The sequence below is a fragment of the Oncorhynchus kisutch genome, linkage group LG2, assembly GCF_002021735.2.
Source record: "Oncorhynchus kisutch isolate 150728-3 linkage group LG2, Okis_V2, whole genome shotgun sequence".
Taxonomy (NCBI): domain Eukaryota; kingdom Metazoa; phylum Chordata; class Actinopteri; order Salmoniformes; family Salmonidae; genus Oncorhynchus; species Oncorhynchus kisutch.
The window spans coordinates 67,922,763-67,994,851 of record NC_034175.2 but is presented as its reverse complement, the minus strand read 5'-3'; the positions used below and the strand labels follow the sequence as shown (position 1 = coordinate 67,994,851).

Here is a 72,089-nt window from a genome sequence, read left to right as displayed (position 1 = left end):
AATGGTTCAAAAATAAACATATCCAGGTGTTAGAATGCCCAAGTCAAAGTCCAGACCTGAATCCAAACGAGAATCTGTGGAAAGAACTGAAAACTGCTGTTCACAAATGCTCTCCATCCAACCTCACTGAGCTCGAGCTGTTTTGCAAGGAGGGATGGGAAAAAATGTCAGTCTCTCGATGTGCAAAACTGATAGAGACATACCCCAAGCGACTTACAGCTGTAATCGCAGCAAAAGGTGGCGCTACAAAGTGTTAACTTAAGGGGGCTGAATAGTTTTGCACGACCAATTTTTCAGTTTTTGATTTGTTAAAAAAGTTTGAAATATCCAATAAATGTCATTCCACTTCATGATTGTGTCCCACTTGTTGTTGATTCTTCACAAAAAAATACAGTTTTATATCTTTATGTTTGAAGCCTGAAATGTGGCAAAAGGTCGCAAAGTTCAAGGGGGCCGAATACTTTCGCAAGGCACTGTAGTTCCTAGTTCAGTTATAGAACTACAATTACAAATGTTCAGATTAATGGAAGTGACTATTTCTTTTTTTTCCCACCTTTATTTAACCAGGTAGGCTAGTTGAGAACACCTTTATTTAACCAGGTAGGCTAGTTGAGAACACCTTTATTTAACCAGGTAGGCTAGTTGAGAACAAGTTCTCATTTACAACTGCGACCTGGCCAAGATAAAGCAAAGCAGTGTGAACAGACAACACAGAGTTACACATGGAGTAAGTTTATTTAACCTTGTTAAAAGATAATACCAGTTGTGATTACTAACCTGAGGCACAATCCTACTGTGTGTGTCACATGACCCAATTTGGACCAGGTGATAGACAGCCTATAGAGCCTATTGAGAGCCTATAAAGAGGATATAGAGAGGCTATAGAGAGCCTATAGAGAGGCTATAGAGAGGCTATAGAGAGGCATAGAGAGGCTACAGAGAGCCTATAGAGAGGCTACAGAGAGCCTATAGAGAGGCTATAGAGAGGCATAGAGAGGCTACAGAGAGGCTACAGAGAGCCTATAGAGAGGCTATAGAGTCGTGGCCAAAAGTAATGAGAAAGACCCTAATATTAATTTCCACAATGTTTGCTGCTTCAGTGTCTTTAGATATTTTTGTCAGGTGTTACTATGGAATACTGAAGTATCATTACAAGCATTTCATACGTGTCAAAGGCTTTTATTGACAATTGCATGAAGTTGATGCAAAGAGTCAATATTTGCAGTGTTGACCCTTCTTTTTCAAGACCTATGCAATCCGCCCTAGCATGCTATCAATTAACTTCTGGGCCACATCCTGACTGATGACAGCCCATTCTTGCATAATCAATGCTTGGAGTTTGTAAGAATTTGTGGGTTTCCTGGCCATGGACCCAAAATATTGATGTTTTGTTCCCCGAGCCACTTAGTTATCGCTTTTGCCTTATAGCAAGGTGCTCCATCATGCTGGAAAATATATTGTTCATCGCCAAACTGTTCCTGGATGGTTGGGAGAAGTTGCTCTCGGAGGATGTGTTGGTGCCATTCTTTATTCATGGCTGTGTTCTTAGGCAAAATTGTGAGTGAGCCCACTCCCTTGTCTATGAAGCAACCCCACACATGAATGGTCTCAGGATGCTTTACTGTTGTCATGACACAGGACTGATGGTAGCGCTCACCTTGTCTTCTCCGGACAAGCTTTTTTCCAGATGCCCCAAACAATCAGAAAGGGGATTCATCAGAGAAAATGACTTTACCCCAGTCCTCAGCAGTCCAATCGCTGTACCTTTTGCAGAATATCAGTCTGTCCCTGATGTTTTTCCTGGAGAGATGTGGCTTCTCTGCTGCCCGTCTTGACACCAGGCCATCCTCCAAATGTCTTCGCCTCACTGTGCATGCAGATGGACTCACACCTGCCTGCTGCCATTCCTGAGCAAGCTCTGTACTGGCGGTCCTGGCGCTTGCTGGACTTTCTTGGGTACCCTGAAGCCTTCATCACAACAATTAAACCGCTCTCCTTGAAGTTCTTGATGACCCGATAAATGGTTGATTTAGGTGCAATCTTACTGGCAGCAATATCCTTGCCTGTGAAGCCCTTTTTGTGCAAAAGCAATGATGACGGCACGTGTTTCCTAGCAGGTAACTGTGGCTGACAGAGGAAGAACAATGATTCCAAGCACCAGCCTCCTTTTGAAGCTTCCAGTCTGTTATTCGAACTCAATCAGCATGACAGAGTGATCTCCAGCCTTGTCAACACTCACACATGATGTCAGCTGGTCCTTTGTGGCAGGGCTGAAATGCAGTGGAAATGTTTTTGGGGGATTCAGTTCATTTGCATGGCAAAGAGGGACTTTGCAATTAATTGCTATTTATCTGATCACATAACATTCTGGAGTATATGCAAATTGCCATCATACAAACTGAGGCAGCAGACTTTGTGAAAATTAATATGTGTCATTCTCAAAACTTTTGGCCACGACTATAGAGAGGATATAGAGAGGCTATGGAGAGGCTATAGAGAGGCTATAGAGAGGATATAGAGAGGCTATAGAGAGGATACAGAGAAGCTATGGAGAGGATGTAGAGAGCCTAATATTACCCTTAAAACTACTACTACTACTTTTAATGTTGTACCTATCAATTGCAATCATTAGCAATCACCTATATTAGCAAACATATTTATGTTCAAACTTCAAATTGTTCTATTAGGTCTCTATTGGTTATTTTTTGCAATGAACGATATCCGCAAAAAGTCCACGATAAGTGGTCGGTTGGGTCAGTGTCTATCAACCTCTGTTTATCGTCCCAGATCTAACAGACAGCCTATAGAGAGACTATACAGAACCCAGGGCCCATTTGATCTCTGTTTATCGTCCCAGATCTAACAGACAGCCTATAGAGAGACTATACAGAACCCAGGGCCCATTTGATCTCTGTTTATCGTCCCAGATCTAACAGACAGCCTATAGAGAGACTATACAGAACCCAGGGCCCATTTGATCTCTGTTTATCGTCCCAGATCTAACAGACAGCCTATAGAGAGACTATACAGAACCCAGGGCCCATTTGATCTCTGTTTATCGTCCCAGATCTAAGACAGCCTATAGAGAGACTATACAGAACCCAGGGCCCATTTGATCTCTGTTTATCGTCCCAGATCTAACAGACAGCCTATAGAGAGGCTATAGAGAGGCCATAGAGAGACTATAGAGAGACTAGGGCCCATTTGAACTTACATCTGCAAGGGCAAACATGATCAGAATCAGAAACATATTTGCATTTGCATTTGCATCCCATCCAACTACCTCATCCCAATACTGTTTTGTTTTTTTGCTCCTTGCACCCCTGTATCTCTACTTGTGTTTTAATTGCTAAATTGTAATTATTTCGCAACTATGGCCTATTTATTGCCTTACCTCCCTTATTTTACCTCATTTGCACACACTGTATATATATTCTTCTATTTTGTTATTGACTGTATGTTTGTTTACTCCATGTGTAACTCTGTGTTGTTGTTTGTGTCGCACTGCTTTGCTTTATCTTGGCCAGGTCGCAGTTGTAAATGAGAACTTGTTCCTAACTAGCCTACCTGGTTAAATAAAGGTGAAATAAAAAATGACAAAATCAGGCCTTTATGTTTAGAGTGGCTAGACAGAAGCCACTCCTCAGTAAAAGGCACATGATAGCCTGCTTGGAGTTTACCGAAAGAACTCTCAGACCATGAGAAACAAGATTTTCTGGTCTGATGAAACCAAGAATGAACCTTTTGGCCTGAATGCCATGCGTCACGTCTGGAGGCAACCTGCCTCCATCCTTACGGTGAAGCATGGTGGTGACAGCATCACGCTGTTGGGATGTTCTTTAGCGGCAGTGACTGGGAGACTAGCCAGGATTGAGGGAAAGATGAACTGAACAAAGTGCAGAGAGATCATTGATGAAAACCTGCTCCAGAGCGCTCAGGACCTCAGACTGGGGGCGAAGGTTCACCCTCCAACAGGACAACGACCCTAAGCACACAGCCAAGACAACACTGGAGTGGCTTCGGGACAAGTATCTGAATGTCCTTGAGTTGCCCAGCCAGAGCCTGGACTTGAACCAGATCTAACATCTCTGGAGAGACCTGAAAATAGCTGTGCAGCGACGCTCCCCATCCAACCTGACTGATCTTGAGAGGATCTGCAGAGAAGAATGGGAGAAACTCCCCAAATACAGATGTGCCAAGCTTGTAGCATCATACCCAAGAAGACTTGAGGCTGTAATCGCTGCCAAAGGTGCTTCAACAAAGTACTGAGTAAAGGGTCTGAATACTTACTTATGTAAATGGGATATTTTATATTTGCAAACATTTCTAATTTCTAATCTAATTACCTGTTTTTGCTTTGTCATTATGGGGTATTGTGTGTGTATATTGATGAATAAACAAACAATTTAATACATTTTAGAATAAGGCTGTAAAGTAACAACATTTTTAAAAAGTCAAGGGGTCTGAATACTATCCAAATGCACTGTATTTTTCCAACAATTCCTTACTGTATGTCATGGAATTTTGGGTGAAACAAACTATTTTTAAAACCTCTGATGAAATTGGTTTTGTAGCATAAAACTGGGAATTTGTTATTTTTTACTGATATTATTGTCTGTTTCATATCTGCAATTTTTTTTAAATCATATTACTCCAGTGCTAGCCTCTCTACACTGGCTTCCTGTCAAAGCAAGGGCTGATTTCAAGGTTTTACTGCTAACCTACAAAGCATTACATGGGCTTGCTCCTACCTATCTCTCTGATTTGGTCCTGCCGTACATACCTACACGTAGGCTGCGGTCACAAGACGCAGGCCTCCTAATTGTCCCTAGAATTTCTAAGCAAACAGCTGGAGGCAGGGCTTTCTCCTATAGAGCTCCATTTTTATGGAACGGTCTGCCTACCCATGTCAGAGACGCAAACTCGGTCTCAACCTTTAAGTCTTTACTGAAGACTCATCTCTTCAGTGGGTCATATGATTGAGTGTAGTCTGGCCCAGGAGTGGGAAGGTGAACGGAAAGGCTCTGGAGAAACGAACCGCCCTTGCTGTCTCTGCCTGGCCGGTTCCCCTCTTTCCACTGGGATTCTCTGCCTCTAACCCTATTACAGGGGCTGAGTCACTGGCTTACTGGGGCCCTCTAATGCCGTCCCTGGAAGGGGTGCGTCACCTGAGTGGGTTGATTGACTGATGTGGTCATCCTGTCTGGGTTGTGCCATGGCGGAGATCTTTGTGGGCTATACTCGGCCCTGTCTCAGGATGGTAAGTTGGTGGTTGAAGATATCCCTCTAGTGGTGTGGGGGCTGTGCTTTGGCAAAGTGGGTGGGGTTATATCCTTCCTGTTTGGCCCTGTCCGGGGGTGTCCTCGGATGGGTCCACAGTGTCTCCTGACCCCTCCTGTCTCAGCCTCCAGTATTTATGCTGCAGTAGTTTATGTGTCAGGGGGCTAGGGTCAGTTTGTTATATCTGGAGTACTTCTCCTGTCCTATTCGGTGTCCTATGTGAATCTAAGTGTGCGTTCTCTAATTCTCTCCTTCTCTCTCTCGGAGGACCTGAGCCCTAGGACCATGCCCCAGGATTACCTGACATGATGACTCCTTGCTGTCCCCAGTCCACCTGGCCGTGCTGCTGCTCCAGTTTCAACTGTTCTGCCTTCTTATTATTCGAACATGCTGATCATTTATGAACATTTGAACATCTTGGCCATGTTCTGTTTTAATCTCCACCCGGCACAGCCAGAAGAGGACTGGCCACCCCACATAGCCTGGTTCCTCTCTAGGTTTCTTCCTAGGTTTTGGCCTTTCTAGGGAGTTTTTCCTAGCCACCGTGCTTCCACACCTGCATTGCTTGCTGTTTGGGGTTTTAGGCTGGGTTTCTGTACAGCACTTCGAGATATCAGCTGATGTACGAAGGGCTATATAAATACATTTGATTTGATTTAATTAAAACGCTGTCAGTTCCACTTTAATTGGACTAGTAATCGAAAGGTTGCAAGTTCAAATCCCCGAGCTGACAAGGTACAAAATCTGTCGTTCTGCCCCTGAACAGGCAGTTAACCCACTGTTCCTAGGCCGTCATTGAAAATAAGAATTTGTTCTTAACTGACTTGCCTAGTAAAATAAAGGTTAAAAAAATAATTGTACACTCAGTGTGTATCTCTCTGTGATGTGTGGGAATACTTTGGAACAGATTTCCTAAATTGAAATCACTTGGAGCTGATCTGCTGGTGTTTTTACAGTCTTTTATGTCCAACAATTTTCTGAAAATAAATATGATTTTTTTTTTGCTCAGAAAACTTGGGGGGCCAAATAAAATCAATAAAATGGACCTTGATCCAGGGCTTTACCTTGTTCAGGTGTGGGTTTCTGGTAATGTCATAACCACGCTTCTTGGTGTTGACGCTGCCCTTGCAGCTCGAGACCGAGTGACACACTCTGACGGCCTCAAGGCAAGTCGCACGGGCCATCGTGACAGGGTGACCTGGTGCACCCACGAGGACCCTCATAGCGCCCACTGTGGTGATTCTGCACAGTGAGACACTCCTTCCCGGTAGGGAGTTCATATTTCCTGTGAGAGAGAGGGAGGAAGAGTGGCTGTGACACCGGTTACATACAGTGCTTGACTGTATAAGTGCCGGTACTCATTTTGGGTGCCGGTACTGGTTATATTTAGGTGCAGGAGCTCCACAATAATTTTGAGCTAATATGCTACAAGAGGAACAGGAGATGAAGCAGTAGAAATGTTGAGATGCCTGTACTCAGCAACGGTGAGTTCAAGTCCAAGTCAAGCGCTGCCATGGTTACATATTGGTTGATGGTTGGTGATGATGACTTGTCCTAAATCACAAGACAGACGACCTAGAATTCCATGCATGCAACATGCATAGCCTAATCAAGTTCAGCAAGGTTGCCCTCCACATATAGTTAACGACGTTAGGCCTTGAATGTATCACTTTATGGCTAGGTGAGGCAAAATATTTAATTAAACACAAACAGCAGGTGCCACGATGATGCTGGCATTGTAAATGCAGTGTTTACCAGTATCCTGTAATGGGCAGGTTTATGTTCCACCTAGGCCTACTATAGTTGAGCAATGTAACGTTATAGCTAAATCTCCAAATATAGACAACAGCACACAGAAATTGATTTATTTACAAAACAAACTGCGTCGCTCGCTACCTGAATACGGTTTGACGCTGCCCTCGAGTTCCAATCTGAAAAATCCTCAATCCTTTTAGGGTTGGGGTAGCAGACGACCGTCTCTCTTCGTCGCTGACGTTTTTTTCAGTGGATGTGAGTAGAATGGTCTAAACAGCTGATACAAGTTTATTTGACGTTGACGCTTTCGCCAAAGACCGTAGAACCGCCCATTTCGTCACCGCCGACCAATCGTGTTAAGCAAAATGTTGCTCATGGAAGATCGTAGCCGCACAAAAATATTTTGGACCCTCCCTTCCACCCCCCACTCCGCGCCCCTCCCTTCTGTGTACTTTATTTACCATCGCCAAAATTGTAGCCCTTCCTTTTTAAATAGAGTACTAGCGTAGGAGTAGTGATCATGATCATGTCAGATGCTATTTATTCAATTCAATTTAAGGGCTTTATTGGCATGGGAAACGTATGTTTACATTGCCAAAGCAAGTGAAATAGATAAAACAAAAGTGAAATAGATGTGAAAACACACTACAGTTTACCGTCATAATTATGGTCATACAGACCGATGCAGTGCGAGTGAAAAACAGATGTTGAGAATAAATGACAGAAGACAGTCAAATCCATCTCTGTTTTCTTTGTTTATCCCCCTTAGACAAAAATATATTTCCCATTTATATATGGTACTTTATTGTCCAGCTAGGGAGTTTCTGGTTCAGTCTGCAATGCTGAGTCACCAGCCAGATGTTATTGCTTACAACAAGAACCTCCGGATTTAGAATTATGTTACACCCAGAGACATTGAGACGTTCCAAGGAGTGCACCACCCTGCAGAGAAGTACTGAACAAAGAATGAATTTGCTGGGCAAATATAATAACTCTACTAGCATTTGATGTACATTATGTCTCAAGAAGGGTTGGGAAGGTTACTTTCTAAATGTGATCCTTTACAGTTACAGGTCCAAAATTGTAATTAGTAATGTAGCTTTTGGATTACCCAAACTCAGTAACGTAATCTGATTACATTCAGTTACTTTTAGATTACTTTCCCCTTAAGAGGCATTAGAAGACAAAAACGTTTGTTACCAATTGAACCACATCTATTGCAGGATAAATCAATGTTCAAGTTTACATAGCTGGCCATATATGGATGTTCAGTTTTACTTTATGGGATGATTATGTAGGCTTCTTGAAACCCATCGCTTTCTACTACATATAATAATACAATTAAATTATATCTTTACATTAAAAACCAAAGTCAATCAGAATGCCAGTCATTCCAATAAATGTTATACCCCTAGATCTTCAAGAATAGGACTTGGAAATATGAAGGTATAGATTAGTCAAATTGTTTTACCTGAGAATAACCCCAAAACTAAGGATTTAGCCAGCCCTACTCTGTTGTTTATGATTTTGTTGTCCTTGAGGACTGATTGGGCTCGTTGATTCGAGTTGATAAATAAATGCTGCGCTCATGGAATGGCATGCTTTGAGCACGACTGAAAAGTGCTATTTACATGTGAAAAAATGTATGCCATAAGCTGCATTTGCTATAGACCTGTTTACCTATTTGTTGGAACTTTGATATCTTGATAATATACAGCCATTTAAAGGGCAAATCAACAGATGAAACAAGAACAAAACAGTTGCCCCCGCCTCTGTTTTGGTAAAAAACTGAGGGATGGGCCTGGAGAAATGTAACCAGTCTCAGATTAATAGACAAGAGCTACAGTATGGATGCTGCAAGGACTGACCATCCATGATATCAAAATTGTTTTAACCATTTTATGAGGCTATACAATGTTTACAAACATAGGAGAAAAACAAGATCATATTCTGGGTTCTCATGGAGTATGACAGTTGAACTAAGCTCATGAGGCATTTATAAATGATATCTTTCAAGAATTAAATGGTGATATTTTATTCACACATTGTCGTGGTAATTTCCTGTATTACTAAACATTGAGAGAGCAAACCACACACAAGTCAGAGTATATTATAAAGTCCATCTTTAATTATATATGAGCTTCACCATAGCCCTGTGACTCTCAGATCAATTCAGTGTCTATAAATGAATTCTCTGAGAGTGCTTACAAAACAGTTCTTGTAGCCAGTTCTTGTAGTATAATTGTAGCCAAGACACACCCATCTCAACTCACATGACGAAACACAGATCTTAGGAACAGTTCACAAAGAACCTTTTACTTGAAAGAGGAGTATCCCATAGCTAGATAGCATTAGCTATAAATTATTGTTCAGTTTGGTCTCCTAAACAAAGTTCCTATCTCGTTCTTGGTACCACTCAGGACCAAAACATTACCTCATCCAATGGCATATATCAATTGTCAATTATAGATACTCCCATCTCAAATTGCACCCCCTCCTGGACAAGATCAGAAAAGACAGTGAGCCTCTTAGGTCTTATACTAAATCAAGATAAGGGCAACCTCAGAGGGGACATACAATAGTTACAGACACATTCCCATAAGAAGACAAGCGTCCATTCTGTCCTCCTCCCCTCCTGATATTCTTCATAGCATCACATGGTTTAACAGATAAATTGACATATGAAGACAAGCCTGACCTCTCCCCTCTCTGGGCCCCAAGTGACTAAGCCCTAGCAGAGAAGGGATAACTGCAAACTGCCAACAGTATTATCCAGAAGAAGACATCCTAATGACAAATATCTCACATAAGCATTAAGATGTTTTATTTACATCCTATTTATCAATGTTACCTAACCAATCCTGATTCTGCTACCACAACATCCAAAAGCCATTACAGATTGCCCCTTTAAGTCTATCAAACGTGTGTGAGTTTGAACATGTGTCCATTAGGCCTATGGATAAAATATGTTTTATCAGCATGTATTAGATTGAGCAATAAAAGCCCCACTTTTATTCCATAGGCTGGGATCCACCCTGTGCAGCTGTTATTCTATAGGCTGGGATCCACCCTGTGCAGCTGTTATTCTATAGGCTGGGATCCACCCTGTGCAGCTGTTATTCTATAGGCTGGGATCCACCCTGTGCAGCTGTTATTCTATAGGCTGGGATCCACCCTGTGCAGCTGTTATTCAATAGGCTGGGATCCACCCTGTGCAGCTGTTATTCTATAGGCTGGGATCCACCCTGTGCAGCTGTTATTCTATAGGCTGGGATCCACACTATACAGCTGTTATTCTATAGGCTGGGATCCACACTATACAGCTGTTATTCTATAGGCTGGGATCCACCCTGTGCAGCTGTTATTCTATAGGCTGGGATCCACACTATACAGCTGTTGCAAGAGCCCTGTCACTGGCTGTCCACTGGTTTCAAATTCATCATAGTGGTCTCTGACTTGTTGGCAGACTCGCTCAGGTGGAACAAATTTAAAATGTGCACCCTTTTTCAATGCTGATTTGCAAATTTGTTTACAAACAGAGAAGTGTCAAAGGGGCTGTGCATTATTAACTTAAAAATTACACTGTTGGTTAGAGCCTGTATTAAGCATTTCACTGTAACCAGTTGTATTCAGCGCACGTGCCAAATAAACTTTGTTTTGATCTGAAACATGAGGTGATGGTGATGGAGGAATGGCAAGACAATGGGCCTTAGGATCTCGTCACAGTATCTCGGTGCATTCAGATGGCCATCGATAAATTGCAATTGTGTTAGTTGTCCGTAGCTTATGCGTGCCCATACCATAATCCCACCCCCACCATGGGGCACTATGTTCCCAACGCTGACATAAGCAAACGGCTCACCCACACGACGCCATACACGGTCTGTGGTTGTGAGGGCGGTTGGATGTACTGCCAAATTCTCTAAACTGACATTGAGGCGGCTTAATATAGAGAAATTAACATTTAATTATCTGGCAACAGCTCTGGTGGACATTCCTGTAGTCAGCATGCCAATTGCACGCTCCCTCAAAACATCATACATCTGTGTAATTTTGTTGTGAGACAAAACTTCACATTTTGAGTGGCCTTTTATTGTCCCCAGCACAAGGTGTCTGTGTAATGATCATGCTGTTTAACCAGCTTTGTGATAATCCATCCACCTGACATGTATGGCATATCTTGGCAAAGGAGAAATGATCAACAACAAGGATGTTAACAAATTTGCAGTGGTGTAAAGTGAACTGAACAAAATGACTACCGCCCCATAGCACTCACTTCTGTCATCATGAAGTGCTTTGAAAGACTAGTCAAGGATCCTATCACCTCCACCTACCCGTCACCCTAGACCCACTCCAATTTGCTTACCGCCCTAATAGGTCCACAAACGATGCAATCGCCGTCACAATAAACAAGCCCATCTAGACCAGAGGAATACCTATGGAAGAATGCTGTTCTTTGACAACAGCTCAGCATTCAACACCACAGTACACTCAAAACTCATTAAACTTGAGACCCTGGGTCTCGACCCCGCACTGTGCAACTGGGTCCTGGACTTCCTGACGGGCTGCCCCCAGGTGGTGAAGGTAGGAAACATCACTCCGCTGATCCTCAACACTGGGGCCCCACAAGGGTGCGTTCTCAGCCCTCTCCTGTACTCCCTGTTCACCCATGACTGCGTGGCCATGCACGCCTCCAACTCAATCATCAAGTTTGCAGACGACACTACAGTGGTAGGCTTGATTACCAACAACGAGACAGCCTACAGGGAGGGCCCTCAGAGTGTGGTGTCAGGAAAATAACTCAATGTCAGCAAAACAAAAGAGAAGATCGTGGACTTCAAGAAACATCAAAGGGAGCACCCCCCATCCACATCTATGGGACAGCAGTGGAGAAGGTGGAAAGTTAAGTTCCTCAGTGAACATATCACTGACAAACTGTAACGGTCCACGCACACAGACAGTGTGGTGAAGAAGACGCAACAGCGCCTCTTCAAACTCAGGAGGATGAAATAAATGTGGCTTGTCCCCGAAAACCCTCACTAACTTTTAGATGCACAATCGAGAGCATCCTGTCGGGCTGTATCACCGCCTGGTACGGCAACTGCACCGCCCACATCCGCAGGGCTCTCCAGAGGGTGGTGCGGTCTACACAACTCATCACCAGGGGCAAACTATCTGCCCTCCAGGACACCTACAACACCCGATGTCAAAGGAAGGCAAAAAGATCATCAAGGTCAATAACCACCCGAGCCGCTACAAGTTCACCCTGCTTCCATCCAGAAGGCGAGTTCAGTACAGATGCATCAAAGCTGGGACAGAGATTAACAATCTGATGGCCTTGAGAAAGCTGTTTTTCAAACAGCCACCACTAGCACAGGGAGGCAGCTGCCTACCGACAGACTTGATATCATTGGCCACGTTAATAAAATGGAACACTAGTCATTTTAACGCCACTAAGAATGTTTACATATATCACATTGCTCATCTCATATGTATATACTGTATCCTTTACTATCTATTCTTTACTAGGGGTGGCAGGTGGCCTTGTGGTTAGTATTGGGCCAGTAACCGAAAGGTTGCTAAATCGAATTCCCGAGCCGACAAGGTAAAAATCTGTTGTTCTGCCCCTGAACAAGACAGTTAACCCACTGTTCCTAGGCTGTCATTGTAAAAAAGAATATGTTCTTAAATAACTTGCCTAGTTAAATAAAGGTTCAAATAAAAAAATCCATTGCAATTTAGCCGTTCTGTCACAGCTCATCCATATATTTTATACTTACAGTGGGAAGTCAGAAATTTACATACACATCAGCCAAATAAATTTAAACTCCTGACATTTAATCCAAGTCAAAATTCTCTGTTTTAGGTCAGTTAGGATCACCACTTTATTTTAAGAATGTGAAATGTCAGAATAATAGTAGAGAATTATTTATTTAAGCTTTTATTTCTTTCATCACATTCCCAGTGGGTCAGAAGTTTACATACACTCAATTAGTATTTGGTAGCATTTCCTTTGAATTGTTTAACTTGGGTCAAACGTTTCAGGTAGCCTTCCACAAGCTTCCCACAATAAGTTGGGTGAATTCTGGCCCATTCCTCCTGACAGAACTGGTGTAACTGAGGCAGGTTTGTAGGCCTCCTTGCAAGCACACGCTTTTTTCAGTTCTGCCCACAAAGTTTCTATAGGATTGAGGTTAGGGCTTTGTGACGGCCACTCCAATACCTTGACTTTGTTGTCTTTAAGCCATTTTGCCACAACTTTGGAAGTATGCTTAGGGTCATTGTCCATTTGGAAGACCCATTTGCGACCAAGCTTGAACTTCCTGACTGATGTCTTGAGATATTGCTTCAATATAGCCCCATAATCTTCCTCCTTCATGATGCCATCTATTTTGTGAAGTGCACCAGTCCCTCATGCAGTAAAGCATCCCCACAACATGATGCTGCCACCCCTGTGCTTCACGGTTGGGATGGTGTTCTTCGTCTTGCAAGCATCCCCCTTTTTCCTCCAAACATAACGATGGTCATTATGGCCAGAGTTATATTTTTGTTTCATCAGACCAGAGGACATAACTCCAAAAAGTACGATCTTTGTCCCCATGTGCAGTTACAATCCGTATGGCAGTTTTGGAACAGTGGCTTCTTCCTTGCTGAGCGGCCTTTCAGTTTATGTTGATTTAGGACTCGATATCGGACTCATTTAACTGTGAATAGAGATACTTTTGTACCTGTTTCCTCCAGCATCTTCACAAGGTCCTTTGCTGTTGTTCTGGGATTGATTTGCATTTTCGCACCAAAGTACGTTCATCTCTAGGAGACAGAACACATCTCCTTCCTGAGCGGTATGACTGCTGTGTGGTCCCATGGTGTTTACACTTGCGTACTATTGTTTGTAAAGATAGACATGGTACCTTCAGGCATTTGGAAATAGCTTGTAAGGATGAATCAGGCTGATTTCTTTTGATTTTCCCAAGGTGTCAAGAAAAGAGGCACTGAGTTTGAAGGTAGACCTCGAAATACATCCACAAGTACACCTCCAATTTATTTATACTTTTACTTTTGATACTTACGTACATTTATAAACAAATACGTTTAGACTTTTAGCCAAGTAGTATTTTTCTTGGTGACTCGAGTCATTTTCTATGAAGGTATCTTTACTTTTCCTCAAGTATGACAATTGGGTACCACTACAAAATTTGAGAGAAATCTGTTTTGTGTGTGTGTGGAAAATGTCTGGGATCTTATTTCAGCTCATGAAACATGGGACCAACACTTTACATTTAGCGTTTATATTTTTGTCGAGAGTATTATTAGTTTATAATATCATCTGAGGAACCAGTGAAGATAAAAATAACTAACTTAAAAAGTTCTAAAACTATTTTATTTAAAAAATAAAAATTTACGCAATTGTCTACACACTTAGCAGAAACTTTGTTTAACTAAAGCATCTACATCTGTCATATACCAACCCTACCTTGTCACAACAAAACAGATTGGCTCAAACACATTAAGGAATGAAATTCCACAAATGAACACCTGTTAATTGAAATGCATTCCAGGTGACTACCTCGTGAAGCTGGTTGAGAGAATGCCACAGTGTGCAAAGCTGTCATCAAGGCAAAGGGTGGCTCCTTAAACAAATCAAAATATTTTTGAGATTCTAACACTTTTTTGGTTACTACATGATCCATATTTGTTTTGATGTCTTCACTATTATTCAACAATGTAGAAAATAGTAAAAATAAAGAAAAACCCAGGAATGAGTAGGTGTGCCCAAACTTTTGACTGGTACTGTAGAACAAAGACTCACCATACTGATTTCACTTGACTTCATTTAAATCCCAAGTACAAAATCCCCAGTACAAGACCAACAGAATAATTTATCCCACCACCGACTAAAAAATAACAACATACAACTGTAAACAGACAGAGGCAATTGAGGAAAACTGAACAAGAAACAGTCACACACTACAGAATCTACAACAAAACATTGTATACAACTATTTAAAATAAGAAAACAGATACACACTTGATGAAATGTACAATAAAAAAACGATTTATATTTCTTACAATTGACGTGATAGTGCTGTGTTTTACATTGTCTCATAGGTAAATGTGTAAAAAAAAAACTATTCTAAAATAATAATAAAAGATCACATGGATTTCAACAGGTAAAATATGTGCCTTATGATTCCGGTATTCTAGCCCTCCCTCCATATACACCTTGCCTTTCAATCCCATTCTATATAAAGTATAGCACAATATTACATAAGTACTGTTTAACCTCTACGCCTGTACAGGTATAAAAGGCACCAGAGTCACCTTATTACAATACATTCTATAGCGTCTATCAGAATCCAAAACGTGTATGCGTGATCTAGAATATTGGAACATTAGCTTTCATACTTTTCTCAGCGTGGCTCAAGCAATTTCTCCAATCGTCGAAACACTTTCAAATTAATATAGGATGTGTACGCAGAGCCGTGTTGGTTGGGAATTTTGGGCAGATGCTCGTTTGGGCAGTGGTCTCAGAGACCCGTAGTTATGTCACAATGGGATGCTGGACTATCGCGTCTCTGGACTCAATTACGCTTAATAATCCTTTTGGTGTCACTTCTCGTCCAAAGGCAGACAGACAGAGACCGTTTGTGGAGACAGACAGACAGTGGAGACCGAAAAACAGTTTGTGGAGACACAAACCATAAGTTTACACTGAGGAAAAGGGAGACAGACAGGCAGGTTTCAGGCAGGTTTCAGGCAGACAGACAGGCAGACAGACAGACAGGTTTCAGATCACCACACTGGTACCACTACGAGAGCTCTTATCCTGGAAGAGAAAGAAAGAGATGGAGAGAGAGGGGTGGAAGGAGAGAGAGAGGGGGAAGGAGAGAGAGAGAGAGGGATGGGGAGGGAGAGATAGAGGGTGTTCAGTAGTGTTGACATTTGTGTGGTAAAATGAGTGCATGTGAATGTCTGTAGATGTGTGTGTACCATCCTGTTTGTGCAGTGTCTGTTACAGGACAGTACGATCCTGATCTGTATGTGTGAGTAAACAATGTTATATGGGTGAGAGTCATACATCAGCACTCGTGTTTGTTTCTTACTGAGTAGCGGTCGTAGTTCCTCCTGTTGCCGTGCTGGATCTCGATGGAGGAGTAGCTGGGGGGTTTCTCTGGCCACAGCTTCCCCTTGCCTCCCCTTTTCCCTCCCCTCCTGCTGTCTTCCTCATCCGAGCTCCAGGACCGTTGTCGATGGGCAGGAGGTGAGTGGGTCCTATCTTGCCTGGCAAGGGCTGACCGACGCAGCTCCTCCATCATGTCGTCACGACTACGGGACCGTGGCGCCGACCCAGACCCCCCCGTCCTCCTCCCGGCCGAGCCTTGCCCCTCCCTTTTTGGCCCTCCCCTCCGGTCGTCCCAGTCTGACTCGTCGCTGTAGCTACGCAGGATGCCCTGCCGCGGAGGGGTGGAGTTGTGTTTGTCACGCCGGTTGTCACTGTAACGCCCACCGCCGCCACCACCGGTGCGGTTGGTGCTGCCGCTGGATTGGCTGGATATTCTTGGAGCGCCACTGGTCCCTCCTCCAGTCCCCCTGCGAGAGGAGAAACTGGGTACCCGCTGGACGATAGGGGGCAAGGTGATCACTCTCCTCTCCACCCCCCTCATCCCCATCTCATCCAGGGCAGACAGCATGCTGGGGGGGCCGGCCGTGAAGGGGACCCCCTGGGGGCCTCCCTGGGGCTGGTACTGGTGGGTGTGGGGAGACAAGTGCTGATGAGGGGGAGGGGGCATCTGGCTGTGAACCCCCCTCATCTGGCTTTCCAGGAAGTCCAGCATCTGGTTGGTGTCGTGTGCGCTCCCACCATGCATGCTGCCGTTACCATGGTGAATACCGTATTGGTGTTGGGGCATGTGGTGTTGGGGGATAGGGAGAGGCTGCAGCTGGAGGGGCGAGGGGCCCATCGGGGCCATGGCAAAGTTGGGCTTGGTAGGGTACCCATCGGAGAACGAGGCTGGAGACATAGCGAATCACACAGCATTAGCACCGTTATAAGACTGACCTGAGACCAGTAGATCGTTTCACAGCATTCATGGTCAGGGTTCTCCCCAGGATTTTTTAAGGTGGTGCTGCTGAGTACGGCCAGTGGGGGAGGTCAGATATTTTTTCATTTGTCTATTTACGTAGTGGCACAGCCAGTCCACAAGGTGGCACATCACCTCTCTTACATTCTTTGGGAGAACCTTGAGGGTACAACTTTATAACATTGACCAGAGTTCAGTAGATAGTTTCACAACATGCAGGGTACAACATTAGCACCATTATAAGACTGACCTGAGTACATCACTGGGTTGCCCTGGGAGGAGTGGTTGCTGATGGGGGCGTAGATAGGCTGGCCGTGCATCCAGGGGGCCATGGCCTTCTGGGCCTCTCGTATCATCCTGTGCTGCATCACCACTTGGGAGGGGAGAGAGGAGAGGTGTGAATAAGTGTATCACTATGAGTGTGTGTGCGCTCGATCGCGTGTGTGTGTGTGGTACCTTTCTCAGGGCAGCAGCAGGTCTGTGGGCAGCAGGGACAGCGGATGTAGCAGCAGCACTTCTGGGGGCAGCATTGACAACAGCAGATACAGAACAGCATGATGAGCAGCAGAGCCCCGATGATGATGAACAGCACCGTCAGCCAATCTGGAACAGAGGTCAAGAGGTCATGTAGGACACATAGTGACTTCAGAAAGTATTCATACCCAAGTGACATATTTGACATTTTGTTGTGTTACAGTCTGAACTAAAAAATACAAAAAATCCTCTCACCCATCTACACACACACAATACCCCAAAACATTTTTGCAAATTTATTGAAAATGACAGCGATAACAACTGTGAGTCTTTCTGGGTAAGTCTAAGAGCTTAACACACCTGGATTGCAAATTATTTATTTTTTTTATTCTTCAAACTCTGTCAAGTTGGTTGTTGATCTGTGCTAGACCTCCATTTTCAAGTCTTGCCATAGATATTCGAGCTGGTTTATGTCAAAACTGTGGCTAGGCCGTTACGGAACATTCAATGTTGTCCTGGTAAGCAACTTGGGCTTGTGTCCTGCTGAAAGGTGAATGTCTCCCAGTGTCTGTTGGAAAGCAGACTGAACCAGGTTTTCCTCCAGGATTTTGCCTGTGCTTAGATCTATTCCGTTGTGTTTTATCCAACAACAAAAAACTCCCTAGTCCTTGCCGATGACAAGCATACCCATTACAGGATGAAGCCACCACCATGATTGAAAATATTTAGAGTGGTGCTCAGTAATGTGTTGTGTTTGACCCAAACACAAGGCTTTCTATTCCGGATATGGAGGTAATTTCTTTGCCACATTTTTTGCAGAATCCCAGATTGACCCCTTCCCTTCGCCTCTCTCACTTTGATTTGTGTGTTAATGCGTGCCTCCGCTGTACGCAGTGTTGGAGCTACTATAATTTTTTTATACTGTACCTATGCCATCCTTTCAGATCTACAGAAGTGAATAGTGGAGTTGATTTGGGATTGGCCAATGTATTTTTTTTTGCTGTGTTACTCACATTGTAATTAAAGTGCCACATAGACAACAGCGCCAAGTCTCTACAGAATGTGAGTGACATTATTTCTTATTCAAAATAGGCCATTACATGGTGTACAGTTTGTTGAATGCATGTTTTACATAGAGAACCTATGAACCTTGAATGGAGGAAGTTAACATCGTTATGGAAGGACCTCCCGAGTGGCACAGTGATCTACGGCACTGCATCGCAGTGCTAGCTGCGTCACTACAGATCCTGGTTCAATTCCAGGCTGTGTCGCAGCCAGCCATGACTGGGAGACCCATGAGGCGGCGCACAATTGGCCCAGCGTCGTCCAGGTTAGGCCGGCATGTCCTTGTCCCATCGCGCTCTAGCAACTCCTGTGGCGGGCCGGGGCGCAGTGCACGCTGAAACGGTCACCAGGTGTACCATGTTTCCTCCGACACATTGGTGCGGCTGGCTTTCGGGTTAAGCGGGCATTGTGTCAAGAAGCAGTGCGGCTTGGCTGGGCCGTGTTTCGGAGGACGCACGGCCCTCGACCTTCGCCTCTCCCGAGTCTGTATGGGAGTTGTAGAGATGGGACAATTGGAAACCACAAAATTTTTGGGGAAAAAGTTTGTTAACATATAAATAAAAAATATATAAATAAATAGTTACGGAAGAATGAAACATGACCCACTGCACAGTTGGTCCTCAAGCCTAAGGGTGCTTTTTAATGATGTGCCACAGGCACCCCATGGTTCCCCCAGGAGAGCAATGCATTGGTGGAACATGCAAATACTTAAATGAAAATGAGGATAGTTAAACGCATCCTGAAAAAGCAAAAAACATTTGCAGTCACTTACGGTAAACAATGAGTTTGACCTCGCGGTCTGAGTCTCCTGAAGTGTCTCCCGGTGCGTCGATGGAGCAGAAGTACACACCGTTATCCCACCACATCACCTCATTCATAACCAGGTCGGCCTCTGTGGAGGACACACCCAAGCACTTACTGTACATGTGCATGATAACATTTAATGCAACATTTACAAATCTGATAATTGTGGTCTCTTTTCACTATGTTGGGGTCACACTCACTGTTTTGGATGGATATCTTGCGCTCCCGATACTCAGAGCCCAGGGTGGCCTCATTGGTTCCCTTCTTCTGGATGACTGTGCGAATGGTGCGCTGGCGGTCTGGACAGTCATTGGCTGGGTCCTGGCCCAGCTGCAGAGCAGCCTGATAGGCTACAGCAGGAGGAGAATGGAAGTATTATGATGACATCACTATTCACCAACATCTCCATTATCGCATTGGTGTCCCAATCTCAACAGTACCACTATGACATCATACAATCTTCAAAGCCTCATTATAACATCACTTTACAATTCTGACATCAATCTCTGCTGCTCCATTATGACATCCAAATCATCATATTCCCATTATAACAGCACAATCTACAAAGCATGACATCACAATCACCACAGCACCTTATGACATCAATCTCCACAGCCCTGTTACCTCACAAGCTCTGCAGTTCCATTTATGACATCACAATCACCACAGCCCCATTGCAAGAAGACTATAATAACAGAAAGAAAGGGGGAGGGCTACACTAGTGTCCGTGCAGCCCTCACTCATTTACCTGTCCTTTAATATCTCACCTGTGGAGTAGAATTCCAGCACGGGGTCCTTGCAGAAGGACTTGTAGCGCCAGGTGACCAGGACTTCCTGTGCATTGGCGGAGGTGGAGTAGTCACAGCGTATGATGACCGAGGCAAAGAGAGCCGTACTCCTCTCTGTCTGAGGAACAATCACCTGGATAGAAAACACCTCTGAAAGACAGAGTTGCGAGAAAGAATGAGAGGATAGTACAAAAATAACACAAATGATTAAGAGAAACTGTTTTTCAAACTGCTTAATTTGTATGCAGAAGTGCATATTAGTACTCGGAAACAATAATTTCTAACAACGTTTAACGTTGTGGATTGACTGTCCTGAACACCCATCTGCTTGGCAACTTGTAAACACCCTACGGTCACGTGACCGCGACTTGTTGGCCTTGTCATGTTTACACCTGTCGATTATTAACTTATTCTAACATGCTTATTTTGGAAAGAATCAAGACAATGTATATGTCAATTGTGTTTTGTAAGTAATAAAGCCCAATACACGTTAGAGCCGTATCTTAAAGCGGTTTTAGATTAAAAACCTTACCTGTTGGCAGGAAACCAAGCAGAAGCGCAAGCAAGATAATATTTCCCATTTTGTTCTTCGCCATTCCAACGCGGAAGCTCCTAAAAGACGACCAACCTTTAGTCAATCGATACAAACAATTAATTTGATAAAACCATGCAACATTTGTCGAAGCAACGCTTCATCAGCGCATTTTCTTGATTTTATGTAAATAGAAGTTTTCAATTTCCTCGTTTTTGTGGTGAAACTACTCTCCTACAGGTGTCGAGGCAACTTTCCCAGGCGGAGTTCATCGGCGCGTTCCCAACCCCATCCCCCATCTTCGGGTGACGTCACCGACCCCACCTCGAGCCGCAACAGGTGCAAGACAAAAAAACTTGTAAGTGATATGGAAGGCTCGTGCACGTGGAAACGAGTTTTTAATACATAAACGCCTAAATGTATCAAATAGTTCGCGGAACTAGGACTTTTGAAATTGATTATTTTAACAAGATAAACCCCCTCTGGAAATGCCTTTAAACATAGAGGACCTTGAGAAAATCGGGTATATTTTCCTATAGGCCCAGAATAGTAAAAGTAGCGATCTTTCTAATGTCACCTCAAGATCAACACCAGACTGTACACACATCAGATGTATGTCTTCTTTGTACACACATCTGATTATATCTAATGTATAAACGCAACATGCAACAATTTCAAAGATTTTACTGAGTTACAGTTCATATAAGTGTAACGGATGTGAAACGGCTAGCTTAGTTAGCGGTGCGCGCTAAATAGCGTTTCAATCGGTGACGTCACTTGCTCTGAGACCTTGAAGTAGTAGTTCCCCTTGCTCTGCAAGGGCCGTGGCTTTTGTGGAGCGATGGGTAACGATGCTTCGTGGGTGACTGTTGTTGATGTGTGCAGAGTGTCCCGGGTATGGGCGAGGGGATGGTCTAAAGTTATACTGTTACATAAGGAAATCAGTCAATTGACATGAAATACATTCATTAGGTCATAATCTATGGATTTCACATGACTGGGCAGGGGTGCAGCCATGGGTGGGCCTTGGAGGGCATAGGCCCAGTCACTTGGCAGGCAAGCCCACTCACTGGGGAGCCAGGCCCAGCCAATCAGAATTAGTTTTCCCCTACAAAAGGGGAAAGTGTATTACAGACAGAAATACTCCTCAGCACATATTGCAGGCTTGTATTTGTACCCTGGTTGAGGCAAGGCAATCTAGAATAATCTAGACCCATGTGAATCAAATTACATTTCAAGGATGTATCCAGATAATTGAGAAAATACATAGACATTGAACAGTTAGGGTCCAAGCACAGTGACTAATGTTTGGCCTTTTGAGAACTCCAGTACTATGCAACCGTTGACGCAACCAAAACTTAATTTACAACATTAGGTGGATGATTCAGAATATTGTGCAGTAGTTGTGGACCGTCAGCCAGCCTATTCAGCTCTGCAATAAGAATTACAATTACAATGGTCAGGGACTGTTGGTGTGGTTCTATTCTAAGGCTGTATTCATACTGTTGGTGTGGTTCTATTCTAAGGCTGTATTCATACTGTTGGTGTGGTTCTATTCTAAGGCTGTATTCATACTGTTGGTGTGGTTCTATTCTAAGGCTGTATTCATACTGTTGGTGTGGTTCTATTCTAAGGCTGTATTCATACTGTTGGTGTGGTTCTATTCTAAGGCTGTATTCATACTGTTGGTGTGGTTCTATTCTAAGGCTGTATTCATACTGTTGGTGTGGTTCTATTCTAAGGCTGTATTCATACTGTTGGTGTGGTTCTATTCTAAGGCTGTATTCATACTGTTGGTGTGGTTCTATTCTAAGGCTGTATTCATACTGTTGGTGTGGTTCTATTCTAAGGCTGTATTCATACTGTTGGTGTGGTTCTATTCTAAGGCTGTATTCATACTGTTGGTGGGGTTCTATTCTAAGGCTGTATTCATACTGTTGGTGTGGTTCTATTCTAAGGCTGTATTCATACTGTTGGTGGGGTTCTATTCTAAGGCTGTATTCATACTGTTGGTGTGGTTCTATTCTAAGGCTGTATTCATACTGTTGGTGTGGTTCTATTCTAAGGCTGTATTCATACTGTTGGTGTGGTTCTATTCTAAGGCTGTATTCATACTGTTGGTGTGGTTCTATTCTAAGGCTGTATTCATACTGTTGGTAGACAGTCTCTTTATAAAGATTGGCCAAGTACCAGCATTGAAGGGTGGTGACGTTAAACAAGCCTAGGAGCGCTTTTGTGTTAATAGTTTTTTCAACTCTCTCTCCAACATGCAATCAAGCTTTATTCACTCAACACAAAGACAGGCCAGCTTGAGTTTCACTCTCAACAGCTCTTCTGGATCCAATGTAAAGAGCTTAGAAACCTTGTCAAATGTGCTTTATAAATTAAATGTACGCCATTTGTACAGTGAAGAGGTATTCTGCACCTGTCATGGCCAGATGCTGAAGCGACAGCTTCCTCTCTGGTATTGTGATGTCATCCTGGAACACACACATCTTGGTCTAGCCTGGTGGAATTTAGAATCCTGTTATATTTCCTGTTTCACCCTATTGGTCAGCGTAGTGACCAGTGCTCAGTGCTGTCCCACATTCAGAAGGGACAGACATTTCAGTCACTGATGTGTCTTATGGAATAAGAGATAATGATGTGTACATCGTTGTGAAAGCACATGTGAAAATGTGCTAAATAAATGGTTATTGACAGAAAAGGCTTGAAAGAGTTGTTTATGTCTGTGGTGTTTGTGTGTGTAAATAAAGTAATGAGCAAGCACTGTGTGTGTATTAAGCGGTTAACATAGATAGCGATAAGAAACACACGCTCCATATCCAATGTAAACAATCATAAAAGGGCATAGTAATCACACACAATGGCACAATCTAAGAGAGTGTGTTTATATCAAAATCAATGTCAAACAAGTGAAGTACAAACATCTGCTATGGCTGAATGGCACAGTTTCAAAACACAGTTACCTGTGGCGAATAAGGGAATGTCCAATTAATACTGTGGGCTAATAAAGAATACTATTACTGTAATATAAATTCAAGCTCAGTAGGTACAGTACATTTACAGTAGGTACAGTACATTTACAGTAGGTACAGTACATGACACACACCACACACACACACACACACACACACACACAATGAAGGCAGGTGAACCTGAGTTGTCTTTTTTATGGCACAATTGACACCTATTATGTTTCTTATAGTCTGATGAAATGTATGACACGTGGAGGAGCATTGGATTTACAATTATAATGGCAGGTTGGCATATATAGTTGTTTAGAATTGATCAAAATAATCCTGAATTTAACACACATGAATTGATCAAAATAATCCTGAATTTAACACACATGAATTGATCAAAATAATCCTGAACTTAACACACATGAATTGATCAAAACAATCCTGAACTTAACACACATGAATTGATCATAATAATCCTGAATTTAACACACATGAATTGATCATATGAAGTTTCTTTGCTGACCGCTTTCCTTTTGTAAAAACCCCTTATAGTAGCTCTGCCTCCACACCTAATCAATACCTATTGATCAATACCTACCAATAGCCCTAATCGTATCATTGCTGTCAGCATAACTTCACGGGAACTAACTTTCACCGTGCTTCGTAGGTGAGAGAGAGGGACTGCTCTGTGGAATGGTTGTTTTGAGTTTCACAGATAAACCTAAATATGGACATACAGTACAGTACACATCCACACAAATGCTTCACACCCACGTTGCAGCCATACATACCCATTCAAACGGTGTGTATGTAATGCATCTACGCTCAACACACATACAAACAAAATGGTGTCCAAATGTTCCTTAAATCAATGCATAAACAATTTGCGTTCCATTGTCTTCTCGTGATCCATGCAAGGTGCCTCCCTTCTGTGGATGGATACCTTCTATTGGATAAGCCTCTTCAGGTTGTTGATGATGAGGATGATCAGTTAGTCACTCCCAGGCTGATGCATGATGTTTTAAGCGAGTGATGTGTGATTCTCAATGCTGGCAGTGCTGTGCATGCACAGGCTTGAGTTCTCTCTGATGTGTCACACTATGAGAGAATCTCTGCTCAGAGCAGGGGTCTGTTAAAATAAAACACCAAGAGCCATGTTAGAGACCATGCAATCATGCCACTCATGCTCGATTAGTCAGGCCTGGTCAGTGAGGCAATGTGGGAATCCACAGCAATCATGCAGCTCATGCTCTGTTAGTAATGTCTGCGAGTGAGTACCATGAGAACATGATACAATCACATACAGAACATGCATTATTTTTGGTATTACGATTTGACCTTTTACCTTTGAAATAAAGCATTAAACTTGAGGCTGATAGTTTTCTTGACTACATTATTTACGAAACATTGATCTAAATTACAACATCAAAATAGTGCTTTTCGCCTCTCTTTTCACATAAAAACCAATCAATATGAAATACTGTTAGAAAATGTTTTGATTTATACAGTGCATTTGGAAAGTATTCAGACCCCTTCCCTTTTTCCACATTTTGTTACGTTACAGCCTTACTCTATAATGTATTAAATCAATGTTTTTCCTCATCAATCTACACACAATAATGGCTCCTGAGTGGTGCAGCGGTCTAAGGCATTGCATCTCAGTGCTAGAGGTGTCACTACAGACCATGGTTCAATTCCAGGCTGTATCACAACCGGCCGTGATTGGGAGTCCCATAGGGCAGTGTGCAATTGGCCCAGTGTCGTCCCGGTTAGGGTTTGGCCGTCATTGTAAATAAGAATTGTTCTTAACTGACTTGCCTAGTTAAACAAAGGTTAAATCCATTTTTTTTAAATGCCCCATAATGGAAAAGCGAAAACAGGTTTTTAGAAATGTTTGCAAATGTATAAAAACCAAAAAACTGAAATACTTTATTTACATATAATTCATACCCTTTGCTATGAGACTCGAAATTGAGCTCAGGTGCATCCGATTTCCATTGATCATCCTTGAGATTGTAGATTGTAGAAAATCCACATGTGATAAATTCTATTAATTGGACATGATTTGGAAAGGCACACACCTGTCTTTATAAGGTCCCACAGTTGACAGTGCATGTCAGAGCGAAAATCAAGCCCCCAAAGGACTTGTCTGTGGAGCTCAGAGACAGGATTGTGTCAAGGCACAAATATGGTGAAGGGTACCAAAAAAGGTATGCAGCATTGAAAGTCCTCAAGAACAGAGAGGTTTGGAATCAGCAAGACTCTTCCTAGAGTTGGCTGCCAGGCCAAACTGAGCAATCGGGGGAGAAAGGCCTTGGTCAGGGAGGTGACCAAAACCCGATGGTCACTCTGACAGAGCTCCAGAGTTCCTCTGTGGAGATGGGAGAACCTTCGAGAAGGATAACCATTTCTGCAGCACTCCACCAATCAGGCCTTTATGGTAGAGTAGACAGACGGAAGCCACTCCTCAGTAAAAGGGACATGACAGCCAGCTTGGAGTTTGCCAAAAGGCACCTAAAGGACTCTCAGACGATGAGAAACCAAGATTGAACTCTTTGGCCTGAATGCCAAGCGTCACATCTGGAGGAAACCTGGCACCATCCCGACTGTGAGGCATGGTGGTGGCAGCATCATGCTGTGGGGATGTTTTTCAGCGGCAGAGACTGGGAGACTAGTCAGGATCGAGGGAAAGATGAACGGAGCAAAGTGCAGAGAGATCATTGATGAAAACTTGCTCCAGAGCACTCAGGACCTCAGACTGGGGTGAACATTTACTTTCCAACAGGACAATGACCCTAAGCACACAGCCAAGATAACACAGGACTGGCTTCGGGACAAGTCTCTCAATGTCCTTGAGTGGCCCAGCCAGAGCCAAGACTTGAACCCGATTTACTATATCTGGAGAGACCTGAAAAAGCTGTGCAGCGATGATACCCATCCAACCTAACAGAGCATGAGAGGATATGCAGAGAGGAATGGGGGACACTCCCCAAATACAGGTGTGCCAAACTTGCAGCGTCATACCCAAGAAGACTCAAGGCTGTAATTTCTGCCAAAGGTGCTTCAATAAAGTACTGAGTTAAGGGTCTGAATACTTACTATGTAAATGTGAATTTCAGATTATTTTTTTTTTGTTGCTAAAATAAAATAAAGTTTTTGCTTTGTCATTATGGGGGTATTGAATGTAGATTGATGAGGGGGAACAATTTTTTATCCATTTTAGAATAAGGCTGTAACGTAACAAAATGTGGAAGAAGTCAAGGGATCTGAATACTTTCCGAACGCACTGTAAATACTAAACAAAAATATAAACGCAACATGTGACAATTTAAACGATTTTACTGAATTACAGTTCAAAAAAGGAAATCCATCAATTTAAATAAATAAATGAGCCCCTAATCTATGAATTTCACGGGCAGGGGCGCAGCCACTGTTGGTGCTGGGAGCCAGGCCCAGCAAATCAGAATTCATTTTTCCCCACAAAAGGGCTTTATTACAGACATAAATAATTCTCAGTTTCATCAGCTGTCCGGGTGGCTGCTCTCAGACAATCCTGCAAGTGAAGAAACCGGATGTGGGCTGGCATGGTTACATGTGGTCTGCGGTTGTGAGGCCGGTTGGACGTACAGCCAAATTCTCTAAAACAACGTTAGAGGCGGCTTATGGTAGAGAAATTAACATTAAATTCTCTGGCAACAGCTCTGGTGGACATTCTTGCAGTCAATATGTCAATTGCACACTCCCTCAACTTGCGACATCTGTGGCATTGTGTGACAAAACTGCACATTTTAGAGTGGCCTTTTACTGTTCCCAGCACAAGGTGCACCTGTGTTATGATCATGCTGTTTAATCAGCTTCTTGATATGCCACACCTGTCAGCTGGACCGATTATCTTGGCAAAGGAGAAATGCTGACTAACTAACAGGGATGTAAACAAATTTGTGAACAACATTTCAGAAAAATAAGAATTTTCTGCTTATGGAACATTTCTGGGACCTTTTATTTCAGCTCATGAAACATGGGACCAACACTTTAAATATTGCGCTTATATTTTTGTTCAATATAGTTTAAAAAATAACACCCACAAATAAAGATGATCTAACCATCATGGGTTTAAAGTTGGTGGTCTGTTAGACCTACTGGACTTTCTACCTCGGAGCTCCTGTAGCTGTGATAACCTGAGAGTGGTAGGGTGTTCTTCAACATGACCTTCCTACAGGTAACTCACCATATTTCGGTTGTTGTCCCTGTCCTCTCTGCCCCCCTGTATGGTGTGGGCCAGTCCTTTAGGGGGACGGGTATAGGAGGACGATTGCATGGCCTGGTCAGTGGTGCTGTATCGTTCTGAGGGCGATTCGACCATGCGGTAACGCTCAGTGGTTGGGTTGACCATCCGGTACCTTTCCATCTCTAGCTCCGAGTATGGAGGCAAAGGGTCATCCTCCTCGGGCCTGTTGGTAGGTGACCGGCTGTAGAAACCGTCGCTGCCCTTGCCCTTTGAACTGCCCTTGGAGGGAGTGTCACTGTCCTCGTCAATCCGTCCCTTTCCTCTCTCCCCCTTCTCTCCTGCTCTCCCCCTCGCCTTGCGCTCCAATAAGTTGTTGAGGAATGCGTCATCGTAACCCCTCCGCCCCTGGGTGTGCTGGTGGGGGCGAGAGGGGAGATCGTCCCACATGTCCCTCTTCTTCTGCGGAGGCGGGCTGCGGCGGGGGTGCCAGTCATCATCCCTGTCTCCATGGAAACGGCGTGAGGGGCTGTGGTCCCGGTACGGGGGGTAGTGCTCTCGCCCCCGTAGTTCCAGGTCGTAGTCCCTGTCCTGGTCACGGGGGTCGCCCCTCCGGGCACGGGGGCCATAGGACATAGCAAATTCCTCCAGCTCATCCAGAGAGCCAGTACGCCCCCTGGAGCCCAATGTCCTCCTCTCCAGGTGCACAGAGCGAGGGTTCCACCTGGAAAACAGGGAAGACAGGGGGAATCAGAGTATATAACAGATACACAATTGCAGACAGACAGTGTTAACTAGCATTTTAGTCCTACATTGAATACAATATAATCAGCAATGAAATATCCAATATCTATACAAGATCCTATTCTCTCTCTCTCACACACACACCGGGTCAGAAAATGTGAGTACTTTAGATACAGTTCAAACTCAGTGGTACCTGCTGTCTTGCTCGTCATCAGTGTGGTTGCCACGGTAATGCCTGGGTCGCCGACTGTTGTGCACAGGAGCTGCCATGAGCTCTGATTGGTCATCGAGGTCAGCGATGGGTGGGAGAGCTTTCATCTGGACTGTCCGATAGGTCTGCCGGAAATCCGTGTCCCATCCCTCATGCAGAGAGCTGAGCTCTGATAGGCTACTGGCTGCTGGGACAACAAATCACTATGGAGAACTTTACTGTTTTCAAAAAAAGTTTTTCAATGTTATAAATGAACTGTTTCCACAGCACATGCAGCAGTGTTCTATTTACAACACGTTTATGCTTCAACACTTCTAATCCAATCACAGACACATCACCAAATATCACCCCTAATGCAAACAACATCTGATAGCCATAGACACCTGTGTGAATATAGATTGGTTATTCCCAAAGCAAATGCTTTTGCTGATTGGCCCTCGTCGTACAGGTGTAGGATTTTAATGTCAAGTTCTCACAGTCTCACATCAGAATGAAATCCATGTTCCTCAAACGTCAAATTTCTAAGTTGTTCCAGACGTCAAATTTCGAACTCCGAATGGTTAAGCTAAGGGTTAAGGTTTGTGATAGGCATAAAACAAACAAAAAAACACACAAAAAAACGTTCTATCGCTGGATTTGACCATTCAACCTTTGGAATCAGAGGCAGGAGGTTATGTCCATCCACCATCCCCATCCACAACCCAAACCTACTTGAAGGTAACAGAGCTCACTGTTGCCCCTTGTGGCCGGTTTCAACATCATCTCCCGATGCCCGCAGACCTGCATGGATATCGAATACTGACTAGTATCAAGGGTGACCTGCCTGAATTTGATCACCCATCAGGAAATGAAAACGTGTAGATTATTCAAGGTTTAAAAACGCTTCTTAAGTTTGTAATTTCCACTGATTTGTCTAAACAAAAAAATGTATCAACCCCGCCAGAAATGTCCATTCATTATAATCCACACAATAATTCACATTTCCTGTTGCTGCAGGATTATTTTCCATGCTCTTAGTTCGGGAGAGACATTGTAGAAGGTATCTAAGCCAATTATGAAGTGACGATATGTCACATAGAAACAGAATGCATAAAATGAGAATTGATTCCATGGAACACATCCAGCTTTCGTCCCCTGTCTTGGAATTTCGAATGCTTACAACAAAGCACAATGGATACCTTCTTACACTGCACTCTACAAATGTCTGTGTGCTTACAACAAAGCACTATAGATACCTTCTGCCACTGGAATGCTAATGAACTTAACATGTGAAATACAGAACCATACAATATTATAGTTGCTGATGAAAAAGCAACAGCCCGGTCAATTTACAAGAATATTTTATATATATTTTTTTGTCATTTGGCAGACGCTCTTATCCAGAGCTACTTACAGTTAGTGCATTCATCTTAAAACAACCGCAGGCAGAGAAAGTAAATGTTCCTTAATATTGTAGCTATCAGTAGAGTCAGAGCTAGAAGGGGGGGGGGGGGGGGGGGGTCAAGTACAAGTACAAGTGCTGGTTAAGTGTTTTTTTTTTTTTGGGGGGGGGGGTTGTTGTGAGGGGAAGGATTATTTAAGATACTCTTTGAAGAGGTAAGGTTTCAGATGTTTTTCAGAATATGGGTAGGGACTCTGCTGTTCTAGCTTCAGGGGGAAGCTTAAACAATGAACAAAAACAACAAACCGACAAAAATAAATGAAGACGAAACAGTCCAGTAACGTTAACACTAACACTAACACTAGCACTAACACTAGCACTAGCACTAGCACTAGCACTAGCACTAGCACTAGCACTAGCACTAGCACTAGCACTAGCACTAGCACTAGCACTAGCACTAAAACACTGGAAACAGGAGCAATCACCCACAAAATACCCACAGAATATGGCTGCCTAAATATGGTTCCCAATCAGAGACAACGATAGACAGCTGCCTCTAATTGAGAACCAATCTATCACACACACACACACAACCATAGACGTACAAAAACACCTAGATAGGAAAACACTCCCATAAACATACAAAAACCCTAGACAACACAAAAACACATACATCACCCATGTCCCACCCTGACCTAACCAAAACAATAAAGAAAACAAAGAATAATAAGGTCAGGGTGTGACATCCATGACCAAAGCTGTTCTGAAGACATCAAAACCCCAACGGACGGTCTGATCTCATGGTATAACTATATGAAAGTCGACTTTAAAACATTACAATAACACATAAAACAAGTTTGTACTTACTAATGTTGACAGAAAGAAGTTTACAAATGGATAATAAATCATTTTTATGATGGTTTATAAGCAGTTTATAGGTAGTCCTTCAAATGTTACCAAGCAACATTTGACTGATTCGACACAGATGTATTGTCTCAGCAGATGGTATTGATGACATTTAGTGTAATCAGGGTTGGTTTGTTACAAATGGGGAAATGAATAGTTAATAGAGAATGTAATGAAGGGTTTCTGATGAGGATGAAACCAACCTCTACTAACAATGATACACACAAACCCCCCCCCCCCCCCACACACACGCGCAGACACGGTCATGTACAACTCCACCCAGGTTTGGGACAGAAGATGAGGACCAACATAAGAAGAGGGTAAGTTAACTCAGAAGACCCTCTACAAACGGTAGTTGTTGTTACCATGATATTTCATGCAAAACTACATTTCCCACAATGCTGGGACGGGTCACTCACCCCCAGCCAGGTTGTTCTCCACTGAGGGAAGGGAGACCATCTTAGGTTCCGTGAGGGACGGCGGGGCGAAGGGGACCATGGTGGGGACCCCAGGGATGCAGTAAGGGGGGTACACAACAACCTGGGGAGGCTGGCCCCTCTTCACCATCTTCCCTGCCTCATAGACTAGAAAACAGTACAAATGTAAGACTGTGTAAGACCGCTAGTGAATGTAAGACCGTGTGTGTGTGTGTTACTCACGGTGGCGTGGGCAGCAGCAGGTGTCAGGGCAGCAGCAGCAGCGGAGGTAGCAGCAGCAAGAGTGAGGGCAGCACTGACACCAGCAGATCCCCATCAACAACAGGAACAGGATACTGCCCAGGACTACAGATCCCACAAACACCCACTCTGGAACACAGACACAGATCAATGAGACTACAGATCCCACAAACACCCACTCTGGAACACAGACACAGATCAATGAGACTACAGATCCCACAAACACCCACTCTGGAACACAGACACAGATCAATGAGACTACAGATCCCACAAACACCCACTCTGGAACACAGACACAGATCAATGAGACTACAGATCCCACAAACACCCACTCTGGAACACAGACACAGATCAATGAGACTACAGATCCCACAAACAGTAAACACATCTTGTTACTTGAGTGAGTTACTACATGTTACTTACTACAGTTACATCTTCTGCATGTCTGTCCTCTCTCCACATCCGTAAAAACCATTGACATTTATGGTAATAATAACCCTCCAATGTTCAAGGTGTAGAGAGGCAGGGCTTGCTGGCTTATCACAGCCTCACATCACTAAAGCATCCCAACACTAATGATGAACTTCCTCTGGCCGTGACCAAAAAAACGACAAACACGCCACTTTAGTCAGCCCCTTGTGAAAACACACATCCCAAGTGGACCTCTTCAGAGAGAGATCTCATCTTCAAAAGAGAGAGGGCGTAGGGCTTCTTGTGAATAAGTCCTGTTGCAAGAATATGATTGTGACAGTGAGAGTGAGTTAATGCTTGACTGCGCAGAGGCAGAATATAAGACGAGGCAACGAGCTGATTTGTCCTTTACTCTGCAGTTGTTAAATCATTCAATATTTCCAGAAGCTGATTGGACAGTGAGAGAACAGGGTGAGCAGAGCCAGAGCAGGTGATGCCACCGAAGGAAACAGGTAAGGAAGGAACAGGTGGGGTGAAAAGGCCATTTTTGGCATACACACACACACACACACACACACACACACACACACACACACACACACACACACACACACACACACACACACACAGTAGCCAGTGGGTGAGGAAACAGGCAGCCATACCTGGCATAATCTCCACATCAAACTCAGGCAGGAGATCGTTCAGCATACCTGTCCTACCTGCAGAGAGGAGGAGAGCAAGAGGTGAGGTGCTGCAGACAGGAAGTAGCAGTGGGCAGAGGTCAAAGGTGAGGCAAATCAGCCAAACAGATGGAGTTATTGACTAAGAGCCATGCATAGAGATTACCAGACAGATTAATCGAAAGCGAAGTCGAGGAAAAGAACAGTCAAACTATTCTTTAATACCTGATTCTAAAGCCAAAGTGATCATCATTAATAATTTCCCATGATTCAAGTTAATAGGAGTGAAGACAAAGTTCAAGTGTCATGCTAATAGATCTTCACACCCACTTCATACACACTACCCCAGTTTAGGGGGGGATGGGAAAATGGGCGGGGGGGGGAGCCGAGTGTAACGGGGACAGACACTTCACACACACTACCCCAGACTAGGGGGGGGAATGGGAGCCGAGTGTAACGGGGACAGACACTTCACTGAAGCATTTTGGGACACCAATTAATAATTAGAGCTCATAGGGGAAAGAGGGTCAGACGAACGCTATCGCCATGGTAACAACGGCTGCTTTGTTTCTGCTAAACGGTGAGAGTGAGAGAGGCACACAGAGGACGAGACAGAATGGTTAAGGGAGATAAAGACAGAGAGTGAGAGAGGCACACAGAGGATGAGACAGAATGGTTAAGGGAGATAAAGACAGAGAGTGAGACAGGAGACAGAATGGTTAAGGGAGATAAAGACAGAGAGTGAGAGAGGCACACAGAGGATGAGACAGAATGGTTAAGGGCGATAAAGACAGAGAGTGAGACAGGAGACAGAATGGTTAAGGGAGATAAAGACAGAGAGTGAGACAGGAGACAGAATGGTTAAGGGAGATAAAGACAGAGAGTGAGAGAGAGACAGGAGTCAGAATGGTTAAGGGAGATAAAGACAGAGAGTGAGAGAGGCCCACAGAGGAGGAGACAGAATGGTTAAGGGAGATAAAGACAGAGAGTGAGAGAGAGACAGGAGACAGAATGGTTAAGGGAGATAAAGACAGAGAGTGAGAGAAGGATAAAGGGCTTTGGAGAGAGAGATAAATATAGGGATAAATAGAAAGAAAGAATGGTGTTGAAATGGGACCATGCCCTCACCCAAACGCCAAAATAAGAGAACTAATCTCTATGTTTATCTCTTTAGACAGGTTCAATGGGGATGCTAAAATGCCTGGATACACACATGAAGTGTGTTTGTGTGTTTGTGTTGGCCTACATCTAAATACTAAATTGAGTGTGAATGGCCTCTTTAGTTCAACAGGTCTGCTAGCTGTCGGGGCAGACTAAACTCCCACGGCCAGACAGGCTCCAGCCCATGCTGAGTAGGCAGCAGTCATGGAGAGAAGTTTCACACTCCTCTCGTCTGATATAACACACACACACACACACACACACACACACACACACACACACACACACACACACACACACACACACACACACACACACACACACACACACACACACACTCACACTCACACACACACACACACACACACACACACACACACACACACACACACACACACTGATCCTACCACCCTGCTCTGGCACTTAGTTATATAAATCCAGCTGAGCTCAGTAACCTGAGAGAGGGGAGAAACTATGTGCCTCTGAGAGGGGAAGGAGGTGAGGGAGGATAGGAAAGAAAGAAAGGGGAGAAACTATGTGCCTCTGAGAGGGGAAGGAGGTGAGGGAGGATAGGAGAGAAAGAAAGGGGAGAAACTATGTGCCTCTGAGAGGGGAAGGAGGTGAGGGAGGATAGGAGAGAAAGAAAGGGGAGAAACTATGTGCCTCTGAGAGGGGAAGGAGGTGAGGGAGGATAGGAGAGAGGGAGAGAAAGAAAGGGGAGAAACTATGTGCCTCTGAGAGGGGAAGGAGGTGAAGGAGGATATGAGAGAGGGGAGAAACTATGTGCCTCTGAGAGGGGAAGGAGGTGAAGGAGGATATGAGAGAGGGGGAGAAAGAAAGGGGAGAAACTATGTGCCTCTGAGAGGGGAATGAGGTGAGGGAGGAGAAGGAGGGTTTCCACTAGTTACCACAGCCACAAAGTGAAAATGGGCTATATTGTAAAAATGTATGTAAACAAAAATGTGCTTTGTGGTCTTAAGGTTAGGGTTAGGCATTAGGTTAGTATTGTGGTTAAGGTTAGGATTAGGCATTAGGTTAGTATTGTGGTTAAGGTTAGGGTTAGGCATTAGGTTAGTATTGTGGTTAAGGTTAGGGTTAGGCATTAGGTTAGTATTGTGGTTAAGTTTAGGGTTAGGCATTAGGTTAGCATTGGGGTTAGGGATAGGGTTAAGGTTAAATTTAAATCACATTTTAAGAAGATAAATTGTAGAAAAAGGCAAGGTTTATGACTTTGTTGTTGTGGTAACTAGTGACGACCGGAAGGGAGGGAGGGGAGAAACAATGTGCCTCAGAGGGGAAGGTGAGGGATGAGAGGAGGGAGGGAGAGAGAGAAGGAGAGAAGAAACTATGTGCCTCAGAGGGGAAGGTGAGGGATGAGAGGAGGGAGGGAGAGAGAGAAGGAGAGAAGAAACTATGTGCCTCAGAGGGGAAGGTGAGGGATGAGAGGAGGGAGGGAGAGAGAGAAGGAGAGAAGAAACTATGTGCCTCAGAGGGGAAGGTGAGGGATGAGAGGAGGGAGGGAGAGAGAGAAGGAGAGAAGAAACAATGTGCCTCAGAGGGGAAGGTGAGGGATGAGAGGAGGGAGGGAGAGAGAGAAGGAGAGAAGAAACTATGTGCCTCAGAGGGGAAGGTGAGGGATGAGAGGAGGGAGGGAGAGAGAGAAGGAGAGAAGAAACTATGTGCCTCAGAGGGGAAGGTGAGGGATGAGAGGAGGGAGGGAGAGAGAGAAGGAGAGAAGAAACTATGACAAGGGGAAGAACGGGTAGATGAAAATGAGGTGCTTCAGAGTAAATACCAAAAAATAAAAAGCTGTATGTAGTTATGAGAAAGAGAGGAGAGAAGAAGAAGAGAGGGAGGGAAGCGGAGAGAAAGAGAACAGAAGGAGAGAGGGAGGGAAGCGGAGAGAAAGAGAACAGAAGGAGAGAGGGAGGGAAGCGGAGAGAAAGAGAACAGAAGGAGAGAGGGAGGGAAGCGGAGAGAAAGAGAACAGAAGGAGAGAGGGAGGGAAGCGGAGAGAAAGAGAACAGAAGGAGAGAGGGAGGGAAGCGGAGAGAAAGAGAACAGAAGGAGAGAGGGAGGGAAGCTGAGAGAAAGAGAAGAGAAGGAGAGAGGGAGGGAAGCGGAGAGAAAGAGAACAGAAGGAGAGAGGGAGGGAAGCTGAGAGAAATAGAACAGAAGGAGAGAGGGAGGGAAGCTGAGAGAAAGAGAACAGAAGGAGAGAGGGAGGGAAGCTGAGAGAAAGAGAACAGAAGGAGAGAGGGAGGGAAGCTGAGAGAAAGAGAACAGAAGGAGAGAGGGAGGGAAGCTGAGAGAAAGAGAACAGAAGGAGAGAGGGAGGGAAGCTGAGAGAAAGGGAGAACATGAGAAGGAGAAAAGGAGGGACTCTGAGAGAAAGAGAAACGAATGTAGAAGGAGACAGTTTAGCCCCACCATGTTGGCACAGTCATCCGTGCGCTATGCACTGAGGTCTCCTAGCCCTTAAGTTAAAACCTGTTAAGGCTAGGGCAGAATACTGCCCCCGTTGGTGAAATGCGTGCCCATAGCAAACAGAAAAGAAATCTGTAAAAAATTGCTAATATATGCATATAATAAATATTATTGAATAGAAAACACTCTAAAGCTTCTAAAACCGTTTAAATTATGTCTGTAAGTAAAGCAGAACTCTCAGGGCACTCATTCTCCCAAACTCTCTCTTGTCATCCAAAAAGTTGGCCCAACTTTGACGTCATCGCCCCCACCCTTCCCAAGCACCTACGGTCCTGGGAACAGTTCCTATGCCTTCAGCGCGGTGTCCGCTTTCAATGGGGCTTCTCATTGTGTGAATCGCGCGCTCACGAGATTAATGACGGGCCGAATCCTTTCGGTCGCGCGAGATCTCACGCGCATTCTGCGCCTGTGGTGTCTTTCTTTCAAGATTGATTAAACGATGCGTGTGTTTCTCTTTGTCCTGAGAATTGCGGTGAAGCTATATAGCATGCTAACGCTGTGTTCTGAACCAACTTTGACAAGTTTAGTCGACATATAATATGTAATTTCGACGTTTTGGTGCGAACTAACTTTACTTTTTGGCTGCATTTCAACCGAAATATGTCGTGTTTGATAACCGAAAGACACAGACTTCAAAACTAAAGCTGTTTTTGGTAAGTATAAACCCTTCCAGGTCTTCTGATGGAAGAACAGCAAAGGTAAGGGAACATTTATGTGTTAAATTTGGGTTTCTGTGGAGGAGCCAAAATGCTAATTCCTGAGTGCCGACTCACATTATAGCCTAGTGAACGAAATCTGTAAAGTTAAAAATAAATGTAACACAGCTGTTTTATTAAGAAGAAGTGTATCTTTCTAAGTATATGTAGAACATGTATATTTAGTCAACGTTTATGATGTGTATTTCTGTTATCTGGCAGAGTTACCATAATTTCTCCAGGCATTGTTGTAGCATTTTTTAGCCATGACCTTCTATGTAAACCGTGATTTATGGATATAATTAGCATATTATTGAAAAAAACATAAATGTACTGTATAACATGTCCTATTCCTGTCATCTGATGAAGATTTTCAAAAGGTTAGTGAATTATTTTACTTTTAATCCTGCTTTTGTGATTGCATCTATTGTTCTACAAAATGGCTATGTAAATTAGCCTATCTTTGGTGGTGGTTTGACATAAATATGTGCTATGTTTTCGCCGTAAAACATTTTAGAAATCTGACTTGGTGGCTAGATGAACAAGGTGTTTATCTTTCATTTGAGCTATTGGACTTGTTAATGTGTGGTTAAATATTTCTAAGAATATTTTTTGCGTTCTGTGTGCTACTGTGTCAGTTGAGCAGTGGGGGGAGGTGCCCTAGCGGGACGTGTGGTGCCAAGTAGTTTTAACAGGCATATAAATACAGCAGACAGTAACCTGAGAGAGAGAAGGGAGACTGGCCCCACTCGGTGAGAGGAGTAGGAGGAGGGTTCTACACATAAACAGACTAACTCTGAAGGAATTAAAATGGGTTCAACAACTCAAACTCTGGTGGTGTGTGTACAAAGCCAAAGTCAGCTCGTCTGCTGTCCCACGTCTGCTGACCCTTAACATGTGACACCACTGACCCTTAACATGCCATACCACTGACCCTTAACATGCCATACCACTGACCCTTAACATGCCATACCACTGACCCTTAACATGTGACACCACTGACCCTTAACATGCCATACCACTGACCTTAACATGTGACACCACTGACCTTAACATGTGACACCACTGACCCTTAACATGCCATACCACTGACCTTAACATGTGACACCACTGACCCTTAACATGCCATACCACTGACCCTTAACATGCCATACCACTGACCCTTAACATGCCATACCACTGACCTTAACATGCCATACCACTGACCTTAACATGTGACACCACTGACCCTTAGCATGCGATACCACTGACCCTTAACATGTGACACCACTGACCCTTAACATGCGACACCACTGACCCTTAACATGCCATACCACTGACCCTTAACATGCCATACCACTGACCCTTAACATGTCATACCACTGACCCTTAACATGCCATACCACTGACCCTTAACATGCGACACCACTGACCCTTAACATGCGACACCACTGACCCTTAACATGTGACACCACTGACCCTTAACATGCCATACCACTGACCCTTAACAGGTGACACCACTGACCCTTAACATGCCATACCACTGACCCTTGACATGCCATACCACTGACCCTTAACATGCCATACCACTGACCCTTAACATGCCATACCACTGACCCTTAACATGCCATACCACTGACCCTTAACATGCGACACCACTGACCTTAACATGTGACACCACTGACCCTTAACATGCCATATCACTGACCCTTAGCATGCCATACCACTGACCCTTAGCATGCCATACCACTGACCCTTAGCATGCCATACCACTGACCCTTAGCGTGCCATACCACTGACCCTTAGCATGCCATACCACTGACCATCAACGGTGGCAGGTAGCAGGTGACCTAGTCGTTAGAGCATTGGGCCAGTAACCGAAAGGTTGCTTGATCGAATCCCCGAGCTGACAAGGTAAAAATCTGTCGTTCTGCCCCTTAACAAGGCAGTTAACTGTTCCCCGGTATGCCGCCATTGTAAATAGGAATTTGTTCTTAACTGACTAGATAAATAAAGGTTAAATAACATTTACATGCTACACCACTGACCCTTTACATGTTTTAGTCTTGCCCCCCCAACAAACATGTTGCCATTGAAACACCTTAAGAAGTGGATTACATAACTCACAACAATGAACTAGAACTACTGTCTGTAATGCATGTGTACTGTATGTGTAATGTATGTGTAATTACCTTATTCCACATAGGTACTGTATGTTGTGAGCTCTCTGTTATGTAGCCTATGTCTACCTGGCCTATACTGACACTATATTTGAGGTTATAAAGGTTTATACATGGCTATGTCATGGTTATGTCTGTTGTTCTACAGCGGTAAGCTCAGCCAAACAATAGGTCCTCTCAGAGAGGATCAGAACCATGCAGAGCAGCAGCGTTGTCATGGCAGCAGTTGTAAGTGCACTTTGGAATGTAGACGCCTTCTAGAGCCGGGACATTTATAACAAAGCACATCACTACGAACCATATCAAACAAACACATACACTCACTTACACTAGGTGCTGTGGTTAGGTTAGGTGCTGTGGTTAGATTAGGTGCTGTGGTTAGGTTAGGTGCTGTGGTTAGGTTAGGTGCTGGGGTTAGGTTAGGTGCTGGGGTTAGGTTAGGTGCTGTGGTTAGGTTCAGAAAGTGAGAGAAGACCATAAATAAGTGTTTCCTATTCCCACAACTCCCAACTTCCAAATCCTTTCAGACAATCCTTTTTCAAACAGAAATGTGCATCCTGTAGCACAAACTCCCCAAAATTTTAGGACACTGTAAAGTCCATGGAGAATAAGAGCACCTCCTCCCAGCTGCCCACTGCACTGAGGCTAGGAAACACTGTCACCACCGATAAATCCGCGATAAGTGAGAATTTCAATAAGCATTTTTCTACGACTGGCCATGCTTTCCACCTGGCTACCCCTACCCTGGTCAACAGTTATGTACCCCCCACAGCAACTTGCCAAAGCCTCCACCATTTCTCCTTCACCCAAATCCAGATAGCTGATGTTCCTGAAAGAGCTGCAAAATCTGGACCCCTACAAATCAGATGGGCTAGACAATCTGGACCCTCTCTTTCGAAAATTATCCGCCACAATTGTTGCAACCGCTATTATTAGCCTGTTCAACCTCTCTTTCGTATCGTCTGAGATTCCCAAAGATTGGAATGCCGTCTTCAAAAGGGGGAGACACTCTAGACCCAAACTGCTACAGACCTACATCTATCCTACCCTGCCCTTCTAAGGTCTTCGAAATCCAAGTTAACAAACAGATCACCGACCATTTCAAATCCCACCGTACCTTCTCCGCTATGCAATCTGGTTTCTGAGCTGGTCATGGGTGTACCTCAGCCATGCTCAAGGTCCTAAACGATATCATAACCGCCATCGATAAAAGCCGTATTCATCGACCTGGCCAAGGCTTTCGACTCTGTCAATCCCTACATTCTTATCGGCAGAATCAACAGACTTGGTTTCTCAAATGACTGCCTCGCCTGGTTCACTAACTACTTCTCAGACAGAGTTCAGTGTGTCAAATCTGAGGGCCTGTTGTCCGGACCTCTGGCAGTCTCTATGGGGGTGCCACAGGGTTAAATTCTCGGGCGGACTGAATGTGTTGTCAGCGTAGAGGTGGATCAGAGAATCACCAGCAGCAAGAGCGACATAAATGATCTTAAATGCAAGTAAAACTAAATGCATGCTCTTCAACCAATCGCTGCCCGCACCTGCCCGACCGTCTAGAATCACTACTCTGGACGGTGCTGACTTAGAATATGTGGACAACTACAAATACCTAGGTGTCTGGTTAGACTGTAAGCTCTCCTTCCAGACTCACATTAAGCATCTCCAATCCAAAATTAAATCTAGAATCGACTTCCTATTTCGCAACAAAGAATCCTTCACTCATGCTGCCAAACATACCCTCATTAAACTGACGATTCTACCGATCCTTGACTTCAGCGATGTCATTTACAAAATAGCATCCAACACTCTACTCAGCAAATTGGGTGCAGTCTATCACAGTGCCATCCGTTTTGTCACCAAAGCCCCATATACTACCCACCACTGCAACCTGTATGCTCTCGTCGGCTGGCCCTCGCTTCATATTCTTCGCCAAACCCACTGACTCCAGGTCATCTATAAGTCTTTGCTAGGTAAAGCCCCGCCTTTATCTCAGCTCACTGGTCACCATAGCAGCACCCACCTGTAGCACGTGCTCCAGCAGGTATATTTCACTGGTCACCCCCAAAGCCAATTCCTACTTTGGCCACCTTTCCTTCCAGTTCTCTTCTGCCAATGACTGGAACAAATTGCAAAAATCACTGAAGCTGGAGACTCATATCTTGCTCACTAACTTTAAGCATCAACTGTCAGAGCAGCTTACAGATCACTGCACCTGTACATAGCCCATCTGTAAAATAGCACATCCAATCTGTCACTCCAGTGTTTAATTGCTAAATTGTAATTATTTCGCCACTATGGTCTATTTATTGCCTTACCTCCCTAATCTTACCTCATTTGCACACACTGTATATAGACTTTTCTATTGTGTTATTGACTGTACGTTTGTTTATTCCATGTGTAACTCTGTGTTGTTGTTTGTGTCGCACTGCTTTGCTTTATCTTGGCCAAGTCGCAGTTGTAAATGAGAACTTGTTCTCAACTGGCCTACCTGGTTAAATAAAGGTGTTCTCAACTGGCCTACCTGGTTAAATAAAGGTGTTCTCAACTGGCCTACCTGGTTAAATAAAGGTGTTCTCAACTGGCCTACCTGGTTAAATAAAGGTGTTCTCAACTGGCCTACCTGGTTAAATAAAGGTGAAATAAATAAAAATAAATAAAAAAGAGAGGACCTCAAAAAAGTAGGACAGAAAGCCTCAACAGAATATTCATTTCCGTTCTATCCCTTCCTCTTTGATGTTGAGGTGTTTTGACATCCTGTGTTGAATGTTTACTTCCTGTGTGCTGAGGGGTTCATTCCTGTGGTCACTCACCCAGCACCAGTAACTCCACCTGGCCCTCGTTCTTCCCCTCCAGGTCGTCAGCGATGACTATCTTACAGAAGTAAACTCCGCTGTCGCCCCACTGCAGGTCCCCGATCCGCAGGTCCGCCTCTGGACAGGGTCAGATACACAACGGTATACTGTCATAGGATTATATACCCTTAGTCAAACAATGTACTGAACAATCCTCAAAGATACATTGACATTTGACACATTCATACATCCTACAGATTTCTATTATGATTTATGAGAAACATGAGGGTGTTTAACTAAAAGGGACACAAAAAGGTTGGTGTTCTCTTTGAAAGGCAGAACAATGAATGTGTGTGTTTCCTTTTGATAAGGAGCTCAATGGGGTGGTTCAGGATAAGAGAGGGCAGAGACCACTCCATTGTGAACAGGGGGCATTGTCGTTAATGGGACATTTCACCCAAATTACACATTGGTTTCCTTACCTTGTAAGCCGTCTATGGACAAGGTATGACAGCAATCCATGCTTCGGTTTAGTTTCCCTGGCACTGTTTCCAAATGCTAATATTTTAGGATTTGTGGCACAAACCTCATTGGAGTCATGGCACCGATAATAGCATTTGTTTTGCGCATCATGTTCAAATCACCCCCAAAAATCTCAAATGTATTGTGAATCTCAACAAAGTAACTTATAGATTTGAAAAATGGGTTCCATGACTTGGATGGGATTTGTACCAAAAATGTTAAAATGTTAGCATTTGGAAAGTGCCAGGAAAACTAAACTAAAGCATGGATTTCCGTCATACTTTGCCCATATACTGCTCACAGGGTAAGGAAACCAATGGGTAATTTGGGTGAAATATCCCTTTAATGTGTGTGTGTGTGTGTGTGTGTGTGTGTGTGTGTGTGTGTGTGTGTGTGTGTGTGTGTGTGTGTGTGTGTGTGTTGTGGAGCCTGGTGTATTGTGTAGGACAGACAGAGAAATACTATTTGAGGAACAGGAAACGCCAAGCACAAGCGTTCACAATTTCTGTTGGGAGACGGATCACACAGTATAGAGACTGGGACAAGTAACACAGGCCATGACGGACCACTGCTTATAACACTAAAGCACTGACATACTGTAACCTTAAATCTATGCTATCGTGCACAGAAACCTGCTCCTTTTACTCTCTGTTCCGAACGTGCTAGGCGTCCAGTTCGTATAGCATTTAGCCGTACTCTTATCCTACTTATCCTACTTCTCCTCTGTTCTTCTGGTGATGTAGAGGTTAATCCAGGTCCTGCAGTGCCTAGCTCCACTCCCACTACCCAGGTGCTCTCATTTGTTGACTTCTGTAACCGTAAAAGCCTTGGTTTCATGCATGTTAACATACTCCCTAAGTTTGTTTTACTCACTGCTTTAGCACACTCTGCCAACCCGGATGTCTTAGTCGTGTCTGAATCCTGGCTTAGAAAAACCACCAAAAACCTTGACATCTCCATCGCTAACTATAACATTTTCCGTCAAGATAGAACTGCCAAAGGGGGCAGTGTTGCAATCTACTGCAAAGATAGTAATACAGAACTCTGCAGGCTATCTAAGTCTGTACCCAAACAATTCAAGCTTCTACTTCTAAAAATGCACCTTTCCAGAAACAAGTCTCTCACTGTTGCCGCTTGCTATAGACCTCCCTCTGCCCCCTGCTGTGCCTTCGATACCATATGTGAATTGATTGCCCCCCATCTATCTTCTGAGCTCGTGCTACTAGGTGACCTAAACTGGGACATGCTTAACACCTGGCCATCCTACAATCCAAGCTTGATGCCCTCAATCTCACACAAATTATCAATGAACCTACCAGGTACAACTCCAAATCCGTACACACGGGCACCCTCATAGATGTCATCCTAACTAACTCACCCTCCAAATACACCTCTGCTGTTTTCAATCAAGATCTCAGCGATCACTGCCTCATTGCCTGCATCCGTAATGGGTCAGTGGTCAAACGGCCTCCACTCATCACTGTCAAACGCTCCTTAAAACACTTCAGCGAGCAGGCCTTTCTAATTGACCTGGCCGGGGTATCCTGCAAGGATATTGATCTCATCCCGTCAGTAGATGATGCCTGGCTATTCTTTAAAAGTGCCTTCCTCACCATCTTAAATAAGCATGCCCCATTCAAAAAATGTAGAACTAGGAATAGATATAGTCCTTGGTTCACTCCAGACCTGTCTGCCTTGATCAGCACAAAAACATCATGTGACATTCTGCATTAGCATCGAATAGCCCCCGTGATATGCAACTTTTCAGGGAAGTTAGGAAAAAATATACTATTAGGAAAGCTAAGGCTAGCTTTTTCAAACAGAAATTTGCATCCTGTATTACTAGCTCCAAAAAGTTCTGGGACACTGTAAAGTCCATGGAGAATAAGAGCACCTCCTCCCAGCTGCCCACTGCTCTGAGGCTAGGAAACACTGTAAAGTCCATGGAGAATAAGAGCACCTCCTCCCAGCTGCCCACTGCTCTGAGGCTAGGAAACACTGTAAAGTCCATGGAGAATAAGAGCACCTCCTCCCAGCTGCCCACTGCTCTGAGGCTAGGAAACACTGTAAAGTCCATGGAGAATAAGAGCACCTCCTCCCAGCTGCCCACTGCTCTGAGGCTAGGAAACACTGTCACCACTGATAAATCCACTATAATTGAGAATTTCAACAAGCATTTCTCTACGGCTGGCCATACTTTCCACCTGGCTACCCCTACCCCGGTCAACTGCCCGGCACCCTCCACAGCAACCCGCCAAAGCCCCCACCAGTTCTCCTTTACCCAAATCCAGATAGCTGATGTTCTGAAAGAGCTGCAAAATCTGGACCCCTACAAATCAGCCGGGCTAGACTATCTGGACCCGCTCTTTCTAAAACTCCTATTACTAGCCTGTTCAACCTCTCTTTCGTATCGTCTGAGATTCCCGAAGATTGGAAAGCTGCCGCGGTCATCCCCCTCTTCAAAGGGGGTGACACTCTATACCCAAACTGCTACAGACCTATACGTATCTATCCTACCCTGTCTTTCTAAGGTCTTTCGAAAGCCAAGTTAACAGATTACCGACCATTTCGAATCCCACCGTACCTTCTCCGCTCTGCAAATCAGATTTCAGAGCGGTCATGGGTGCACCTCAGCCACGCTCAAGGTCCTAAACGACATCATAACCGCCATCGATAAGAGACATTACTGTGCAGCCGTATTCATCGACCTGGCCAAGGCTTTCGACTCTGTCAATCACCACATTCTTATTGGCAGACTTGACAGCCTTGGTTTCTCAAATGATTGCCTCGCCTGGTCTACCAACTACTTCCTACTTCTCTGATAGAGTTCAGTGTGTTAAATTGGAGGGCCTGTTGTCTGGACCTCTGGCTGTCTTTATGGGGGTGCCACAGGGTTCAATCCTCGGGCTGACTCTCTTCTCTGTATACATCAATGATGTTGCTCTTGCTGCTGGTGATTCTCTGGTACACCTCTACGCAGACGACACCATTCTGTATACTTCTGGCCCCTCTATGGACACTGTGTTAACTAACCTCCAGACGAGCTTCAATGCCATACAACTCTCCTTCCGTAGCCTCCAACTGCTCTTAAACGCAGGGAAAACTAAATGCATGCTATTCAACCGATCACTGCCCGCACCTGCTCGCCTGTCCAGCATCACTACTCTGGACGGGTCTGACTTAGAATACATGGACAACTACAAATACCTAGGTGTCTGGTTAGACTGTAAACTCTCCTTCCAGACTCACATAAAGCATCTCCAATCCAAAATTAAATCTAGAATTGGCTTCCTATATCGCATCAAAGCATCCTTCACTCATGCTGCCAAACATACCCTCGTAAAACTGACCATCCTACCGATCCTCGACTTCGGTGATGTCATCTATATAATAGCCTCCAACACTCTACTCAACAAACTGACTGGAACGAACTGCAAAAATCTCTGAAGCTGGAGACTCATATCTCCCTCACTAGCTTTAAGCACCAGCTGTCAGAGCAGCTCACAGATCACTGCACCTGTACATAGCCCATCTATCTACCTACCTCATCCCCATACAGTATTTATTTATTTATCTTGCTCCTTTGCACTCCAGTATCTCTACTTGCACATTCATCTTCTGCACATCTACCATTCCAGTGTTTAATTGCTATATTGCAATTACTTCGCCACCATGGCCTATTTATTGCCTTAACTCCCTTATCTTATCTTAGAAAGAGGACTTTTAGTTTTCTTCTGTTCTACTGTATTATTGACTATGTTTTGTTTATTCCATGTGTAACTCTGTGTTGTTGTATGTGTCGAATTGCTATGCTTTATCTTGGCCAGGTCGCAGTTGCAAATGAGAACTTGTTCTCAACTGGCCTACCTGGTTAAATAAAGGTGTTCTCAACTAGCCTACCTGGGTAAATAAAGGTGTTCTCAACTAGCCTACCTGGTTAAATAAAGGTGTTCTCAACTAGCCTACCTGGTTAAATAAAGGTGTTCTCAACTAGCCTACCTGGTTAAATAAAGGTGTTCTCAACTAGCCTACCTGGTTAAATAAAGGTGTTCTCAACTAGCCTACCTGGTTAAATAAAGGTGTTCTCAACTAGCCTACCTGGGTAAATAAAGGTGAAATAAAAAATAAATAAAAAACAGCATTTAAGCGTGTGTGTGTGTTTGTGTGTGTCATGTGCGAGTGTGCGCACATCTTCCCTCACAACATATTCATACACACAACAGCTCATTAAACTATAAACGCCTCCACACACAATTTAAATGAACACAATACAAATCAACTCATTAGAAATATTCACAGTACTGTTGACGATGGCGATGTCTCGGCCCTTGTAGTGCTCAGCCAGCGTCATGGAGGCACCCTGGCCGGAGGCTACGATGCGGACGGTGCGGCTGCTGTCCGAGCACTCCAGTTGGGCCGCGGCGCCCAGCTCGGACCCCTGGACCCCCAGGCTCTCGGGGAAGGTGAAGGAGTCTTGTGTGCGGTCACGGCAGTAGGACTTGTACCACCACTGCACCACAGGGGTCTGTGTGGAGGGTGTGTGGTATTGGCACTGGAGTACCACGGACTGGAAGAGCATGGCGAAACGCCTCTCCTCCCGAACGGTCACCTGCACCCCAGCACACACACAGACTGACACCCACAACGAACACGGACACACACACACACACAACGAACACGGACACACACACACACACACACACACACACAACGAACACGGACACACACACACAACGAACACGGACACACACAACGAAAACGGACACACACACACACACCATGAACACGGACACACACACACACACACACACAACGAACACGGACACACACACACACACACACAACGAACACGGACACACACACACACCATGAAGACGGACACACACACACCATGAACACGGACACACACACACACACACAACGAACACGGACACACACACACCATGAACACGGACACACACACACACACCATGAACACGGACACACACACACACACAACGAAAACGGACAGGGACACACACACACACACACACCATGAACACGGACACACACACACACACAACGAAAACGGACAGGGACACACACACACACACACAACGAACACGGACACACACACACAACGAACACGGACACACACACACACACACAACGAACACGGACACACACACACACACACAATGAACACGGACACACACACACCATGAACACGGACACACACAATGGAAGAAAATGAGAGAGAAAAGAGAAGTGGAGAGAAGTTATTAATTCCAATAATCAAAACAATTCCAGATTGTATTATCACGGGAACAGAGACCACATACCCATGGATGGAGGAGTCAGAAGGTTAAAAACACATGAGAGGGCAGAGACCACTCCACATACCCATGGATGGAGGAGTCAGAAGGTTAAAAACACATGGGGTAGTTCAGGATAAGAGGGCAGAGACCACTCCACATACCCATGGATGGAGGAGTCAGAAGGTTAAAAACACATGAGAGGGCAGAGACCACTCCACATACCCATGGATGGAGGAGTCAGAAGGTTAAAAACACATGGGGTAGTTCAGGATAAGAGGGCAGAGACCACTCCACATACCCATGGATGGAGGAGTCAGAAGGTTAAAAACACATGAGAGGGCAGAGACCACTCCACATACCCATGGATGGAGGAGTCAGAAGGTTAAAAACACATGGGGTAGTTCAGGATAAGAGGGCAGAGACCACTCCACATACCCATGGATGGAGGAGTCAGAAGGTTAAAAACACATGAGAGGGCAGAGACCACTCCACATACCCATGGATGGAGGAGTCAGAAGGTTAAAAACACATGAGAGGGCAGAGACCACTCCACATACCCATGGATGGAGGAGTCAGAAGGTTAAAAACACATAAGAGGGCAGAGACCACTCCACATACCCATGGATGGAGGAGTCAGAAGGTTAAAAACACATGAGAGGGCAGAGACCACTCCACATACCCATGGATGGAGGAGTCAGAAGGTTAAAAACACATGAGAGGGCAGAGACCACTCCACATACCCATGGATGGAGGAGTCAGAAGGTTAAAAACACATGAGAGGGCAGAGACCACTCCACATACCCATGGATGGAGGAGTCAGAAGGTTAAAAACACATGAGAGGGCAGAGACCACTCCACATACCCATGGATGGAGGAGTCAGAAGGTTAAAAACACATGAGAGGGCAGAGACCACTCCACATACCCATGGATGGAGGAGTCAGAAGGTTAAAAACACATGAGAGGGCAGAGACCACTCCACATACCCATGGATGGAGGAGTCAGAAGGTTAAAAACACATGGGGTAGTTCAGGATAAGAGGGCAGAGACCACTCCACATACCCATGGATGGAGGAGTCAGAAGGTTAAAAACACATGGGGTAGTTCAGGATAAGAGGGCAGAGACCACTCCACATACCCATGGATGGAGGAGTCAGAAGGTTAAAAACACATGGGGTAGTTCAGGATAAGAGGGCAGAGACCACTCCACATACCCATGGATGGAGGAGTCAGAAGGTTAAAAACACATGGGGTAGTTCAGGATAAGAGGGCAGAGACCACTCCACATACCCATGGATGGAGGAGTCAGAAGGTTAAAAACACATGGGGTAGTTCAGGATAAGAGGGCAGAGACCACTCCACATACCCATGGATGGAGGAGTCAGAAGGTTAAAAACACATGGGGTAGTTCAGGATAAGAGGGCAGAGACCACTCCACATACCCATGGATGGAGGAGTCAGAAGGTTAAAAACACATGGGGTAGTTCAGGATAAGAGGGCAGAGACCACTCCACATACCCATGGATGGAGGAGTCAGAAGGTTAAAAACACATGGGGTAGTTCAGGATAAGAGGGCAGAGACCACTCCACATACCCATGGATGGAGGAGTCAGAAGGTTAAAAACACATGGGGTAGTTCAGGATAAGAGGGCAGAGACCACTCCACATACCCATGGATGGAGGAGTCAGAAGTCACGGTGATGTGTCCCATTCTACGTACCAAATCAAAATCTAATTCTATTCGTCAGATGCTTTGTAAACAACAGGTGTGGACTGACAATGAAATGCTTACTAACAGCAGTCTGCATACAAGGCCTTTTAACATACAATATATTTTGAATAGCCAGTGAAACATGCAAATGGCAAGGAGATATTAGACTTCACAGTTGAATGCTCTCCAACACCAGCTTTCAAATGCCCCCGTCCATCATCACTTTAACCAAGCATCTTTCGCTCTTTAAAAAGTACCATATAAGTCCCATGTATAATTATTATTATCATTATTATTGTTATTATTATTGTTGGTCTTATTATTATATAGCCTCTACCCATACGTATTCAGTCCAACTCTCCCTTACATACCCCTTGCACATCCAAAAGTTTAAGGGGGATTCCAGACCACTAAACTCACGAGGGGGTTTGTTTGTTTTCTACCCCACAGAGAGCACAGGGCCCATCAGAGACAGACTGCAGAGGTGGAATGCTCCTGATGTTCAGTGGGTCAGATAAAAGGCTGAGAACAGAGAGAATATGAGATAGTGAGATGGGGTGGTGGAAGTGGTGTGTGTGTGTGTGTGTGTGTGTGTGTGTGTGTGTGTGTGTGTGTGTGTGTGTGTGTGTGTGTGTGTGTGTGTGTGTGTGTGTGTGTGTGTGTGTGTGTGTGTGTGTGTGTGTGTGTGTGTGTGTGTGTGTGTGCGTGCGTGCGTGCGTATGTGTAATGATGACTGCAACTCAAGTCTCCAACTGGGGTGAGAGAGAGATGGTATGGGGGCTCCTCTCTCCTGTACGCTGGCGGTCACAGAGACTACATTCCGCCTTTCGTGGGGGGCAGGATTGCAGTAGGGAGGTAGGGGGTTATCGTAATAAAGAAGAACAGTGAGGGAGCCAGAGACGGATCAGTCAACAACTCCAGACTGTCCCATTAGGTCTGGGTGGGGTAGGCAGCAGGAACTGATTCCAAACATTTCCCAGTCCCGTTAGTTCTGGGTGGGGAAGGCAGCAGGAACTGATTCCAAACATTTCCCAGTCCCGTTAGTTCTGGGTGGGGTAGGCAGCAGGAACTGATTCCAAACATTTCCCAGTCCCGTTAGTTCTGGGTGGGGAAGGCAGCAGGAACTGATTCCAAACATTTCCCAGTCCCGTTAGTTCTGGGTGGGGTAGGCAGCAGGAACTGATTCCAAACATTTCCCAGTCCCGTTAGTTCTGGGTGGGGTAGGCAGCAGGAACTGATTCCAAACATTTCCGAGTCCCGTTAGTTCTGGGTGGGGTAGGCAGCAGCAACTGATTCCAAACATTTCCCAGTCCCGTTAGTTCTGGGTGGGGTAGGCAGCAGGAACTGATTCCAAACATTTCCCAGTCCCGTTAGTTCTGGGTGGGGTAGGCAGCAGGAACTGATTCCAAACATTTCCCAGTCCCGTTAGTTCTGGGTGGGGTAGGCAGCAGGAACTGATTCCAAACATTTCCCAGTCCCGTTAGTTCTGGGTGGGGCATGCAGCAGGAACAGACTCCAAACGTTTCCTTGAAAAGAGGAAATCACAACAAAGGGTTCTACACAGTGGCTCTCTCCTTAGGAGCAGTTTAGTTCATATGAAGGGAATGAGACAAGGAGGGAAGCTGTTTTACACTATGTACTAAAGAGGAGACAGGGAGACTCACGGTGATGGCCTTCAAATGTTCTAGAGCTCCATTTAGAAGTTGTGACTAATGGCAGATAAATATCTGACCCTGCGCCAACGGTTCATCCACTCCTCCTACAGAGTCTAAAGAAGATGTGTTACTTCTGGAGACAACAAAACAAATGACACAGAGAAAGAGAGACGGAGAAAGAGGACAGAGACAGAGAGAGAGAGAAAGAGGACAGACAGAGAGAAAGAGAAAGAGGACAGAGACAGAGAGAGAAAGAGGACAGACAGAGAGAAAGAGAAAGAGAGACAGAGAGAAAGAGAAAGAGGACAGAGACAGAGAGAAAGAGGACAGAGAGAAAGAGAAAGAGAGACAGAGACAGAGAGAAAGAGGACAGAGACAGAGAGAGAGAGAAAGAGGACAGAGAGAAAGAGAAAGAGAGACAGACAGAGAGAAAGAGAAAGAGGACAGAGACAGAGAGAAAGAGGACAGAGACAGAGAGAAAGAGAAAGAGGACAGAGACAGAGAGAAAGAGAAAGAGGACAGAGACAGAGAGAAAGAGAAAGAGGACAGAGACAGAGAGAGAGAGAAAGAGGACAGAGACAGAGAGAAAGAGAAAGAGGACAGAGACAGAGAGAAAGAGAAAGAGGACAGAGACAGAGAGAAAGAGGACAGAGACAGAGAGAAAGAGAAAGAGGACAGAGACAGAGAGAAAGAGGACAGAGACAGAGAGAAAGAGAAAGAGGACAGAGAGAAAGAGGACAGAGACAGAGAGAAAGAGACAGAGGACAGAGACAGAGAGAGAGAGAAAGAGGACAGAGACAGAGAGAAAGAGGACAGAGACAGAGAGAAAGAGACAGAGGACAGAGACAGAGAGAAAGAGAAAGAGGACAGAGACAGAGAGAAAGAGAAAGAGGACAGAGACAGAGAGAAAGAGGACAGAGACAGAGAGAGAGAAAGAGGACAGAGACAGAGAGAAAGAGGACAGAGACAGAGACAGAGAGAAAGAGGACAGAGACAGAGAGAAAGAGGACAGAGACAGAGAGAGAGAGAAAGAGGACAGAGACAGAGAGAAAGAGGACAGAGACAGAGAGAGACAGGGGAAATACAGTGACCCCCTCTCATATCATTACCAAGCCCTGCAATGCAAAGAGCTGAGCAAAGAAAAAAGTCCCCTCATCCAGCTGTTCACAAACCTGTTCTACTGATACACTGAAGCCTCAGGACCAGAACATCCAATCAATCATAATAAACAAAATTACAACACAGTCAAAACAAAATTACATTACTTATTGGGAAACACAAACACAAAGCAAAATGCAGTGCTATCCGGCCCTAAATCGATGGTACATGGTGGCAAACTATTTGACCATGGTTACTGATCAAACAAAACCTTAGAAAAACCTTGACAAAGTACAGGCTCAGTGAACACAGCCTTGCCATGGAGAAGGGTAGACACAGGAAACCCTGGCTCCCTGTAGAGGAAAGGCTGTGCAACCACTGCACCACAGCAGAACCCGAGACAGAGTTGCATTTCCTGACAAAACAATTATTGTTATTTAGTGTTATTTCCTCAAATTTGAAACCCTTATTCAAGGTTTCAAAGACCTCTCTGATGAGGATAGGCTACCTGTCTTGTTGGGAGAGGATGCAAAGAGCTGTGGGTTGGCAGCGCACTACATTGCTGCCTGCCATGAGATGAGGGACAGTGTCTGACAGACCAAACAACCTGCACATGTTCTCTATGCTTATTGTCATTGTTCAATGTCGGGTTATTTTGACTCTTGATTATTCTTGTTACTGTTGACAATACTGATTTGTATTATTTTAATATTGTACATTTCCAAAGTAAGCTTCGGCAATAACTGCTGTTACGTCATGCCAATAAAGCAAATTGAATTGAAATTGTGAGAGAAAAAAGTGACAGTTCTGTTTGTGTTTGTTTTCATTTTGAATACGAGAGGGATGGAGAATAAGAACGTGTGAGGAGAAAGTGACAGTTCTGTTTGTTTGTTTTCATTTTGAATGTGAGAGGGATGGAGAATAAGAAGTGTGAAGAGAAAGAGACAGCAGAGAGAAGAACCGTGCTCCTAAATCAAGTCCACAGGGTAGCTGTGGCCCTCCCTTTGTCCTTTTGTTCATGGCCCATTGGCCCATTGTTTGGCATTAGTACCCCCCCCCCCCCCCCCCCCCCCCATCCTGGAGAATCCTGTGTGGACAGTAGAATGGAGGAGGGGGATGGGAGGACTCCAACCAATGAAATAATCATGTCTCTGGTCCAGTCGGGTGGGAACAGCCAATTAGCTGTTAGATATTTGAACCAAACCGTTAGACGAGGTCCTTACAGTGTAGTGAGGGGAGATCGGGACAGAGAGAATGGACAGGGTGAGACACCTTGGTAACCACAGGATTCACGTACAACCAAGAAAAACATTGTCATTGTTTTGTGGAACCTTTGCCTTAAAGGTGTACGCCTGTCTCAAGCATCTCTCTATTGGAGAACATAAAACGTGTTCATGCCTGAAGCCAGGCACTCTAAAACACATTTGTAAACTTCTAAAAACACCCACAAGTGTGACAAAAAAATGATGACATAGGCCTACATTTGTACCAATGGTCCTGATTCATCTCACACTCTTCTCTAATTCATATTCACAACAACAAAATACCAAAAAGGCATGCAACTACCTAACATACACCGTTAAAAAGGGGTTTCTTGATGACACAAAACTCAGGTTTATCATTCAAGTCTTACTGGGCTCTTCCTGATTAAATCTCTGAGTCACTCCGTGCTTCCTGACCACATCAGACCCTTTCCTCCTTCAACAACTGACACCATTTTCCTGCCAGGCATTCCACCGCTGACTTGACTTCCTGTTGGGTTTATACACTAGACACAGATTCGTTTTGTATAATTCTACTGAAAAAAACCTCTTCAAAATACTAGATTAAATCATGGTTGCATTTTCTATTAATTTACCAAATTAAAGGCGAAAAATTAGGTTAACACAACATAGACCACAAATATTCTCTGTATCAGACTGATCTCCAAAATTATTTTTCCTAGTAGACTCTCAGAGTAAGTTATTAAGGCCTAGTAGATATCTATGTGACCCATTGGAGTGCATGCATACCATGGATATTATCTGAATAACAGCACCTATTTCAATGATAAATGATGATTTTACTATAGTATATTTCTTATTCCACACATTCCTCCTGTAATGTATGACAAAACATAAAAGCGAAAAACAAGAGTACCTAAAGCCTATCATTATCGCAAATATTCCATCTAATAAATTAAAGCAATTCAGACGAACCCCCCAAAACAAGTGACCAGGCAAAGGTCTGTTTATATAAATCTAAATAAAGAGAGTCCAATAGTCATATTGAGGTTTTAGGTAAGGCAGAGAGGTAAAGAGGTAGAGAGACCCGTTAGACGCTGGAATAAACCCCGAGCTAGAGATCAACCTGTTGCGTCCACGGCTTTCTCAGACAGATGACAAAACAACATGTTGATTGAGGAAACAAACACACACAAAAACGAACATATACCTGTTAAGCACAAAATAATCCATCGATCTAGCAGCCAGTTCATTTTTTGAATAAAAAGTTTCGCAATCAGAGAGAATGAATCCTCATTTTCCTCCTGCCTGTTGTTTGACTCATTCTTTGTCCGCTGAGTGCTGAGAAAAACACCGGGAGAGGCGAAGCGTCAATCCAACACTAGGAGGAGTGTACCACTTTAACAGAGGGTGAACCCCAACTCCAGACCAAAAACTACATTCAAACAAATATGGTTTACCACCATTTTACCTATAATACTATTACAAGCACATATTTAAATAGATTAGGGATTCAAAACAATACATCTAAACTAATCTCCCCCCAAAATCTTAAACCTGCTCCAACTGGTGATTTTACCCATGGAATGAGGTAGAAGAGTCTGGTTTTAAAAGGGGGAAAAATATATTTTATTAATAAAACGGGTGTGATACTGTGGAATAAAGAAATGAAACCAAAATAATCCTGAGATTTTAGTTCAGTTTTTCCTCCACTTCTTCCCTTTATTATCTTGTTTAAAACATATATATATATGATTCATTTAAATTAATACAAATGTCGTAATTACATAAGTCTCTTCCTTGCCATACACCTTACAGTTCATTTATTGATTGGAGTAATTACTAGCAAAGAAAACAGGAAATCAGTGCGTTATAAAAAAAAAAAGATTTGATGTCGTCTACTTTCACCACAAAGTAATAATTCAAATATGTAACACAGGGTCAAAACAATTCCATAATTACACACATACTCAACTCAACATGGGGTCATACAACCCAAGGGCACTTGTTTTCATGGTAAAACTTGATTTAGGTCCAGTTGGTTCACACCAACCACAAGGTAATTCATCAACCTCCTTGAGAGGAATCCTTCTGAATAGCATGGTAATAGCTTTCTGTTAGCCTCATGTAGGAGACTAAGACACAGTGACACAGTAGCTGTTGAAGAGAGGCCTTCACCACCTAGACACAGATCTTGATCCAGTCCTTTCAGGTCTTTACAGGGCCGTGGAGAAGTGACCCATGGGCCATGTTTCAGTTAGAAATTTGGTCTTGTCATATTATCTTCTGTCCTTGAGCTGTTCTTGTCTATTGAGCTGTTCTTGTCTATTGAGCTGTTCTTGTCTATTGAGCTGTTCTTGTCTATTGAGCTGTTCTTGTCTATTGAGCTGTTCTTGTCTATTGAGCTGTTCTTGTCTATTGAGCTGTTCTTGTGGACTCCAGAAAGAGTAGCTGCTGCTTTTGCAACAGTTAATGGGGATGCTCATAAAATACCAAGACCAAGTCTAGGCCTAGTTTGTCTATCAAATAAAATAAATTTTGTATTTTCCAAATTCCGGTTATCAAGTGCACCAAGATCTGGTATTATTTTGATTGAGTAAATGTCCAAATCACTGAGCACCTTGGGCAGTTAACAACAGCCTGGAAATCGAGTAACATTAATGATTGTTTGTGAGGCATTAGAATCAAAGGGGAAATGATAGGGTAGTGCACCAGCATGGGATACTACTGAAGTAGGCTCCCTGTACCAGCAGATTAGCATTGAGGAGGATGGCTGTAATTCCCTTGGACAACCTGGAAATAGGACATGTTGGTCATCTTATGATTCGTCGTACTGGTCATTGTACCGATCATGCTGGTCATTAAGGCGGTCACGGCTGCCACCATGGCGAACAGGCGGGTCATCAAGGCGATCACGGCTGCCACCATGGCGAACAGGCGGGTCATCAAGGCGATCACGGCTGCCACCATGGCGAACAACAGGCGGGTCATCAAGACGATCACGGCTGCCACCATGGCGAACAACAGGCGGGTCATCAAGACGATCACGGCTGCCACCATGGCGAACAACAGGCGGGTCATCAAGACGATCACGGCTGCCACCATGGCGAACAACAGGCGGGTCATCAAGGCGATCACGGCTGCCACCATAGCGAACAACAGGCGGGTCGTCAAGACGATCACGGCTGCCACCATAGCGAACACGTGGGTCGTCAAGGCGATCGCGGCTGCCACTAAAGCGAACAGGTGGGTCGTCAAGGCGATCACGACTGCCACCATATCGAACACGCTGATCGTCGAGGCGATCGCGGCTGCCACCATAGCGATCGCGCTGGTCGTCGAGGCGATCGCGGCTGCCACCATAGCGATCGCGCTGATCTCCATAGTTGTTGCGGTTGTCATCAGACTTCTCCTTACGGCCATCACTGCAATCTGTTCTAACACTTTGGTCATCGTGATCCATCTCCCCTTTTGTCTCGTATTGGTCATGCAGCACGATGCTCCCCTCAGTCCTGTCTTCCGGTATGTCGTCCCGGTAACCTGCCCCAACGTTGAGTGTCGGCGTGTCATGGAACTTCACCACTTCTGGAACACTGAGAGACAGAGACGACAGATATATATGAGAGACAGAGAGACACAGAGACACAGAGAGAGAGAGAGAGAGACAGAGAGAGAGAGACACAGAGAGAGAGACAGAGAGAGAGAGACACAGAGAGAGAGACAGAGAGAGAGAGACACAGAGAGAGAGAGAAAGACATGAGCAAGAGAGAGAGAGACATGAGAAAGAGAGAGAGAGACATGAGCGAGAGAGAGTGAGACATGAGCGAGAGAGAGAGACATGAATGAGAGAGAGAGACATGAGAGAGAGACATGAGCGAGAGAGAGAGACATGAGCGAGAGAGAGAGACATGAGAGAGAGACATGAGCGAGAGACAGTGAGACATGAGAGAGAGACATGAGCGAGAGAGAGACATGAGAGAGAGACATGAGCGAGAGAGAGTGAAACATGAGCGAGAGAGAGAGACATGAGAGAGAGACATGAGCGAGAGAGAGAGAGAGAGAGAGACAGAGAGAGAGAGACACAGAGAGAGAGACAGAGAGAGAGACACAGAGAGAGACAGAGAGAGAGACACAGAGAGAGAGACAGAGAGAGAGACACAGAGAGAGAGAGAAAGACATGAGCAAGAGAGAGAGAGACATGAGCAAGAGAGAGAGAGACATGAGAAAGAGAGAGAGAGACATGAGCGAGAGAGAGTGAGACATGAGCGAGAGAGAGAGACATGAACGAGAGAGAGAGACATGAGAGAGAGACATGAGCGAGAGAGAGAGACATGAGCGAGAGAGAGAGACATGAGAGAGAGACATGAGCGAGAGACAGTGAGACATGAGAGAGAGACATGAGCGAGAGAGAGACATGAGAGAGAGACATGAGCGAGAGAGAGTGAAACATGAGCGAGAGAGAGAGACATGAGAGAGAGACATGAGCGAGAGACATGAGCCAGACAAACAGCCAGAGACAGACAGCCAGAGACAGACAGCCAGACAGCCAGAGACAAACAGCCAGAGACAGACAGCCAGACAGCCAGAGACAGACAGCCAGAGACAGACAGCCAGACAGCCAGAGACAGACAGCCAGAGACAGACAGCCAGAGACAGACAGCCAGCCAGAGACAGACAGACAGAAAGACAGAGACAGACAGACGGACGGACAGACAGACAGATGGACAGACAGATGGACAGACGGACCGACAGAGAGAGAAAGAGAGACCGAAAGAGAGACAGAAACAGAGACAGACAGACAGACAGAAAGAGAGACCGACAGACAGACAGAGACAGAAAGAGAGACAGAAAGACAGACAGACAGACAGAAACAGAGACCGGCTGACAGACTGACAGACAGACAGAAAGAGAGGGACAGACAGAGAAAGACAGACAGACAGACAGAGACAGAAAGAGAGAGAGACAGAGACAGAAAGACAGACAGAGACAGACAGAGACAGAAAGAGAGACCGACAGACAGAGACACAGACAGACACAGACAGACAGACAGACAGACAGACAGAGACACAGACAGGCAGCGACTCAGACAGAGACAGACAGACAGAGACACAGACAGACAGAGACACAGACAGACACAGACAGACAAACAGACAGAGACAGAGACAGACAGACCAACAGGCCGACAGAGTTAGACAGAGACAGACAAACAGAGAGACAAAGATAGACAGAGAGGGAAAGAGATACAGACAGACAGAGACAGAAAGAGAGACCGACATACAGACAGACAGAGAAAGAGATACAGACAGAGACAGAAAGAGAGACAGACAGAAAGAGAGACAGACAGAAAGAGAGACGACAGAGACAGACAAACAAACAGTCAGAGACAGAAAGACAGAGACCGACAGACCAACAGGCCGACAGAGTTAGACAGAGACAGACAAACAGAGAGACGACAGAGACAGACAAGCAAACAGACAGAGACAGACAGACAGAAACATGAGTGAGAGAGAGACATGAGCGAGAGACATGAGCGAGAGAGAAACATGAGCGAGAGAGATAGACATGAGTGAGCGAGAGACAGGAGCGAGAGAGAGAGAGAGAGAGAGAGAGAGACATGAGCGAGAGAGAGAGACATGAGCGAGAGAGAGAGAAACATGAGTGAGAGACATGAGCGAGAGAGAGAGACATGAGCGAGAGACATGAGTGAGAGAGAGAGACATGAGCGAGAGACATGAGAGAGAGAGACATGAGCGAGAGAGAGAGAGAGAGACATGAGCGAGAGAGATAGACATGAGAGAGAGAGACATGAGCAAGAGATATGAGTGAGAGAGAGACATGAGCGAGAGACATGAGCGAGAGAGAGAGACATGAGCGAGAGACATGAGCGAGAGAGAGAGACATGAGCGAGAGAGAGAGAGACATGAGCGAGAGAGAGAGACATGAGTGAGAGAGAGACATGAGTGAGAGAGAGAGAGACATGAGCGAGAGAGAGAGAGAGACATGAGCGAGAGACATGAGCGAGAGAGAGACATGAGTGAGAGAGAGAGAGACATGAGCGAGAGAGAGAGAGACATGAGTGAGAGAGAGAGAGAGACATGAGTGAGTTAGAGACATGCGCGAGTGAGAGAGAGACATGAGCGAGAGACATGAGCGAGAGAGAAACATGAGCGAGAGAGATAGACATGAGTGAGCGAGAGACAGGATCGAGAGAGAGAGAGAGAGAGAGAGAGAGAGACATGAGCGAGAGATATGAGCGAGAGAGAGAGAAACATGAGTGAGAAACATGAGCGAGAGAGAAAGACATGAGCGAGAGACATGAGCGAGAGAGAGAGACATGAGCGAGAGACATGAGAGAGAGAGAGAGAGACATGAGCGAGAGAGAGAGAGAGAGACATGAGCGAGAGAGATAGACATGAGAGAGAGAGACATGAGCAAGAGATATGAGTGAGAGAGAGACATGAGCGAGAGACATGAGCGAGAGAGAGAGACATGAGCGAGAGACATGAGCGAGAGAGAGAGACATGAGCGAGAGAGAGAGAGAGACATGAGCGAGAGAGAGAGACATGAGTGAGAGAGAGACATGAGAGAGAGAGAGAGAGAGACATGAGCGAGAGAGAGAGACATGAGTGAGAGAGAGACATGAGTGAGAGAGAGAGAGACATGAGCGAGAGAGAGAGAGAGAGAGAGAGAGACATGAGCGAGAGATATGAGCGAGAGAGAGAGAAACATGAGTGAGAGACATGAGCGAGAGAGAAAGACATGAGCGAGAGACATGAGCGAGAGAGAGAGACATGAGCGAGAGACATGAGAGAGAGAGAGAGAGAGACATGAGCGAGAGAGAGAGAGAGACATGAGCGAGAGAGATAGACATGAGAGAGAGAGACATGAGCAAGAGATATGAGTGAGAGAGAGACATGAGCGAGAGACATGAGCGAGAGAGAGAGACATGAGCGAGAGACATGAGCGAGAGAGAGAGACATGAGCGAGAGAGAGAGACATGAGCGAGAGAGAGAGAGACATGAGCGAGAGAGAGAGACATGAGTGAGAGAGAGACATGAGAGAGAGAGAGACATGAGCGAGAGAGAGAGACATGAGTGAGAGAGAGACATGAGTGAGAGAGAGAGAGACATGAGCGAGAGAGAGAGAGACATGAGCGAGAGACATGAGCGAGAGAGAGACATGAGTGAGAGAGAGAGAGACATGAGCGAGAGAGAGAGAGATATGAGTGAGAGAGAGAGAGACATGAGTGAGAGAGAGAGAGACATGAGCGAGAGAGAGAGACATGAGTGAGAGAGAGAGAGACATGAGTGAGAGAGAGAGAGAGAGAGAGACATGAGCGAGAGAGACAAAGAAACACAACAACACAAAAGTACAGAAACTAGAACAGGCCAACCTCATCCTTTCACACACAACAAACCCCTCACCCAAAAGTCCACAACAATGTCCTGACCCAAAAAGAAGAGCGGAACAGCTATTTACCCTTGAACATTCTCCTGTTTAGATTTGTTCCTCTTCTTCCTGCAGCAGTATATGACAATCCCAGGACCAGGAACCCAGCTACGACCCCTCCGATGATGGCTACTGTGGACCCGACCTTCATGGAGGCTAGAGAGGGATGCAGTAGAGTGTCACAACAGGAGGAGGTGGAAAATAAGAAGAGAGAAGGTGAGGGAAAAGGAGTTTGATGGCAAGCCTGGGAGTCTTGTTGAGAAATGTGACTTGAGTTGCAGATGCCTTGATTCAGTCATCGCTATATCTTCCCCATTTCACCTCCAAACATATAGCAAGCGCAATACTCAATACTCACAGGGTATACTCAATACTCACAGGGTATACTCAATACTCACAGGGTATACTCAATACTCACGGGGTATACTCAATACTCACGGGGTATACTCAATGCTCATGGGGTATACTCAATACTCACAGGGTATACTCAATACTCACGGGGTATACTCAATACTCACGGGGTATACTCAATACTCACAGGGTATACTCAATACTCACGGGGTATACTCAATACTCACGGGGTATACTCAATACTCACAGGGTATACTCAATACTCACGGGGTATACTCAATACTCACAGGGTATACTCAATACTCACAGGGTATACTCAATACTCACGGGGTATACTCAATACTCACGGGGTATACTCAATACTCACAGGGTATACTCAATACTCACGGTGTATACTCAATACTCACGGGGTATACTAAATACTCACGGGGTATACTCAATACTCACAGGGTATACTCAATACTCACAGGGTATACTCAATACCCACGGGGTATACTCAATACTCACAGGGTATACTCAATACTCACAGGGTATACTCAATACTCACGGGGCATGACAGTGAGGGTGAAGTTTGAGCTGGCAGATCGGACCTGGTTGGTCGCGGTGCAGATGAAGAAACCAGAAGTCTCCATGGAGATATTAAACAGAGATAGAACACCATTCTCTGAAAGAATGGAGGAATCAGGAAGTTAAAATTCAGAGAGGACAGCTGCACGTACACACTGATAAACAAATCAGGAAGTTTTGGTAATAACCTCAGCGGCCCGGCCATTATTCTATGGCTTGTTTGAAGTAAAGATGAACACCAAACACACACAAACACACAAAACATACTCTCAGTGGTCCTCGGTGGGAATACTCTGGGAGTATTCGTGACATCGTTTGTTTTCCAGCTATAGGTCGGCGCGGGGGAGCCCTCCTCAGACACACAGGTCAGGTTGATGTTGTTCCAGTACTCTGCTTCGCCCTGTACGCTGACGACGGGCACAGAGGGAGCCACTGGAGAGGGAAGCAGACGTCACATCATATTGTGGTTTTATAAGTGGTCCAGTAGAGGGCAGTGGAGTCCTAATCAACACACTAGAGAGTCATCTTGCTGAAGGAAACTTTAAGAACATCTAAGGAGTATTTTCCTTTTCCTTTGACATGACAAGACACAGAATTGAAGTTATGCGTTCCCATCTTTAAACAGATGGAACCTTTTCACCCACACCAGACTTCAAACTATCATACTACTATTTCTCTACAAGGACTACATGTATCTACCACTGTCTTACCAAGGACTACATGTACAGTGCCTTGCGAAAGTATTCGGCCCCCTTGAACTTTGCGACCTTTTGCCACATTTCAGGTTTCAAACATAAAGATATAAAACTGTATTTTTTTGTGAAGAATCAACAACAAGTGGGACACAATCATGAAGTGGAACGACATTTATTGGATATTTCAAACTTTTTTAACAAATCAAAAACTGAAAAATTGGGCGTGCAAAATTATTCAGCCCCTTTACTTTCAGTGCAGCAAACTCTCTCCAGAAGTTCAGTGAGGATCTCTGAATGATCCAATGTTGACCTAAATGACTAATGATGATAAATACAATCCACCTGTGTGTAATCAAGTCTCCGTATAAATGCACCTGCATATCTTTATGTTTGAAGCCTGAAATGTGGCAAAAGGTCGCAAAGTTCAAGGGGGCCGAATACTTTCGCAAGGCACTGTATGTAGTGGTAGAGTAGTAGTGTAATAATGCGTGTTGTTATGTACTGTTTTTTTATATGCAACAGCATAATCGTGATTGAACCCAAGAAAGATCCGGAAATAAAATAAATAAAAAATACAAATTGTTGCAGAAGTGAGGAAGGAGAAAAGCATGCCAGAGTTCAAGGGGGCCGAATACTTTCGCAAGGCACTGTATCTACCACTGTCTTACCAAGGACTACATGTATCTACCACTGTCTTACCAAGGACTACATGTATCTACCACTGTCTTACCAAGGACTACATGTATCTACCACTGTCTTACCAAGGACTACATGTATCTACCACTGTCTTACCAAGGACTACATGTATCTACCACTGTCTTACCAAGGACCACGTGTATCTACCACTGTCTTACCAAGGACCACATGTATCTACCACTGTCTTACCAAGGACTACATGTATCTACCACTGTCTTACCAAGGACCACATGTATCTACCACTGTCTTACCAAGGACCACATGTATCTACCACTGTCTTACCAAGGACCACATGTATCTACCACTGTCTTACCAAGGACCACATGTATCTACCACCGTCTTACCAAGGACTACATGTATCTACCACTGTCTTACCAAGGACCACATGTATCTACCACTGTCTTACCAAGGACTACATGTATCTACCACTGTCTTACCAAGGACCACATGTATCTACCACTGTCTTACCAAGGACCACATGTATCTACCACTGTCTTACCAAGGACTACATGTATCTACCACTGTCTTACCAAGGACCACATGTATCTACCACTGTCTTACCAAGGACTACATGTATCTACCACTGTCTTACCAAGGACCACATGTATCTACCACTGTCTTACCAAGGACCACATGTATCTACCACTGTCTTACCAAGGACTACATGTATCTACCACTGTCTTACCAAGGACCACATGTATCTACCACTGTCTTACCAAGGACCACATGTATCTACCACTGTCTTACCAAGGACTACATGTATCTACCACTGTCTTACCAAGGACCACATGTATCTACCACTGTCTTACCAAGGACTACATGTATCTACCACTGTCTTACCAAGGACCACATGTATCTACCACTGTCTTACCAAGGACCACATGTATCTACCACTGTCTTACCAAGGACCACATGTATCTACCACTGTCTTACCAAGGACCACATGTATCTACCACTGTCTTACCAAGGACTACATTTATCTACCACTGTCTTACCAAGGACCACTAGTTCGGTGGTGGTGGAAGGCGTCCCCTCCTCGTCTCCAGGGATCTGCACCCTGCACTGCCACAGCCTGTTGTCCTGCATGGACACCTTGCGGAGGGTCAGGGTGCTCCGCCCTCCAGTGATGTCATGGGTCATCTCTGCTCGGTCTTTATAGGAAGGCTTGATGTCCACTTGATTTTTGATAGAGTAGAATGTGGCAATAACAATCTACACAAATCAGGGAGACACAAAATACTGAACACATTCTGCACATAGCCTACGCACTTCAATGCACACACTCAGTGGTCAAAAGGGCTTCCTTTATAGGAATAGGCGACATGGGCTAGACGTAACATAGTAAATGTAAATCCGGGACACAAATTAGTAAAATATGTTACATTTGGTATGGTGTGTATTAATTTGTGGATGTCCATCATCCATTTCCTATGATATGTTACAAAATGCAATTTGTTGTGGCTAACGTTAGTTAGGTGGCTAGGTGACTAATGATAGCTAGGGGGCTAACGTTAGTTAGGTGGCTAGGTGACTAATGATAGCTAGGGGGCTAACGTTAGTTAGGTGGCTAGGTGACTAATGATAGCTAGCAGGCTTAAGTTAGTTCGGCTAAGGGTTAGGGGTTAAGTTAAAGGGTTGGGTAACATGCTAAGTAGTTGCAAAGTAGCTTAAATGCTTAAGTTGTCCATTATGAGATTCAAACACACAACCTTTGTGTTGCTAGACGTTCACGTTACACGTCCACATATCTACCCCAACCAAACACCCATCCTCCTTTCAAGTTTGCCTTAAGTAACCTTCTGTCTTATTTAACCATACCAAACGTAACATATCATATTAATTTGAGTGACCAGTTTTAGTTTACTATGTTACGTCTAGTTTATGAGACCAGGCTGGAGTAGAGCATGCCTTTCCTTACATAGCAGAAAACAAATCATTCAGACAACATTCATGCCAGTTATAGATTATGGCGATATCGTCTATATGCACGCAGCTGCCATTGTATTGAATCCATTGGCAGCAATTTATCATAGCACACTATGCTTTATTACGGCCGATTGGTTCAGTACACATCACTGCATTCTGTATCAGAAAGTAGGCTGGTCCTCTTTGAAGTCTTGTAGATTGATGCATTGCACTCTTTTCGTTTATAAAGCCCTCTTGCACAAACTTCCGTCGTACCTTACTTCATTATTAACCCATAGACGTACGGGTTACCAGACTAGGTCTCAGGGGTGGCTAATTCTAGAGCTCCCTTCCATCTCCACCGAGTTAGCTAAATCTGCTTTTAGTTGTTTCTTTTTTCACCTTACTTGTGATATAATCTCCAAAACGCTCTAAAATGTGATGATTTAGTGCCTCTAGGGCCATTCAGACGGCTGATTGAGGACCTAAAAGTGAAGAATGTTTGGTTTCTATGATTGTGTTTTGTATCTCAGTTTTGATTTTAGTTGTGTATTGATGTGTACATTTTGTTTACGAGGCTCGTCTTTAAAAGAGACTGTGGTCTCAGCATGACTCCCTGTCAAAATAAAGATTCAATCAAATGTAGCTGTATTTAGTCTTCTAAGGGCGATATTAGCTTATCATGTGCACCTGAAAACCTTCGAGTTGACCCACCTGTTGTCCTTCTAATGATCTTTATTTCAGCATTTAACTTTGTGTTTCCGTCTGTCGAGAAACAGTGACAATAGTAGCAAAGCTTTTACATTGATCAAATGGAGCCATCTCTTGTCTTCTGACTGACCTTCGGATCAACAGGGCTATCAGCCTCCATGGACCATGTGATGATGACCAACGTGGAGGGGTTGGGTTGTGCAGCAGGAATGAAACTACACAGCAGGGTGACATCATCGCCTCGCGCAACCTCATATGTAGGTTGTCCAATGGTCACCTGTAGGCCTCTGGCAGAGGAGAAAACTAAAAAGAAATCAGATGTATTCTATTCATCTCAATACTCACATATTTCTCTAGATCACTTTCGAATGTATTGTATATCAGTTGCATATCATTGTATAGGCCTATGGAATTTTTAAATATAAAATTCTGACTAAGATTTACACACACTGAACAAGAATATACTGAACTCATAAATGATGACATGATTTTTTTTTAAACAGTTGCTAGTTAAGGACCTACAGCGTGTCAAGCAGAAGTGGAAATATGTTAGACAGGTTTAGGGAAGTGATTATGTTCGCCATGGATTCAACACACTGAATCAAGACATACTAGACCTATGCAAAATGAAATACCCCCTAACAAAACAATATCCTTCAAGCACAGGACAAGAACAACAAACATCCTAAATCCATCAAATACATGATATAGCAAATGTCGAAAATTTAATAAATGGCACATTTCTTCCCTTAGTTCCGGGAGAGAAAACTTTTATTATCTTTTTCATGTGGTTAATGATTAACCAGGGTGTTGAAACTGCAACATGACATACAAGACAGGGATAGACGAAGCAAAGCAGCTGTGATGTAGTAAATCTATCCATATGACTTGATTGCCAGTGACTTCCCCCCTACAGTAGTCTGGGGGAAAAGGTGTTGGCCGTTTTGGAATTAATAACTAAACAGATTACAAAAGAAATTGAGATGGCTACACATACCTGCAAGTATGAAAAATAGTATCATTGTCGATGTCCCCTTTTCAATCACCCACAGGAATAGTGTTTGCAGTCCTCTCAGGTGTCAAATGTCCAATATTGGTGCTCCAAGCGCACCTCACTCAGGTAAACCAAACTGCAGGCACCTGGCGTGTATTTATTACGTCTCGCAACGGAAACCGTTTACCTTCTAAGAACTAAACGGAAGCAAAAGGGAAAAAAGCGGGAGGGATCTTTAAAAAAAACATGTTTTAACTTTATATTATCAGGGAGTCATACTGAGACCCTAAGATCTCTTTTACAGATGAGCCCTGAATTACTTAAATTACAAAAAATACAAACATCTAAATCTAAATACAAAATGCAAGAAGAAAGAAAGAAAAACCACGCTCATAAAAAAACATCACATTCATCAGTAATAAGGTCCTCAATCATCTTTCTGAGTTACCCTAGAGGCACCAGAACATCACATTCATCAGAAATAAGGTCCTCGATCATCTTTCTGAGTTACCCTAGAGGCACCAGAACATCACATTCATCAGAAATAAGGTCCTCAATCATCTTTCTGAGTTACCCTAGAGGCACCAGAACATCACATTCATCAGTAATAAGGTCCTCGATCATCTTTCTGAGTTACCCTAGAGGCACCAGAACATCACATTCATCAGAAATAAGGTCCTCAATCATCTTTCTGAGTTACCCTAGAGGCACCAGAACATCACATTCATCAGAAATAAGGTCCTCAATCATCTTTCTGAGTTACCCTAGAGGCACCAGAACATCACATTCATCAGAAATAAGGTCCTCAATCATCTTTCTGAGTTACCCTAGAGGCACCAGAACATCACATTCATCAGAAATAAGGTCCTCAATCATCTTTCTGAGTTACCCTAGAGGCACCAGAACATCACATTCATCAGTAATAAGGTCCTCAATCATCTTTCTGAGTTACCCTAGAGGCACCAGAACATCACATTCATCAGTAATAAGGTCCTCAATCATCTTTCTGAGTTACCCTAGAGGCACCAGAACATCACATTCATCAGTAATAAGGTCCTCAATCATCTTTCTGAGTTACCCTAGAGGCACCAGAACATCACATTCATCAGAAATAAGGTCCTCAATCATCTTTCTGAGTTACCCTAGAGGCACCAGAACATCACATTCATCAGTAATAAGGTCCTCAATCATCTTTCTGAGTTACCCTAGAGGCACCAGAACATCACATTCATCAGTAATAAGGTCCTCAATCATCTTTCTGAGTTACCCTAGAGGCACCAGAACATCACATTCATCAGTAATAAGGTCCTCAATCATCTTTCTGAGTTACCCTAGAGGCACCAGAACATCACATTCATCAGTAATAAGGTCCTCAATCATCTTTCTGAGTTACCCTAGAGGCACCAGAACATCACATTCATCAGAAATAAGGTCCTCAATCATCTTTCTGAGTTACCCTAGAGGCACCAGAACATCACATTCATCAGTAATAAGGTCCTCAATCATCTTTCTGAGTTACCCTAGAGGCACCAGAACATCACATTCATCAGTAATAAGGTCCTCAATCATCTTTCTGAGTTACCCTAGAGGCACCAGAACATCACATTCATCAGAAATAAGGTCCTCAATCATCTTTCTGAGTTACCCTAGAGGCACCAGAACATCACATTCATCAGTAATAAGGTCCTCAATCATCTTTCTGAGTTACCCTAGAGGCACCAGAACATCACATTCATCAGAAATAAGGTCCTCAATCATCTTTCTGAGTTACCCTAGAGGCACCAGAACATCACATTCATCAGAAATAAGGTCCTCAATCATCTTTCTGAGTTACCCTAGAGCACCAGAACATCACATTCATCAGAAATAAGGTCCTCAATCATCTTTCTGAGTTACCCTAGAGGCACCAGAACATCACATTCATCAGTAATAAGGTCCTCAATCATCTTTCTGAGTTACCCTAGAGGCACCAGAACATCACATTCATCAGTAATAAGGTCCTCAATCATCTTTCTGAGTTACCCTAGAGGCACCAGAACATCACATTCATCAGTAATAAGGTCCTCAATCATCTTTCTGAGTTACCCTAGAGGCACCAGAACATCACATTCATCAGTAATAAGGTCCTCAATCATCTTTCTGAGTTACCCTAGAGGCACCAGAACATCACATTCATCAGAAATAAGGTCCTCAATCATCTTTCTGAGTTACCCTAGAGGCACCAGAACATCACATTCATCAGTAATAAGGTCCTCAATCATCTTTCTGAGTTACCCTAGAGGCACCAGAACATCACATTCATCAGTAATAAGGTCCTCAATCATCTTTCTGAGTTACCCTAGAGGCACCAGAACATCACATTCATCAGAAATAAGGTCCTCAATCATCTTTCTGAGTTACCCTAGAGGCACCAGAACATCACATTCATCAGTAATAAGGTCCTCAATCATCTTTCTGAGTTACCCTAGAGGCACCAGAACATCACATTCATCAGAAATAAGGTCCTCAATCATCTTTCTGAGTTACCCTAGAGGCACCAGAACATCACATTCATCAGAAATAAGGTCCTCAATCATCTTTCTGAGTTACCCTAGAGCACCAGAACATCACATTCATCAGAAATAAGGTCCTCAATCATCTTTCTGAGTTACCCTAGAGGCACCAGAACATCACATTCATCAGAAATAAGGTCCTCAATCATCTTTCTGAGTTACCCTAGAGGCACCAGAACATCACATTCATCAGAAATAAGGTCCTCAATCATCTTTCTGAGTTACCCTAGAGGCACCAGAACATCACATTCATCAGAAATAAGGTCCTCAATCATCTTTCTGAGTTACCCTAGAGGCACCAGAACATCACATTCATCAGAAATAAGGTCTTCAATCATCTTTCTGAGTTACCCTAGAGGCACCAGAACATCACATTCATCAGTAATAAGGTCCTCAATCATCTTTCTGAGTTACCCTAGAGGCACCAGAACATCACATTCATCAGTAATAAGGTCCTCAATCATCTTTCTGAGTTACCCTAGAGGCACCAGAACATCACATTCATCAGTAATAAGGTCCTCAATCATCTTTCTGAGTTACCCTAGAGGCACCAGAACATCACATTCATCAGAAATAAGGTCCTCGATCATCTTTCTGAGTTACCCTAGAGGCACCAGAACATCACATTCATCAGAAATAAGGTCCTCGATCATCTTTCTGAGTTACCCTAGAGGCACCAGAACATCACATTCATCAGTAATAAGGTCCTCGATCATCTTTCTGAGTTACCCTAGAGGCACCAGAACATCACATTCATCAGTAATAAGGTCCTCGATCATCTTTCTGAGTTACCCTAGAGGCACCAGAACATCACATTCATCAGTAATAAGGTCCTCAATCATCTTTCTGAGTTACCCTAGAGGCACCAGGACATCACATTCATCAGTAATAAGGTCCTCAATCATCTTTCTGAGTTACCCTAGAGGCACCAGGACATCACATTCATCAGTAATAAGGTCCTCAATCATCTTTCTGAGTTACCCTAGAGGCACCAGAACATCACATTCATCAGTAATAAGGTCCTCAATCATCTTTCTGAGTTACCCTAGAGGCACCAGAACATCACATTCATCAGTAATAAGGTCCTCAATCATCTTTCTGAGTTACCCTAGAGGCACCAGAACATCACATTCATCAGAAATAAGGTCCTCAATCATCTTTCTGAGTTACCCTAGAGGCACCAGAACATCACATTCATCAGTAATAAGGTCCTCAATCATCTTTCTGAGTTACCCTAGAGGCACCAGAACATCACATTCATCAGAAATAAGGTCCTCAATCATCTTTCTGAGTTACCCTAGAGGCACCAGAACATCACATTCATCAGAAATAAGGTCCTCAATCATCTTTCTGAGTTACCCTAGAGCACCAGAACATCACATTCATCAGAAATAAGGTCCTCAATCATCTTTCTGAGTTACCCTAGAGGCACCAGAACATCACATTCATCAGAAATAAGGTCCTCAATCATCTTTCTGAGTTACCCTAGAGGCACCAGAACATCACATTCATCAGAAATAAGGTCCTCAATCATCTTTCTGAGTTACCCTAGAGGCACCAGAACATCACATTCATCAGAAATAAGGTCCTCAATCATCTTTCTGAGTTACCCTAGAGGCACCAGAACATCACATTCATCAGAACAGAAATAAGGTCCTCAATCATCTTTCTGAGTTACCCTAGAGGCACCAGAACATCACATTCATCAGAAATAAGGTCCTCAATCATCTTTCTGAGTTACCCTAGAGGCACCAGAACATCACATTCATCAGAAATAAGGTCCTCAATCATCTTTCTGAGTTACCCTAGAGGCACCAGAACATCACATTCATCAGTAATAAGGTCCTCAATCATCTTTCTGAGTTACCCTAGAGGCACCAGAACATCACATTCATCAGTAATAAGGTCCTCAATCATCTTTCTGAGTTACCCTAGAGGCACCAGAACATCACATTCATCAGAAATAAGGTCCTCGATCATCTTTCTGAGTTACCCTAGAGGCACCAGAACATCACATTCATCAGAAATAAGGTCCTCGATCATCTTTCTGAGTTACCCTAGAGGCACCAGAACATCACATTCATCAGAAATAAGGTCCTCAATCATCTTTCTGAGTTACCCTAGAGGCACCAGAACATCACATTCATCAGTAATAAGGTCCTCAATCATCTTTCTGAGTTACCCTAGAGGCACCAGAACATCACATTCATCAGAAATAAGGTCCTCAATCATCTTTCTGAGTTACCCTAGAGGCACCAGAACATCACATTCATCAGAAATAAGGTCCTCAATCATCTTTCTGAGTTACCCTGGAGGCACCAGAACATCACATTCATCAGTAATAAGGTCCTCAATCATCTTTCTGAGTTACCCTAGAGGCACCAGAACAT

General features: G+C 44.2%; 4 protein-coding genes across 7 annotated transcripts in view; all 4 read right to left on the bottom strand.

Annotated features, from left to right (window-relative positions):
• LOC109870542 (NADP-dependent malic enzyme-like) overlaps positions 1-7,314 on the bottom strand; it is a 22,384-nt gene extending 15,070 nt beyond the window's left edge. Inside the window, exons 1-3 of one of the 2 annotated variants that reach the window (XM_020461092.2) lie at positions 7,177-7,311; positions 6,756-6,834; positions 6,345-6,565 (exon numbers count right to left, since the gene is read on the bottom strand). In XM_020461092.2, the coding sequence (XP_020316681.1) occupies positions 6,345-6,565; positions 6,756-6,795 (261 nt within the window). In that variant the 5' untranslated portion in view covers positions 6,796-6,834; positions 7,177-7,311. Of the gene's footprint in view, positions 1-6,344; positions 6,566-6,755; positions 6,835-7,176 lie in introns of both variants that reach the window. The other variant, XM_020461101.2, reaches the window with a different exon arrangement.
• Positions 7,315-14,858: 7,544 nt separating this feature from the next.
• On the bottom strand, positions 14,859-21,088 carry ildr1b (immunoglobulin-like domain containing receptor 1b). Its single transcript, XM_031800533.1, has 9 exons — positions 21,019-21,088; positions 20,781-20,860; positions 20,228-20,398; positions 19,661-19,810; positions 19,429-19,548; positions 17,574-17,720; positions 17,368-17,490; positions 16,140-17,047; positions 14,859-15,862 (listed from the first exon to the last, which is right to left on the bottom strand). Exons 2-9 carry the CDS (start codon positions 20,842-20,844, stop codon positions 15,824-15,826), a joined length of 1,722 nt encoding a protein of 573 aa, XP_031656393.1. The 5' UTR covers positions 20,845-20,860; positions 21,019-21,088; the 3' UTR covers positions 14,859-15,823.
• Positions 21,089-23,655: 2,567 nt separating this feature from the next.
• On the bottom strand, positions 23,656-55,168 carry LOC109870529 (immunoglobulin-like domain-containing receptor 2). 3 transcript variants are annotated; one of them, XM_031800511.1, is made up of 9 exons: positions 54,990-55,168; positions 47,100-47,429; positions 42,294-42,413; positions 32,964-33,020; positions 31,873-32,019; positions 31,633-31,797; positions 28,909-29,113; positions 27,975-28,695; positions 23,656-24,875 (listed from the first exon to the last, which is right to left on the bottom strand). In XM_031800511.1, the coding sequence occupies exons 1-9, from the start codon at positions 55,030-55,032 to the stop codon at positions 24,840-24,842; spliced, it is 1,824 nt and encodes a 607-aa protein (XP_031656371.1). In that variant the 5' UTR covers positions 55,033-55,168; the 3' UTR covers positions 23,656-24,839. The 3 variants fall into 3 exon arrangements, with proteins under 3 accessions (XP_031656371.1, XP_031656378.1, XP_031656384.1); XM_031800518.1 differs by having other exon boundaries at positions 28,909-29,110; positions 54,990-55,166; XM_031800524.1 differs by lacking the exon at positions 32,964-33,020.
• A 310-nt stretch (positions 55,169-55,478) lies between these two features.
• Positions 55,479-67,313, bottom strand: LOC109903326 (cell surface A33 antigen). The gene is made up of 7 exons (XM_020499964.2): positions 67,151-67,313; positions 66,284-66,456; positions 64,533-64,749; positions 62,414-62,578; positions 62,127-62,243; positions 61,259-61,384; positions 55,479-57,372 (listed from the first exon to the last, which is right to left on the bottom strand). Exons 1-7 carry the CDS (start codon positions 67,173-67,175, stop codon positions 57,356-57,358), a joined length of 840 nt encoding a protein of 279 aa, XP_020355553.2. The 5' UTR covers positions 67,176-67,313; the 3' UTR covers positions 55,479-57,355.
• Between the last annotated feature and the right edge of the window lie 4,776 nt (positions 67,314-72,089).

Excerpts from the sequence above, each read along its gene's own strand:
- ildr1b (XM_031800533.1), bottom strand. The coding sequence starts at position 20,844 with ATGGCGAAGAACAAAATGGGAAATATTATCTTGCTTGCGCTTCTGCTT. Across the intron at positions 19,811-20,227 it reads GCTGGAATTCTACTCCACAG|CCTATCAGGCTGCTCTGCAG; the intron begins GTGAGATATTAA and ends CTCCTGCTGTAG. Across the intron at positions 17,491-17,573 it reads CTGCTGCTGCCCTGAGAAAG|TGGTGATGCAGCACAGGATG; the intron begins GTACCACACACA and ends TCCCCTCCCAAG.
- LOC109870529 (XM_031800511.1), bottom strand. The coding sequence starts at position 55,032 with ATGAACTGGCTGCTAGATCGATGGATTATTTTGTGCTTAACAG. Across the intron at positions 29,114-31,632 it reads GGAGAACAACCTGGCTGGGG|CAGCCAGTAGCCTATCAGAG; the intron begins GTGAGTGACCCG and ends TTGTTGTCCCAG. Across the intron at positions 24,876-27,974 it reads GGGACAACAACCGAAATATG|ACCCCTGCTCTGAGCAGAGA; the intron begins GTGAGTTACCTG and ends TTATTTTAACAG.
- LOC109903326 (XM_020499964.2), bottom strand. The coding sequence starts at position 67,175 with ATGATACTATTTTTCATACTTGCAG. Across the intron at positions 62,579-64,532 it reads CACCGAACTAGTGGTCCTTG|TGGCTCCCTCTGTGCCCGTC; the intron begins GTAAGACAGTGG and ends TTCCCTCTCCAG. Across the intron at positions 62,244-62,413 it reads CCCACCGAGGACCACTGAGA|AGAATGGTGTTCTATCTCTG; the intron begins GTATGTTTTGTG and ends CCATTCTTTCAG.